This window comes from Desmodus rotundus, chromosome 1 (genome assembly GCF_022682495.2).
Source record: "Desmodus rotundus isolate HL8 chromosome 1, HLdesRot8A.1, whole genome shotgun sequence".
NCBI classification, from domain to species: Eukaryota; Metazoa; Chordata; class Mammalia; order Chiroptera; family Phyllostomidae; genus Desmodus; species Desmodus rotundus.
The window spans coordinates 196,524,458-196,596,546 of NC_071387.1; positions in this window are offsets into that span (position 1 = coordinate 196,524,458).

Genomic DNA, 72,089 nt, shown 5'->3' on the forward strand with positions numbered 1-72,089 from the left:
CTGGGGATACTGAAGAATTACCCAAAGGTGTGTCCACCACAGCTTGCCATCCCGAGTTCAAACCACACAAAAGCAATCCATTGAAATGCGGGCACATACTTCACACACAGAAAGCAAACATCCACACTTGACTTTTCCCCAATGATTCAAGAAGCCTTCCTTTGTCTACATGAATTCTCTACCCTCTCTCAAAGATTGACCCCAATCTACTTTGTTTAATCTCATCTCTTTGTCCTGGGAATTTTAGAGATGTCATTTTCCTTTACCTTTCCTACCTCTCTCCTTTAAGTGATTCAGGCATTCAGACATATTCTATATCATCCCAGTCCACCAGAAATATAGGAATAAAAGCCACATATGTAAGCACATTAAAAAGTTAAAAGAAACACTAAAAGTAATTTCCATAGTCTCTTTTATTTAACTCAATATATTAAAAATATCATCACCTTGATAAGCACTCACTATAACATATGCATAATATACAACTTGCATTACTTTCTTCCTACCAAGTCTTTAAAATCTGATGCGAATTTTACACTTATGGCATATCTCAATTTGGCCTTTTCTAGTACTTAAAAGGCTTGTGTGAACAGTTCCTACCTCGTGGAGCAGTGCAGCTCTCTTATCAAAAGTATCATTATGAAAATTCCCCTCCAGCCATCACTCTATTGATTGGTTCCTTTTCTCTTTTTCTTTTTTTGGTGTAAATATAAGGGTTTTTCAAGTTTATTTTCAGCATTATTTTATATTGTTTTCAGGTGCACAGAATAGGGATTAGACGATCATATACTTTACCAAGTATTTACCAAGTGTTGGCTCTTGATAGCTTTTGGTTCTAGAAAATGCTTTTTTCACAAACAGCTTCCACTTCCTAATCTAACAATTATTCCTTTACACTTTCTTAGCTGGCTTCCACTCTTTAAAATCCATCATCATTACTGTTGCTAAACCAAACGGAAACTTTCCTTACCAGAATTCTCATCATGTGTCACAGAATTGATGTCTTATTTCCTTGTAAGTTCTTCCTCTTTAAATAAAGTGCTAGCACTCTTGCTTATTTCATCCTCCATCCCTGATACCTTCCTGATCCAGTGCTCAGTCATACTTGACAAATCAAGTCCACATGGCAACTCTTATTCCTCAGTAATGTCTGGACCTCTCCCAACATCTCCCATAGCAACAGCTGTTGGCTCAGGTGTTCATATAATTGTATCATTCAGTGTATATACCACATATATGTTTTAATAGCAGAAATAATCAGAATTTCTACTATTTGTCAAGAATCATTCTAGACAGTAAAAAGATAGCTAAGGACAGCTATAGGTTGCTTTCGTGTTTATGCTATAAAAAGCAAGAGAGAAGATATTATATAATGATAACTATATCATCATAATACAGATATAATGATAACATTTCATGTAGATATAAACATTAAATAAAAATTAAGCCAGGACATAATTATGGGAGTGACTAGTACTTGGGATTAAATATACAGTTTGATGAAACAGTTCACAATATGTGTGTGTGTATTTGTGTGTATGTACATATCACATATAGCATGTATGTATGTATATAAATATCCATGTATGAGTAGGCATGCATATTCAAGTATGTAAATACTTACATGCATATAAGTGTATACAGGTATCCCCTGCTTTACAAAGCTTTGTGTTATGCCATGTTACCTTTATGAAGGTCCTATATTACTACCACTTTTGGCTAACCAAAAGACATTTGAAAAAAAAGCTGTTACTGTACTAATGTAGATCTTTCATAAAGGCAAAGTTGCCTAATGCAAACTTTCAGAAAGCAGGGATACTCTTTGCTTTACACCATTTCAGAGTCTGAAGGCTTTCATGGGAACACTCTATTCCAGTGGCAGGGAAATCTGCATATGGAGATACATGTGTGTGTGTATGTCTGTCTGGAAAAAGTCCAGCCATTGTCAATATAGCAAGAATGGTTTGTGCAACATCGATGTAACCTGGCAGCCAAGGAGAGTGGACTGGCATGCGCATGCGTGGACAATGATGACTTCACTACACCAGTCAGTGGGGGTGGTAGATGCTATTGAGTGAGCATGTATACTGGGTGGCCGTCACGTTCAAAATGACTGAGAGAGTAGAGCAACTCTCTTCTTTTGCTTGTCATTCACTTGAATATATTTCCCATCCATTCGCTTGTCAGCTATGTGTGCCATTCAATCTAAATTGAGTCTCTGGCAGACAGTGTAGGGTCAGATCTTATTGATTTTTAATCCTTTCAAACACTCAGTATTTTTGTTGGTGAGTTTAATCCATTTACATTTGAAGTAATTAATGATAGATACTGATAGTCTTTGCTGATTGGCTTTGGCATGGAAAAGCACTCAACAGTCACCCTATGCCAGAGATTATGAGTGTGACAGTTAACACTGACATTGGGTGGACCAGCTGCCAGGGTTCATGGGCAGGCAGACAGGCCTGTTGTTAGAGTCCATTTGTGCTTGGTCTTCATGCTGGAGTCCATGAGCATGGCCATGTTTTCATATATTATTTTCTTCATTTTTCAATAACTGTATATTATAAAATATAATTCTTATGTCCCTTTTTATATGGAAATTATTTTATTATTTTAATTTCTAATTTATTTTTATGTAATTATACATATGGTTCAGTGAAGAAAGTGTTTATTGTCTGCATTTGTTGTCTGGCCATTGTTATTATTATTCCCTTCATTCCATGATGATTAAGGAATTTTTTTTAAAAAGCCAAGTGGTGGAGGGGATTGTTAAAAATGACTCCTCTAGGTGTCATATTGTGAGGTGAGGGTGGTCTGGTGGCAGGACAATGACCTGTACTTACACTACCCTGAACTAGGGATGTGAAGGAGGAAATATCCAGTCAGAAGGACAAAAGGATCAAAGGCCCTGACAGAGAAAGGAGCTGGCTGTAATAAGGCATAAAGAAAATAGCAATATGCATGGAGAACGTCTAGTCAGGCAGACTGTCTTGAGGTCAAAATACATCAAATCATGTCGAGTTTTGAAGACTGAGCGAGCAGGTTGGTTTTATTCTAATTAAAATGAGAAGAAAGTGGTGATTTGGGGAAAATTTTAGAGTTGAAGAATCTCATTTACATTATGCCAGAAACTTTGTAGTTATATTGGGTTGGCCAAAATGTTTAATTTTTTTTTTTCTGTATGATGGCTTTAGTAGCACTTGATGTCTTTAACTTCATTTGAAATAATTTTGTTAGATTGTATGGTGACAGCTGTTGTATCAGCATGCATTTAAAAACATATAAAAATTGGTGAATTTTGTGTAACCATTTAATATTGAAGATGGACAGATACGTGCAAAAAAAGGAAACTAGACCACCTTTTTACACCACATACAAGAATACATTCAAAAGGGTTTAAAGACTTAAATGTTAGACCCCAAACCAAAAATTCATAGAAGAAAACATAGGCAGCAAAATCTCAGACACTGCTCATGACAATATGTCACTGGATACATCTCCCTAGGCAAGGGAAACAAAAGAAAAAATAAACATATGGGATTATATCAAACTAAAGTGTTTTTGTATAGCAAAGGAGATCATCAACAAAATAAAAAGACAAGCCACAGAATGGGATAACATATTCACTGATACATCTGATCAAGGGTTAATATCCAAAATTGATAAAGCACAAAATTCAAAATAAAAAAGAAAGAAAAATTTAAAAATAAGTAAAGGACCTGAATAGACACTTCTCCAAAGAGGACATACAGATGGCCAATAGAAACATGAGAAGATGCTCAACATCAGCAGTAATCAGAGCAATGCAAATGAAAACCACCATGAGATGTCATCTCACACCTGTCAGAATGGCCATCATCAATAAATCATCAAACAGCAAGTGCTGGCATGGATTTGCAGTGTTGGTGGGAATGCAGACTGATGTACCCATTGTGGAAAGTAGTATGGAGATAACTCAGAAAATTAAAAATGGATCTATCTTTTAACCCAATGATCCCACTTCTAGGGATACAACTGAAGACACCCAAAACACTAATTCAAAAGAACATAAGCACCCCTATATTCATTGTAGCATTATTTACAATCACCAAGATATGGAAGCAGCCCAAGTGTCCATCAGTAGATGAGTGGATAAAAAAGCTACAGGACATTTACACAATGGAATACTGCCTAGCCATAAAAAAGAAGAAAATTTTACCCTTTACAACAGTACAGATGAACCTAGAGAAATTATGCTAAGCGAAATAAGCCAGTTAGAGAAAGACAAATACCATATGAATTCATTCATATGTGGAATCTAACAAACAAGCTAAACTAACAAGGATAATGGGGACAAACTCATAGATGGAGAGCAGGATGACAGTTAGTGGGAGGGTGAGGGGTGGAGATAGAGGGACTGAGTAAAAAAGAAAAAGGACTCATATACATGGACAACAGTGTGGTGATTGCTGGGAGGGAGGGGTAAAGGGAACTAAATGTTAATGGAAAAAATGCAATGAAGATTAAATTAAAAACTTATCAAAATTGGCGAATCTTTGTGTTAACATTTTAATTTTCAAGATGGAAGAAAATGTGCAACATTTTCTGCATATTACGCTTTATTATTTAAAGGAAGTAAAAATACAACTGAAACACACACAAAAGATTTGTGTAGTGTGTAGAGAAGGTAGTGCAGCTGATCAAACCTGTCAAAAGTGGTTTGTGAAGTTTTGTGCTGGACATTGCTCACTGGATGATGCTCCACCATGGGACAGACGAATTGAGTTGGTAAAGATCAAATTGAGACATTGAGAACTATCAACTTTCTATCACGTGGGAGATAGCCAACACACTCAAAATATCCAAATCAACAAAGTTATTGGTGAAAATGAAAAAAATTGGTCTTGCATTTTACGGAAAAAAATATGGGCTTTTTGACCAACCCAATAATTTAAGCCAAATTCTGCCATATTTTCTTTGTAAAAATTGAGGTTGATGCAATAGAGACTGTGTGGTCAATGAAACCTAAACTATTCCCTATCTGACAAATTCCAGGAAAAAAAAATTCTTCTTATAGAAAAATGCAAAAGGTCAAATGTGGTTATTTGAAAGAATTAACAAATTAACAACAGCCTGGAAAGACTGATCACAAACAAAATTTCACAAAAACAGAAAAAATATATGGAATGAAAATGGACTAACCTATAAAAATATAAATATTAGGACATAATATGTGATAGTGTGATCACATTTTTTACCAGAAAACTGGCATCTGGTGATAAAATGGATGGATTTGTCAAAAAAGTACCAAGGAAGAAAAAATATTTCTGAATATTTTCATTTCCATTTAGAAATAAATGCTATTGTTAGTGAATCTCCTATAAATAAAAAACAAGCCCAGATAATCATTGAAGAGTAAGAATAGAAGGTGTATTTCCAAAGTCTTTATTATGATTCAAATATTAAAAAAGAAAAAACCTCATACACACACACACCAGAAAATAATGTGTGAGCTGGTAGACATTCCATTGTGTGGTTGCTGTGCACGAGAACTTAATACTTGCCAGATGTGTCATATGCCATGAGGGTACTTTTAATAATCAATTTGCAAAAAGCTGACATGTTTGCATTAAACTGACTTGAGAAACAACAGTCTTTCTTGATTGTGATTTAAACCTCCAATCAATTTGTTACATTATTTCATTCTGGGCAATGTTAGATATTGTAGAATTTTCTCCTCTCCGAATTAATATAATATTGTGTCCAAAGAGCATTCATTATGTTCATTCGCAGGCTTCATTGAATGCAATCTGCTTTTGAAGGGAAGTTGTAACTTCTTACACTTTTCAAAATAGGATTTATAGTAATCATCTTTATTGTGATTTCATGAATTTAATGCAATGTAGTTAATGGATTTAATAAATGTTTAAATTTTACATGCTTGAAAATTAATACCGTAAAACAAAGAGGATTATGCTAGCTCTTTCCCTGTTTTGTTATTAAATGGTCCTAGTTACTGGTAGTTCTACTGACCTCTCTGACAAGAATGTCATGGCGAATGTTTTATTAATGACTGAAGGGCATTTTGAAAATGTGAGGTGCCACATAAATGCTAAATTATTCCTGACATAAGGAACTAGACTCTACCAGCTGTCCTAGCAATAAATGTCAGATCATGGGATTATTTCTGGAAAGCAGTTATAGTCTAATCTCTATCCCTCCTGCCTTTTGAAGGAGCTAAGTGTACAGCTTTACTGATGGTAAAATTGAATAAACTTTACTGGCTTTGTTTCCTTAGAATACCTGATAGAATGACAAAAATATCACGTCAATAATCAGTGAAGAAAGTCCACCGGGGTTAAAAAAATGATTTGAAGTTTCAAAAATAGAACAAAATATGTGTAAGATACAGTATGAAGAGACTGAGGGAATCTGCTCAAAGAATGGCACACTTAATTACGAAAAGGCCAAGGAAAAGATGGGAGTTGTGGTTCAACATGACATGTTCACAGTTGGATATCTCTAGAAATAAAGACGGTTCTGTGCAGTAGGCATAATGATGGAAACTGCTGTCATTATGAGAATGTGTAAATGGCACACAAGTCATATTTCTATAAGCAGAGAACAGGGCGAATGAAACCTCCGTAAGTACTAAAGCAAAGAAACAAAGAGAAAATGAATGGGAAGGTACTATGTTATACTTTAAAATGGTATTAAATAAATTGACTGAATGTAAGAAAAGATAAATTATTTGATGTCTTGATACTGTAAACATTATTTTTCAGGATACTAGAATGGCTTTTAAAATACAAATAAGAAAAGAAATTGAACAATAAGATAGTATAAAGCTACTATAATTCTGATTAAATCAGGTTATGGTTTTTCTACCATTTCAAGGCAACTTAGAAAAATGACAAAGGTATTATTCTAGTTTCACTACAGGACTTAAATGTATAAAGTTGAGGAAGTTGCTAGTATGATTAACATGAAAGGTGAGGCAAAAATAAAATTTTTTTTGTATATTTGTTTCAAAGTGAGTGAGTCATTTAAAAATGATCCTATTACTTTTAAAACATTTTGCTAGTCAGTGGACTTTTCTGGACCTCCCCCACCCCCGCATTGTCCACACCCATGAATCCTCTATTTGTGTTTCTTTGCTTTCCCTTTCTCCTTCTTTCCCCATCATCCCCCTCCCCCTCCCCTCTGGTTACCATCAGTTTGTTCTTTATTTTCACGTCTCTGGTCCTATTTTGCTCTTTTTTGTTTTGTTTTGTTGATTAGGTTCCACTTATAGGTGAGATCATATGGTATTCATCTTTCACCGCCTGGCTTATTTCACTTAGCATAATGCTCTCCAGTTCCATCCATGCTGTCATGAAGGGTAGGGGTTCCTTCCTTCTTTCTGCTGTATAGTATTCCATTGTGTAAATGCACCACAGTTCTTTGATCTACTCATACACTAATGAGCACTTAGGCTGTTTCTAATACTTGGCTATTATAAATAATGCTGTATATTATATATGCTATCATATTAAAATTACAAATGTTACAAAAGTTATCTGAGTGTGTTATGGTTTATGGAGGGCTCATTAACTTCCACAATCTCACAAGCCTGCTAAATTTTAAAGATTAAGTGAAAAGGAAATAGGAAAGAAGAGATCAAGAACAATATTTGGAAACTGTATAAATAGTGTCTGCATTAGAAGAGAATATTAAGCCAGCTGAGTGGAATGCTGAGGAGAAATCTAATTTGCATATTTGAACTCCCATAAGTTCTGAAAGTAAGGGTGAACTTGATAAGAAAACTAGAAGATTGATTGAAAGTATATATGAATGGAAGTTATACTCACCTGGAGATAATTCCACTTTGATACTAAACATAATTCTCTGAATAAGGTAATAAAAGACCTGGACTGATAAATAATAGGTGTGGTTTAGTGGAAAGTTTACATAACAAGTATTATGAAGGTTGGGACCAACCTATGTCTTTCCCTGCTAGAATTCTACAATTTTTGAGAGCAGTAGCTGGTCATATTCTTCCAAGCTAGAAACTCACCAGCTCAAAAGAAATGAGAAGAATTCCCCAGTGAAATGGCTCAGCCAAGTGATACCTCAAGGACCACAGTATTCAAACAGTATTTTTATTTCCCTGATTTTAGAAATAAGAAAATCCTGAATCACCAGTCCAAAAGAACCTAAGCACCCCAATGTTCACTGCAGTGTTATTTATATTAGCCAAGTCATGGAAACAGCCTAAGCACCCGTCAGTAAATGACTGGATCAAAAAACTCTGGTACATTTACGCAATGGAATACTATGCAGCATAAAGAAAAAAAGGAGCTCCTACCCTTCACAGAAGCATGGATGGAACTGGAGAGCATTATGCCTAATGATATAAGCCCAGCAGTAAAAGACAAATACCATATGATCTCACCTGTAAGTAGAACCTAATTAACAGAACACACAAATGAGCAAAATAGAACCAGAGACTTAGAAATAAAGAACAAACTGACAGTAACCAGAGGAGAAGAGGGAGAGAGATAATGGGGAAAAAAGGGGAAAGGGCAAGTAGAGGACTGATGGGCACAGACAGTGGGAAGGGGGGTTGACTGTGGGAGTGAGGGGGGCAGCGTAAGGGTGAGAAATGGGAAAAAAGCCAAGGCAACTCTAACAGAACAACAATAAATAAATAAATAAATACAAAAACTCCAAGGATCACTAAGACTTTAAAAAATCAAAACAGAACACCTTTACTATAATAAAAAGAAATGTGACACACAAAAACGGAGGGAAAAAATTAGGAAAGTAACAAACTATTCAGGATGATAACTTTAAAACAGCTTCTGAGCATTAAAAGAAGTTACAGCATTAATACTTGAGCCCAAGAATAATTGACATAGGTCACAATATCTCAATTCTATCCCTACTCAGTTTTACAAGACTTGGGATGAAAAATAATAAATTAGTGGTATTATGTCATATAAGGTTATAGAGCCACTTTTCAAACATTCTGAAGTAGACATTTTAAATATATATACATACATAACTTGAGGAGTGGGATAGAGAATTAATTAGGTTTTCACATGTGTTACTGTTTATCATTTGTAAACTTCTCTGTGATATTTAATATTAACATACTATTAAGGAGTATAGACTCAATCCTCCTTTACTACAATAGTGTTAAAATACAGTGTCTTTACACCTCACTTCAGCAGTTTTTTCTAGCCATTTATATATCAAATCACCTTTCTTACATCTGAATTTTCAAGTATAAGAAAAATCTCATCTTCATATTATTCATACTCAATAGAGCCATAAGAAAGGTCAAAGGAAACTTGACTCCAATGATTTCCCTTCACTGGTGAATTCCAGTCTCTGGATGAAATAGACTGTGCAGTTCCTCCCGTCTCTATACCTAGGACAGGGTGCAGCCAGTGGCGTCAGGGGGTTGGTGTGAGAATTTCCTGACGAGGCTCAGAAAGTGACACTGAGAGGGTGGGTTTCCATCTCTCAAGTGCTCCTATTGTTCTCAACTTTAACAGTTTAATCAATAACTTTAGAAAAAAATGAAAAGAAATACCCATATTTTTATTACACTTAAATACCACACATTAAACAAATGAGAGACCCACACCATTATTTCTGGATTGTAATATTTATCTCTTCACTCATGTGTATGTGCAGAAAGAGCAGACAGAACTGATAAAGGAAGATAAACCAACATCCTGCATTTACATTCCAGTGCACACCTTCTATACTATTTATTTCACTTTTCACAGAAGAGGTTCCCATTCAATTACCCTTCCACGTATTTCTTCAGAATTTCTTCCTAGCTCTGCAGCCAACTGTGAAGTCCTTACTAGTCACTCGTATTCTCTGTAACAATTTAATATCTATGTACTTCTGATAGTTTTGAAAAAAACTAGATTTCCTATCCATATGTTCTGCCATTTTTTATATTTTTTCAGCTCAAAACATTTATGAAAATTATTATGGAACACAAATGTTTATCAAGCATTCATATCTAAAGGGATACAGGTGTGCAAAATGTCCAAATTATTTCACCTCTGTATCTCAATTTTCTTAAAAAAGTAGGATGATAACAGTACACACATGGTAGAAATACCATGAGAATTAAGTGAGTTACTACATGTAGTATTGTTTGGGACAGTATCCGGGTCATTGTTAATGCTAAGTACTTCCTGTTGGCATCATTATTTTTATTTGGTTTTATTCATCCAAAGACATGCGTTGACTCTGACTCTCAGTTAATGCCTAACTTTTAAACCTGCACAGACTGTCTGTCCATCTTTTACCTCACATCTTAAAGAATGAGAAAAAAACTGTTTCTGCGATGAATCAACAAAGTGTCGTGAACACATTATTAAATTTTGCTTTTGGAAAAGCCAAAGATTGGTAAGTGGAAAATTGGACAGAGAAACTTTGGCTAAGAAACACTTTAATTAATATATGTACAATAGAAGATGATTTTCAACTAACAATGCTACTAAAGGAATATAAAGAAAACGTGAGATGCCAAAATCATTTTAAGCAATAATTGACAAAACCATGGAGAATACATGACTCTCAGATTCTATACCCATTAACCCGAGAAAGCAATATAAGAAATAACATAGTGAAGAAAGGCAAAATTTACTTAAGTTTCACTTGCTTATGGAAGTTTAGATAAACATAAAATAGTTAAAACGTGAACATAATAATTGTAACACAAATTAGGATGGAATCCTCGGTAACAAATTTTAAGTAGATAAGAAGAATGGGCAGGGACACGTACATTTTCGCTGGCATGAACATTACTTTTTCTCTGATGGCTGGATCACTGGGCGTATTGCACCTGTTGAACTGCTAGGCCACACACCACAAACTTAATGCCTTAAACAAAAAGGCTGTTTTATAACATGTCTTGGATCACCTGAGAAGTTCTTCTTTAATACCTCTCACACAAGTTGCAGGGAAATAAAAAAAAGTTGGGACTTTAGTAATTTTTAAGTTTGAAGTGGCAGGACAGCCAGGATGTCTCACTCACATTGTTGAGGTGACCCTGTGAGGTGTAAAATGATTTCCCCGTGTCGCTCCCCCATGTGGCCCAGGCTTCTCATTCCATGATCGCTGGGTTCCCAGCATGTGTGTTTGCAGAGACAGGAAGTGAAAGCAGCCTGGGCCCAGAAGATGCAACTGCATCATTTCCTCTGACATCTGTGGAGGAAAGCGGTCACAGAGCCTGCCTGTAGTTAAGGGAGGGGTCTTTGCAGTGGAAAAGTGTCAACAAATTCATAATAAACTTTAATTCATCATACAACCCTAAACTGAAAATGATCACAAAGCATTTTTAAAGATTCCCTGTTAATTATTTACTCCAGGAGAGAAGGAGGTCAGGTGCCCCTGACTGGTGTGGGTGGAGGCAAGGTGGGGCAGGGGCTGCCCTGGCACCAGAATGGAAGACCCTGGACAGAGAGCAGAGGACAAGACAATCCAGTTACTTCTGATAAAGGAAGAAAGAGGAGCGTTTGAGATGTGCATTTGTTTTGAGTTGTCTCTACCTCCACTACTGGGCCCCTACACTATCAGCTTGGAGCAAATATGATGTTGTGTGAAAGGTTAAGCATGTGGGCTGGATATGGCTTCCAATGGCCTGGTGTTAAATCTCAGACTCCACAATTTAAGAACTTGTACAAAACACTGGGTTTCTTTAAGCCTGTCTTCTCATGGGTAAGTAGTATCTACGTGTATTTGCATTTCATGGTAGGTGCTATTCTCCCTTATTCCATATTCAAAATCAAATTCTCTGTAGGTAAATTGACAGGCAGACGTACTTCTCCCAAATTTTCACACTGTGAACTTAGCCTGGATCTAGGTCTTTGGATTCCTGCATTAGTTCACTGCCTATATGTCTGTTGCCTTTATTTAGATTCTTAGAAAATTCATATTGTTACCTTTATTGTGGTAATTCACCTGCGAAAATCTGTGGCTTACAAACATTGTCTCCAGCCCAGTTGTTTTGGTGATCAGTATCAAGACTCTCAGGTTAAAGCCTTGCACTTGGCCTTCACCCACATTCTCTGGCCGTCACCACTGAAATTCATTGGTAGATCCTGTGCCTTTGGCAAAAGTACCGCGTGCATTTAGATGTCAAGCAGCATGTTTACTGCTTCAAAGCAATGTAATCCGGTTACCATGGAGCTGGAAAAGGGCAGTCAGCATTAAATCACTGGGAGATTTCAAATCAAATAGGCCTATAGTTCTAGGTATAGTGTATGGCCATCTTGGGTAAATGGCTAAATAAAATTGTATAATGGTTCTAATTTTCAACAGAAAAAGAAATTCATTGCAAATTGTAAACTTTGTCCTTAGTGGCTTCCCCATTTTAGGAAAGTACTGGCAATAAGACATGGCAAAATAACAAGAACAATTAGCAGAGAAGTTTTAATTAAATTAACATACCAATCTCTCAAAGCTCGATTACTTAAAGGATACACAGCACTCTGAGGGGGTGGCAAAGCAGCATTGAGACCCAGAGGAAAGTGGAATGGCTTTATAGTGGTTGTTTTGCCTTTGAAAGTTCATTCTCTGAGTATTTAAAGGAAAAATCTAATTATTTGAAGAAGTCATAGGTAACCTTTTAGTAACTGGTGCCTAACCATGTAAAATAACCTTGATATTTTTGTCCTATGCTTTTTGACAGCCAAATGGAAGTATATAATTTTTTTTTTAGCAGTTTTTCTCTTTCCTCCATTGCTATGGGCTACCTTATAGTAAGGAATCTTAAAATTTCAGAGGTAGGAGCGAAGGTTCCTTGTTCATTTTGGAATCTCCCAATCTGATAAACATACGTTACTTTTTAAAAATTCATTTCAGAAGCATATGGGATTAGAGAATTTAGGGACTGTATAAATGAAACAGTAGTAATGAACATTAAATAACTGACTTCTTGATAGTTTTACTTATATACCTTGAAATTGAAAGTGCACATTCATGCTTCTGTTCTGTAGGAGGATCAAAGACGAACTTAGCTAGCAGAATACTGAACGAAAAGTAACTGTGAATAAAAGCCAATTTAAAGAAAGGTACGCAAGGCTGCAGGGAGGTCATCACCTACTTGTGCATTTGACAGGCCAGAAGAGAGCACTTACCAATTATGCCCTGGGCAAGCTTTACATGTGCTTTGATTACATGCTTTTATGCATGTCTCCTAGCAGGAGGTCAGCACGATTTCCTAACCTGACCGCACTTGAGTGGGATCTTGAGTGGGACCTTGTTTGGAAAGCATGACACATGGGGAAAGAAAAAACTTGCCTCTACCCTCAACGTTCTTTTGGTCTAATCACTAAGTCTACATGAGATAGATTATCAAGAGGATAACCAAATTTAATACATATATAAGCATCAAAACCCCATAAATATGAGAAAGTCATATGCCCGCATATATGAGTGGTTCAAAGGCAGAAACAGAAAATAAGGTACATGTTGGAAAATATCCTGCCTGGTTTTCAGAAACTGTAACCCCTCCTGGTTAAGGCTGAGTAAAAAGATCATGGGACCAGAAGCCACTTAGGAGACAAAGCTTACCTTCCTTATAGGGGCACCACCTCTGCTCTCTTTCACCTCACCCTGTTTGGCCCCGGGCAGATGACGGGTTAGCCAATGACAGGTAAGATTCCCTAAAGGAGGGATGACCTAAGACAAGCACGGTCTTGAAGGGGCCCTCAGGGAAGGACTTGGGGGGCTATAGAAAAAGGGGGTGATGAACCCTCACCCCTTGGCTTTGACATAGCCTGAGTCCTCATTCTGTCTCCAAGGAGTCTTCTAATCTCTTGGCTGTCTTACTTCCCCTGCCTGATTTAAGCCTGAAACAATGCTGGAGGTGGGTGCGGCCCTGTGCTGGAAAGGGCGGGTTCCCTAGGGCAAGCAGGCCTAAGAAAGAATGCATAAAATCCTATGAAACTTACTTTGCTAATACCCTCAATTTAAATGATAAGTGTCCAAGCATGATATGAGTTTGTTCCTCAATGTTTTATGGCCTTCTAGCTATCTGAATCTGACTCTAAATAAGTCCTCATAGTTCTTTGAATGTTATCTATTATTTGATCATTAGGGCCTGACAATGATTTATAAGCTTTCCATATATGCCCTGTATTCGCATGCAAATTAAACCCAATAAAAGCCTGTCCAGGCAAGGGATGGGGCCGGCCCTCTCTTTCACTGAGAGTGCGGCCATGTCATCCCTTCTCCTGCACAGGATTTCTGTAGTCCATGTGAATTTGTCTCATCTCATCCATAACCCTGCGGAAACTACAGGCCAGTGTCCACATCAGGTATATGTGGAATTCCAAGCTAAGGATGAAGCACCTTGGGGCTTCAAAGGGGTGGTAAGTTATTGCAGGATGATAAGAGCAGCTGTTCAGTAATTAATAGTTTGCCCAGCCATGTAGATAGTTCAAGAAGGTTATCTCTGATAATCTGTTATTGTGTCAAGAAACTTAATTCAAATTCTTCTCCGCAGTTAAAGGGGCAGAGGGAGGGCACAGAAGTTTCTCTTGAGTCCATAAGGTCTAGGTGGCACTTAGCTTCAAATGATTTGCATACCACAGACGCACCTCTTGGTATGACTCATTTTGAACTCCTAGTTCCATAACCACCGAAGCATCCTTTCTTGGTTACATAAGAATTTACTGGATTGAGAAAGAAATGATTGAAAAACTATAAATATGCCTTGGCTGGTATGGCTCAATGGATTGAGCACCAGATTCTGAACCAAAGGGTCACTGGTTCGATTCCTAGTCAGGGCACATGCCTGTGTTGCTGGCCAGGTCCCCAGTTGTGGACACACTATAAGTAACCACACACTGATGTTTCTCTCTCTTTCTCCATCCCTTTCTCTGAAAATAAATAAATAATTTTTTAAAAATCTTATTTTTAGATAGCTGTGTTCTCTTCTTACCTATAGCATGTGATTAAAAGATCCATTTTGAATGTTTCATATGTTTAATCATTTATTTCAAGAATATTTGGCCCCTGATAATATAATATTCATCAACCACATATAAAAGAGATGGATCCATCCTGAATTTTGTAGTTAAGGAAAGTTAAATAAAAAAATTATAAAAAAATATATACAGTAATAATATTTACTTAAACACTCTTTCTGTTGAAATTTAGATCCATTATACAATTTTGTTTAGCCATTTATCCAAGATGGCCATACACTATACCTAGAACTATAGGCCTATTTGATTTGAAATCTCCCAGTGATTTAATGCTGACTGTCCCCTTCCAGCTCCATGGTAACCGGATTACATTGCTTTGAAGCAGTAAACATGCCGCTTGACATCTAAATACCCGCGGTACTTTTGCCAAAGGCACAGGATCTACCAATGAATTTCAGTGGTGACGGCCAGAGAATGTGGGTGAAGGCCAAGTGCAAGGCTTTAACCTGAGAGTCTTGATACTGATCACCAAAACAACTGGGCTGGAGACAATGTTTGTAAGCCACAGATTTTCGCAGGTGAATTACCACAATAAAGGTAACAATATGAATTTTCTAAGAATCTAAATAAAGGCAACAAACGTATAGGCAGTGAACTAATGCAGGAATCCAAAGACCTAGATCCAGGCTAAGTTCACAGTGTGAAAATTTGGGAGAAGTACGTCTGCCTGTCAATTTACCTACAGAGAATTTGATTTTGAATATGGAATAAGGGAGAATAGCACCTACCATGAAATGCAAATACACGTAGATACTACTTACCCATGAGAAGACAGGCTTAAAGAAATCCAGTGTTTTGTACAAGTTCTTAAATTGTGGAGTCTGAGATTTAACACCAGACCATTGGAAGCCATATCCAGCCCACATGCTTAACCTTTCACACAACATCATATTTGCTCCAAGCTGACAGCATAGGGGCCCAGTAGTGGAGGTAGAGACAACTCAAAACAAATGCACATCTCAAACGCTCCTCTTTCTTCCTTTATCAGAAGTAACTGGATTGTCTTGTCCTCTGCTCTCTGTCCAGGGTCTTCCATTCTGGTGCCAGGGCAGCCCCTGCCCCACCTTGCCTCCACCCACACCAGTCAGGGGCACCTGACCTCCTTCTCTCCTGGAATAAATAATTAACAGGGAATCTTTAAAAATGCTTTGTGATCATTTTCAGTTTAGGGTTGTATGATGAATTAAAGTTTATTATGAATTTGTTGACACTTTTCCACTGCAAAGACCCCTCCCTTAAACACAGGCAGGCTCTGTGACCGCTTTCTTCCACAGACTTCAGAGGAAATGATGCAGTTGCATCTACTGGGCCCAGGCTGCTTTCACTTCCTGTCTCTGCAAACACACATGCTGGGAACCCAGCGATCATGGAATGAGAAGCCTGGGCCACATGGGGGAGCGACACGGGGAAATCATTTTGCACCTCACAGGGTCACCTCAACAATGTGAGTGAGACATCCTGGCTGTCCTGCCACTTCAACATAATACATATATAAGCATACAATTCACAAGTTAATTTTTGGGGAACACAGTATCAACAACCACATCCTCATGTTTTTAAAAATATTTAATCTGAATGTTTATATTTACATTGTTTTATTTCTCATGTTAGAAGAATTTGTTTTAAAAATAGCACTTAGTGTTCTAATTTTCCTAATTGAGTGTATATAAGGTGCCCCCTTGAAACTGTGTAAATACCAAATTATTCCATTTTGTTGCCATTGCTTCATTAATTTTCTGCAGGTTAAATGCTTTTTAGATGATACTTTCAAGTTTCATAATATATCAGCAATTTTGTAGCTCTCTTTTAATACAGTCAATTTAAATGAAATGTTGCAAGTGATTTCACTGTGAAGGGAATTTTTTTGGGGTAATTATTTTGTACCCCCCACATGTCAAAATACATGAAACGTTCCAGGGTTACTTATACAGTACTACTGTGTTTTCATATTAATGTAGTTAATGTTTGGATGCTATGGTAGGGAAAATAAAGCAAACCTCATCATTATCTTCAAACTTATAGAATCTTCACAAGTTTACCCCTATTCTGAATATATGTTTACATAAATAACATCAGCTCTTCTCTCAGTAGGAAAACATGTAACCTTCTAACTGATTTTCTGCTTCCATCTTTGTCCTTCAACTCTCCATTCTGAGAACTCTTCCTCATTTAGCATTCTGTGTACTAATTTAAAGATGTCAATGGGATCTTTTCATTCCACTCTCAAAAATTTCCAGTCACTTCCCATGTCTGAATGAATGTCAAAATCTCTCTGAGACCTATAAGAATGGATGTTATCTACGTATCCCCATGATTCTGATTTTATTATCTTTCCATTGCTTTCAGATACACAATAGCCTTTAGTTTTTGTCCACATTAAGCCCATTTCCGTCTGAGAAATATCTTTTCTCATCATCTACCTGGAATTCTACATTATTTTATTCAGGGATGTAATCAAATCTCTCATTAGCAAAGAGGTCATTTCACTTATCTCTTCACTTATGTTCTTTTCTGTGTGCGGATTATTCTCCAATAATCAGCACTTTCAAATGTGATGTGCAGTGGGGAGGGTTAAGTAGGTGCCTGGAGTCTTTCTCTTACAGTAACGATCACAAGGGGATAGCTGAGTTTATTTATTTATTTATTTATTTATTTTGCTTATTTGTAAAGTTGAGGATGAGGTAAATCGATTCAAACTGAGTGAGCTAAAAGTGAGGAATAAGTAGTTTCGTTTTACATGAGCTGACTTTTCATGTGCATATTTTCTTTGGAAAATGTTCAGTTCAAGTTTGTTGTTCATTATTTAATACGGTTGTGCCAAGGCAAGGGTTCACCCAAGCTACGCCTTGGCATTACTCCCTCCGCATCCATTTTGTCTGACCAGGCAGCCTGCATGACCTTAAACTGAACCGCCAGGGCCCTCCTGCAAGTGAGTGCTTTAGACAGCAGCCTGCTCAGTGCGAAGCAAGTTCCTGCGATGACTCCCCAAGAGCCTCCTCTGTCTCCCAGTGCCTTCCTCTTACATGCTCCTTAGATAAGATTGCCACGAAATTTACCCAAACCCTGCTCCTTTGGATTGACCTGACCAAGCCAGCCTTAGCCCAGGGACCCCAAAGCACTGTACCTATGGATCCTCATAAAGTTATGTGTGTCAGGTCCTGTCTCTCTCTGTCTACACTGTCTGTCCTGCTCTGTGTGGCCTCCCAAGGTGTGTAAGGTACTTCCTTTAGGACCTGTGAGTAGTGAACTACTCTATTTCAATTCCTCTCACAGCCTGTTCTTGAATCTCAGCTCACCATCTAACACCCTCTGCCTCACTTGACAAATCCATATAGGTTGCGAGTCTTCTGACCTTTCTCTTTTCATTAATAAACAGAGCTTCTCACAGACAACATACAGATGGGCCTTATATTTAAATCCATTCTGTAACTCTCTACCTTTTAATTGGAAATTTTATTCCCTTTATTTTTATAAGATATATTTTTATTGAACTTATTGAAGTTACATTAAGTAATAAAATTGTATAGGTTTTTAGTGTATAAACCTATAATATATCATCTGTATATGGCATAGTGTCTTCCACAGCCAAGTGCAGTCTCCTGTCACCATTCATCCCTCCTTCTCCCTTGTGTATCTGTCACCTCCATCGTTCCCCTCGGGGGTCGCCATGCTGCTTTTCTGAGTCCCTTCCTCTTTTTCACCAGCCCCCACCACCCCTGCACTCTGAGAACCGTCAGTCTGGTCTCTGTATCTAGGAGTCTGTTTGCATTTTGTTTGTTTACTGTGTTCATTAGAGGCCACATATATTTGAAATCATTTACTTTTTTAAAGATTTATTTATTTATTTATTTATTTATAGAGAGGGGAAAAGAGGGAGAAAGAGAGGGAGAGAAATATCAGTGTGTGATTGCCTCTCATGCACCCCCTACTGGGGACCTGGCCTGTAACCCAGACATGTGCCCTGACTGGGAATGGACTGGCAACCCTTTGGTTCGCAGACCGGCACTCAGTCCACTGAGCCACACCAGCCAGGGTGAAACCATTTAATTTTAAAGGAATTATTGTTAAGAAGGGACTTCGGCCTTATAGCTGTTTGTTTTTTGTAATATATATATATATATATATATATATATATATATATATATATCACACACACACACATATATATAAATATATTTCCTCAATTTCTCAATCACTGTCTTTTTTGTAATTCATTTTTTGTTGTGTAACATTTTCACTCACCTTTTCTTTCTTTTTGTGTATGTATTTAATTATTCTTTTTAATAATTATCTTGAGGAAGGCAATTACCATCTTAAATTTGAATTTGAATTCTACCAACTAAATTTCAATGGTATATAATCAGCTTGTTCCTACATATCTTCTCCCCACCACCATTCTATTCTTATTGTCACAAATAGCATGTCCAAATGTGTGAATATTAATATAGATTTGTAACTATTTCTTCATGGTTTTACCTTTAAATCATTTAGGGAATAAGGATGAGTTACTGACTAAATGTAAACTAGCACTGTCTTTTATATTTACCTATGCAGTTAACTTTATTAGTGTCCTTCTTAATACAGCGGTAATTATTGTGTGGTATCACTTTGTTTCTGCCTGAAGGGCTCCTTTTAGCATTGCTCACATGGCAGGCCTGCTCATAATGAACTTCCTTACCTTTTGTTTATCTGAGAATGTCTTAATGGCTCACTCATTCTTTTTTGCCTTTTAAAGATTTTATATATTTCTTTTTATAGAGAAGGGAAGGGAGGGAGAAAGAGAGGGAGAGAAACATTGGTGTGAGAGAGAAACATGGATGGATCAATCACCTCTTACATGCCTCCAGACAGGGGACAGAACCCACAACCTAGGCATGTGTCTTGCCTGGGAATTGAACCAGTAACCTTTGCAGGAAGATGCTCAACCAAATGAGCCACACCAGTCTAGGCCCCATTCATTCTTCTTTTTTTCCTTAAAGGTTTTATTTATTTATATATATATGTATGTGTGTGTATGTGTGTGTGTTTCTATTTGTTTACTTTTAGAGACAGGAAGGGAGAGAAAGAGAGAGTGAGAAACATCAGTGTGAGAGAGATACATTGACTGATTGCCTCTTGTACTTCCCCAACTGGGAACCTGGCCCCCAATCCAGGCATGTGTCATGACCGGGAATCAAACCGTCAACCTTGTGGTTTGCAGGCCAGCACTCAATCCACTGAGCCATACCAGCCAGGGCAGCCCCATTAATTCCTGAATGGTAGTTTTCCAGATACGGATAACTTGGTAGACAGGTTTTTTAAAAACAATTTTTTTTGCACGTTATATTCCTGATGAAAAATCAGCTGTTAATCTTACTGACAGGCCCTTGTATATCTGATCTCTCTCATTGTTTTCAAGATTCTCTGTTTTTTTGTCTTTTGAAAATTTATAAAATATCTTGGTGTCAAGCACTTGGAATTTTTTCAAATAGAGTTCATTAAGCTTTTTGGATGTGTATATTCACATATTTCATCCAATTTGGGAAATTTTCTGGCATTATTTCTTCATTTTTTTTTCTTTCCCTTTGTCTTTTCTGTTCTGGAACTACTATGATGCATACATTGGCATGTTTGATGGTTCTTCACAAAGCCCCTCGGATTCAGTTCATTTTTCTTAATATTTTCCTACCCTTAGTAGTACATTATCTTGTTTTCCTAGTTCTCTCATCTGCCTGCTAAATCTGCCATTGAATTCCTCTAGTGAACTTTTTGTTTTAGATATTTTACATTCAGTTCTAAAATTCTGTACTTTCAGGTCCCGAAATTCTATTTCACAATTTCTGTTTGTGAATATTCCCTATTTGTTCACACATTTGTTTCCTAACTTTCTTTAGTTCTTTGCCTATGGTTTCCTCTACCTCATTGAACATGTTTAAGAGTTTATCTAGCCTCTTTGACTAGTAATATCAATGCAGAGCTTCCTCAGGAATATTTTCTGTCTGTTCCTCTAAGTGTTCATATTTTCCTATTTTGTGTGCATACTTTGTAATTTTTAAATTATAACTGTACATATTGAGTACTGGTAATATGGAAACTTTTGAAATCAGATTCTCTCCCTTACCAGAAATTGTTTTTATTACTAGTGGAGGACTGTAGTCACCCACTGTGTATGACATTTCCGTAATAATTTTGCCTAGTGTGTATACTTATATGGAATCACTGATGTTTCTGCTCCATTATCTCTTCAATCAGCCTGTTACCTCACAGAGACTTGCTTAAGTATTTAAAGGCATAAGTGAGTGGATGAATGAATGAAAGGTGTGTTTCTTTGAATTTCACAGTAGATGCTGCCCTGGAATCTGCTGCAATCTGAGGGGACCAAAACAAAGACAAGTGTCTGACAGCAATAAAATATCAGCTTTTGTTAATCTGAAAATCTCTAAATCTCACTGGGCAGAGTGGTCTGTATGTATATTTATTTCTAGTTGGTAAAGAGCATAGTTCAAGTCTCTATTTTTGATCATCTTCCTAGGTGTTCTAGTCTTTATTAAAAATGGGAAATTTAAATGTTCATTTTTTTTCGCCAAATCATTTGTTTCTCTTCAATTTTATGAGTTTTGGTTTATGTACGATGGGATTATATTATTAGGTACATGTGTAAGTTATATATTTAAATGAACTAACCCTCTTAGCATTAAAACATATATATTTTATGTCCCTAATAACAATTTCTGTGCTTACATCAATTTTGTATATTAGCCATGCCTGGTTTCTTTTGATTATTGTTGTCTGGATATATTTTCTGCCATTCCTTTTTCATATACTTGTATCTTCGAATCTAATCTGTTTCTCCTGAAGGCAACATATTATTGGATTTTGAATATCTATCCATTCTTCAGGTCTTTGCCTTTTAATTGTAAAGTTTAATCCATTAAAATGTAACATAATTACTAATGAGGTAAGATTTATGTTCTCTATTTTATTTGATTCCTCTATGTCTTACATTCCATTTGTCCCTCTGTCCTTCAATTACTGCTTCTTTTCTATCAAAGAGGTATTTTTACTGAGTATCATTTTCATTTACTTGTTATTTAGCTCACTATATGTGTTGAGATATTTTCTCAAAAGTTGTCATTCTTATAATTAACATCTTAAATTATAACAATCTTCAATGAATACTAACATTTTTATAGTATAAAAGTGTTCTTCCCTTACTTTCATTTTCTATGTGTTGTTATTATCATACAAATTTAATTTTTGTAAACTGTATGCCAATAAACACAGATTTATAAATATTGCTTTTCATACTTTTAATTTAATGTATATAGAAGAAAAACTATGTTAACACTGTTATTTATCTATGTAGCTACCTTAGCTGGTGTTTTTTATGTCTTCCAGTGGATTCAGTTGTCTATTATTATTTATTTCAATCCAAGAGATTCCTATTAATATTTCTATTTTTATTTTTCTTTAGAGCGAGCCTGCTACCAATAAAAGCCTCTGTTTATATGAGCAGCTCTAAACCTTTCATTTCTTTTTGATGGATAGTTGTTCTGGATACAGACTTACTGAATTATCATCTTTTTGTTCGTTCTTTGACTCTGTCATCCCACTGTATTTTGTATTATATGTTTTCTGATTTAACATAAGCTGTTAATCTTTTAGTGGAGAGCTTTTGTGTGATGAATTATATCTCTGTTGCTAATTACAAGGCTCTTTTTTTGTCTTTTGGTTTGCTTCTGTTGTATCTTGATGTGTGAATCTCTTTCAGTCTATCCTCTTTGAAGTGTGTTGATCTTTTAGATATGAATATGAACATTTTTTATCACACTTGTTAACTTTGAATCCATTACATCTCAAATGTTTTTTTCTGTGTCTTTTCCCCTTTTTGTTCCTTCTGGTAATCACATTAAGTTTATACTGGTACATGTTATGATACATGACAAGTCTGAGAGCATCTTAATTGTTTAAAATTCTTTTCTCTTTCTGTTTCACAGATTGAGACCATTGAGATTACCCTAGAAATATAAGATGATAACTGATTGACTGAAATAATTGAAATTATCGTGGTTGAGCTATCTTCAAGTTTGCTGTTTCTTTCTTTTGTCAAATAAAAATTGATCTGGAGTTCATCTTGTAATTTTGAAATAATGCTTATTGTGATTTCAACTCTGGAAATTCATTATGGTTCTCTATTTATATTGTCACTAAAGGGTGTATTTATTGAATTGAGAGAGAGAGAGAGAGATCAGTGTATCAGTGTGAGAGAGAAGCTTTGATTGGTTACTTCTCATATGTACCCTGATCAGGGATTGAACAAGCAATCAAGTAGGTTCCCTGACCAGGAATTGAACCAGCAAATGTTTGGTTTATGGGATGGCACTCCATCCAACTGATTCACCAGCCAGAGCTCTACATGTTTCTATTTAACACTTTTCATCTCTTCACTGACTTTTTAAATTTGATAAACATCATTCTCATAACATTGCTCTAGTATTATACTTTAAATATGGCTTCCTTAAGTTCTTTGAACCTATTTGGAATAATTGATTTAATGTTTTTGTCTCATAAGTCTAAAACCTGCTTTTTTAAAGAAAGTTGTTTTGTTTTGTTTTTTAATTAACTTCTTTTCCTTGCATGGGCCATACTTTCTGATTTCTTTGTATAGTTTGCATTTTTAAAACTAGATATATTAAATAGTATAATATGACAATGCTGGAAATCAGACACTCTCCTCCAGCATGTGTTGTTTCTATTTAGTGACTTTTCTAAATTGATTGTGCAAAGCATGTACAGTTTTGTAATTCCATGGCCACTGAAACTTCTGCTTGGTTAGTTTAGTGGACAACTAATGATTTTATAGTGGTCTCCTTAAACACTTGGGGTAAATGAGGTCCCCACTCCTTGCTGAGGCTTTCTGCTTGTGAGCTGTGGTACGTCTACACCCCTCAGCTAAGAGTGCAGACTCTCACTTCTGTGTGCCTTCTAGAAATATGTCAAAGTTAGTCAACACCCCCCCCCCGTGGATCTCTAATCACCCTAGCTATTACATTTAAGCCTTTTTATTAACCTGTCATTTGCCCCATTGCCTCAAACAACATTAAAAATTGCCATTGATTGTTTTCAACAAACACCCACCAGGAAAAGTAATCTAGCAATTGATATACTCTGAGTCAAATAACAAGTCTTTCTAGTGCAACTTTCTGGGAATTACCAGACAAGTAAAATATTGACAATTGAGAATGGGTCTTTGAAAGAGCTCAATCCCATTTGTAGCCTTTGATGATGCCATACTCTGCTTCTTACTGTGATTTCAGCTCTTGGTTTTCCAGTCTATTTCAGGGTAGAGAGAGGGTGGTGACAATGGGGCAGATTAAAATGCCACAATACTTAATGTCCTGGTGCCTTGATTCCTCAGTATTCCTTAAGGTTTTTTTGTTTTTGTTTTTGTTTTTTTTAACCTGAGGTCCTTAGCCAAGGTTGTTTTCTGGCACTGACCTTTCAGGGGAGAAGGGGGATACCAAAAGACACTTTTTCCTACTCTCAATCAATACTCAGTACTTTTCTACTTTTAAACTTTTCTCTGCCTACCATCACACTTTCCCCGATGCAAGCCCCAGTGTCCATACATCTGCAGGAACATTTTGCACAAGGCACCTCCACCGTGACACCACTTTAATGTCTCTGTTGACTCATCTCACCTTTAACTGGCACCACATTCAATGCAGGGAGTGGAGTGGGGGTGCTGGGGTTTTCTTCTCTTTAGACTCTTGTTTATGACGTTGCTGTGATTATAGGCTTAACGCTATCATGTTACTTTTTTATTTTGCCATTGTTGTTTTTGTTTTTTTAATCAATTGCTCTAACACTTGGCATCTCAACTTTCTTTCCAGCTCAGCTATATTCCAGACTCTATGGTTCTGTATATAAGAGGTCTGTCCAGAAATTATCCAGCAATATATTATGAAAAATAGAGACATTTACTGAAGAAGATACAAAACGCAAGAAACATTGTAAGTAGGACAGTGACACCTTAGTCCTCTTCAAAGTAGGCATCTTGGGACTTTACAATCCCAAGATTGGGTTCTCCCAATCTCCATCAACTGCTCTGTAGTGTTTTCCTGAATCTCATCCATGGTCTGAAATCTCTTCCTTTTCAAAGGTGATTTTCATTTTCAGAGAAGCCAGAAGTCATAGGGCACCAAATCTGGACTGTAGAGGAGCTAAGTCCCCTGAGTGATTTGGTGTCTCGCTAAAAAGCTCTGCACGGGAAGTAAAGCATCAGCAGATGAGTTGTTGTGGTGAAGCTGTCAATCACCAGTTGTTCATAGCTGGAGCCTTCTAAATCATCTGAATAGTTTCTTCAGAGGAATGTTCAAGCTTAATGCAAACTTTGATGCCAATTTGCTGCTCTACTTGCTCAGTCATATTAAATGCAAAAGCCACACAGTACACATACTCACTCAATGGCATCTACGACCCCCACTAACTAATACAGTATAGTTGTCATTGTCCACTCTCCTTAGCTGCCAGGTTACATCGATGCCATGCAAACTGTTCATGTTATGTTAACAATGGCTACACTTTTTCTGGACAGACCTCATGTATAAGCCTATAAATATTTCTAAATAGTTATTTTTATCCACATGAGTTAATACTTATGTCTCTGACTCTAACCAATTACTACATATATCTTTCTAGCCTCCTTCTCCTCAACTGTAACCTCCCATTTCAGAATTGAGAGAACTAATTCATACCATCTTCCACTCATTTACTTAGTTCTTTAGTTCTGGTACACTGTGTATTGCAATAGCAAAATTATTAACCCACATCACATGAAAAGCAACTTCATCAACTTAATACAGTCTTTTAGTGTAGTTACTTTGGCCTTCATTGTTAAAGATCACACTTATTTCCAAAGTTACATAGATTAGCAATCTCCCAACCACTTTCCAGTGAGGTTATTAATACATTCCCAATACAGTGAAATTGTTTTTCATATCCTGCATTCCATCCTGGAATCTTCTAATCTTCTAAAGGACTTTGACATTTTTCATACATTAAGGCTCAGACTTCGTGGTTTAAAATGTTTAGTATTGACAACGCTGCAGTGGCGTACAACTGCTGTGAATACCGTATACCCAGTAGTTTATTCAAGGACACTAAAATTTCTCCTGTGCTTCGCCTACTCAGCCTTCTCCCCATCTCCTCACAAACCCCTGGGAGACACTGATCTGTTTACCATCTTTCTAGTTTTATCTCTTCCAGAATGTCATGTGTTTGAAATAATAGATAGTCCCCATTAGCTCCACATGCTCATCAGCCATCGATAGTGTCAGGTTTTTATCCTAACAAGGATGGCCATACCCATGCCCTATTACTATAATATTTGGCAAATCTCTGATGACAAATGATTCTGAGCATAATTTCACATAATTAGTTGGCATTTGAATATCTTCTTTGATAAGATGTCTAGTCAGATACCTGGCACATTTTAATTAGATTTTTGGTTTCTTATTGTTGAGTTTTAAGAGTTTTTTGTGTAATTTAGATAAAAGTTCTCACTATCAGATATGTTTTGTAAATATCTTCTCCCAATACTTGGCTAGTCTTTTCATCTTATTAATAGTGCCTTTGCAGAGTAACAGTCTTTGAGCTAGTAAAATTAAACTCATCCATGTTTTTCATCCATGGTTTATAATTTTGGTGTTGGAGCTAAAATCTTATTTTAAAATAGCAAAGATCTCATAGGCTTTTCTCTGTATTTTTTCTAGAAGTTATAATTTTCCATTTTTTTGAGTCTATTCTATGATCCACTTTAAGTTACTTTTTGTGGATGGTATAAAGTCTGATCCTAGATTTATTTTGATGAAAAACTGTAATATTTCTGTTGAATTGCCTTTGCTCCTTTCCAAAGATCAGTTCACTGTATTTGCATGAACCTGTTGCTAGGGATTTATATGTTCATTCTTTCATCACACCATGCCATGTCTATTACTGTAGCTTTATAATAAATCATGAAAATGAATGAGTATTCAAACTATAAAATTATTGAGAATTGTGTTGACTGCTAGAGCTTTTGCTTTTCAATGTCGATTTTAGAATCATTCTTTGCATACCGTATAGTTTTTGGCCTATTCAGATTATCTCTTTCTCCGTTTGTGAATTTTACTGACTTATGTCTTTTAAGGAATAAGTACATTTCATTTATCAAATAAATTGACACAAAATGGATATAATATTCCATATTTTCTTTTTACTAAGTTTGTGATCAGCAGTGCTAACCCCATTTCACTTCTTTCTTCTTCTTCTTCTTTTTTTTTTCACAATTCATTTATTCCTTTATTCAACCAATGTTATTTAAGGCTCTACTTAAATAAACCATGGGTATACATGGTTTTATGTACTGGGCTTACAATAATGAACAAAATCCTCCATCCCCTAAAATGTAACCCAATTCTAGAATTTACCAACCATCTCTTGAAAAGTACTTATATTTCTATGAAGTTATGCTTATTTCATTAAAAATAGACTCAAACTGTATCCTTAAGTACTTTACATTGTTTTTTTGTTTGTTTTTTAGTTTGTTTTTTAATTATTTTATTGTTGATATAAGTCATTCTCTCTCTCTCTCTTTGCCTGTCTAGAGGTTTATTATCAATCATAGTGAACTTTTCAAAGAGCCAGATTTTGGTTTTACTGATACTGTTTTCCATTGTTTATTTCATTGATTTCTCCCTCAATTTTATCATTTCTTCTACTTTCTTTAGGCTTAAATTTCTCTTTTGTCACTAATTTAAAAAATATTTTTTAATTTATTTTTATAGACAGGAGAAGGAGAGGGAGACAAACATCAATGTGAGAAAGAAACTTCAATCAGTTGCCTCTCATAGGTGCGTGACCAGGACCAAAACTGCCACCCAGGCATTGCCCTGATGGGGAACCTAACTTTTGCTTTGTAGGAAGATGCCCAACCAACTGAGCCACACTGGTGGGAGCTTTTGTACTTTCTTAAAATGATCATTTACAATATTAATTTTTACACATTTATTGCTTTCTAATATATGAATTTAAAGGTATAAATTTTCCTCTTACCACTCTTTTTACTACATCTCACAATTTTGATGTACTATTTTCAATTTTGTTCACATTTTAAAAATTCCTCTTGAGATTTCTACTTTGAAGTTCCATGGTTTATTCAGGCATGTTATTTAAATTATGCTCTGCTATTTTCCTTGGAGTGAGAAGATAGCAGATTGTTTCCTCTTTCGCATTTCCTTTGTTGCATTGCTGCATTGCTATAATCACTTAATACATCATTATAATTACTTGAAAAAGTTATCTTTTACACTAATTAAGAATACAAAAAATAAAGAATTTAATTTACCTTCACTTACTCCTCTTGGACACTCTTCCTTTTTAAGGTAGATCTGAGTTTATAACCTATATCATTTTGTTTCTTGAAGAACTTTTGAAAATATTCTGACAAGTGTCTCCTGGCAAAGTTCCTTCAGTAATTTTTTTATATTATTATCCCATAAAGTCTACTTCTCCTTCATTGTTGAAAGATAATTTTACTGGTTATATGATTCTAGGGTTTTATTCTTTTCAATACTTTGAATAATTTATTCCATTCTGTTCTTTTTTTTAATTGTATTTTTTCCATTACCATTAATCCCTCCACGCCCTCTTCCACCTCCATCACCACACTATTGTCCATGTCCGTGAGTTCTTTGGTTTTCCCCCCCTTTTTTGTTCAACCCCTTCACCCTCCCGCAGAGTGGTCAGCCTGCTATCTGTGAGTCTGTCTCTATGTTGCTTGTTATTTCAGTTTGTTCATGAGATTCCACATATGAGTGAAATCATGTGGTATTTGTCTTTCTCTGGCTGGCTTATTTCATTTAACTTAATGTTCTCTAGGTCCATCCATGCTGTCTCAAAGGGTAAACTTTTATGACTGAATAGTATTCCATTGTGTAAATGTACCATAGCTGTTTTAACCCAGTCATTTACTGCTGGATACTTGGGCTGCTTCCAAATCTTGGCTATTGTAAATAACACTGCAATGAACACAGAGGTGCATATATTCTCTTGAGTTACTGTTTTGGGTTTCCTCAGATAAATTCCCTAAGTGGAATCAGTGAGTCATAGGGCAGTTCCATTTTTAATTTTTGAGGTAAGCCCTTTTGACTGACTCTTTTGGCTTTCCTTCAATTGATTCATAACTGAGTTGGAAAAGAGAGCTACATTTATTGGGAATACTTACACACAATTATCTGCTAAGTCAGCTGGGAATCTTGAGAAATAGTATACTGAAGATGCAAATATAATTAACAGAACTAATCTCTGGCACAGCCAAGGTAGGCAACTTTAAATATTTATCCTATAGTATCAAAACCAGAATGTGATGGGGTCTTGTTTCTTAATTGGTTTGGCTTCGGTTGTTTAATTATTTGTTTATTTTTACCTCCACAGTTTAAACTGACTCTCTATCCTATATCATTTATAATAGTTAGAGAGCATGAAGTTCACCTTTGACCCTGTGGGATTTTAATCTTCACAATAATTTTGTATTGTGTCTCTATTTTTGCCTGTCCTGCACCCCCCTCTCAGGCAGAGTAGCATGTGCCAGCTTTAGCTGGTCTGTAATGTCCCCAGTAGAAGTTCTGGACTGTGTTTCATGGCTACTACAGCTTGACATTGAACTACACTGGTTCAGTTTAGTTTAGTTTTGTGGACAGGTGAGATGTGATTGGACCATGTTTGGCATTGGTAGGCAGAAATATATCTAATTGCTTGCTCTATTTTCTCTCCTTAAAAGATGTGATTTATCTGATCTGTGATTTGGGTTAAACTGAAAAATGAAACCAAAACCTGCAACTGTATATTCCTAACCCAGACATTTTTTCCTCCCGATTGCTTCCAGGCACACACAGTCTGATATTTTCCCGTATGGGGAGAAAAATGTGGCTGTTCAGTGCTGCCCAGGGCAAAATGCATCCAACAGCAGGATTCTCTGGTAGGTATAGCACTATTTTCCAAAATCCAATCTCCCTAGAATGTTCTGCCAGTGGCCAGTGATAAAGTTACTATGTTTATGTCTGACTCTTGTGTTTTTTTATAAACGATTGGAAGGAAGAGATGGATATTATGAAAACTACACAATAATAAATGTATTTGTTCTTTTTGCCTTTAGTAGCTTTCAATTATTTGAGATTTCCTTTCTCAAAGAAATGCTGATTTTAAATGATAACAATAGAAATGTACTTAGAATTGACAGCTTGTATTTAATGGCAACACTTAAAAGTTTGGTGAACATAATTTACTTAGACTCAGTTTTCTCATGCTCTTAAATTAATTCATGCAGGTGCTTTAATGAAAATCTTTCTTTTTCTTTCTTTTTATTTTTTAGCACTATGCTGCCAGAGACACTTTATATCTATATTATGTATCATTATGTGCCAAGTAGCGCAATTTTGTAGAGCTGTTGTCAGGATTTTAGATAATGTATATAAAGCATTTCACATGTTTTCAGGCCCATAGGCTGCTATTTTTTTCCTTATCATTGCTTTCTCATTGCCCTTAAAGAAAGCAAGTAGAAATATACATAATTGGGTAGATAAAAGAATAAACCCAGGTTCTCTGACACTGAACTCCCGTGTCAGTTATAAAAATCTTTTGAAAAGAAGCACAAAAGATATTCAGTGCAGTGAAAGTAGCAACAATGCAGAGATCTGACTGTTACCTACTGTGGTGCTGAGTAAACTGGAAAGTGTATATAAAAACCAAAAATTTTCACATACTCAGAGACTTAGTTCATTAATTCAGATACATTTTTATTGTGTACAGTTGTCTCCATTTATTTTAAATGCTTTAAGTATAGATATATTTATTCTTTTTCTCTATTTAAATGTATTATAAGCATTACAGACATAAAGTGAATAAAGAAAAAGGTGTAGAACAACAATTTTTAACCTTTTTCATTTAATGGCACACATAAACTACATACTAAATTCTGCAGCACACCAAAGAATATATTTTAAGCCAATCAGATGAAACAAATAGGTATAATTTTGATTCATTCACATGGATAGTTATTGTTGTGTTGGTTGTTGTAATTTTTTATTTGACAATCTAAAGAAAAAGAAGTCAGTGCCTCTGACAAAATAGTCAGGTACTGCATATTTTAAAAATTATTGCAGCACAGTTGTTGAAACTTGCTGCTATAGAAGAAAGTTAATTTTGTGCATCTAAGTGTATAGGCTGGGTCATTTATTGCCCATATGCCATAGTGTCATAGTAAGCCATATAAAACATCATATATATAATATCTATGATAATATTTGATATATTATATATTACATTCTGAAGATAATACTTATTCTAATAGCTGCTGTGTCTTACAAAAGAAAGGTTTTATATATATATATATATATATATATATGTATATATATATATATATGACAAAGAGGATTAATTAAGTTTTTGGCTAACCATCATTTTTAATGTAGCAAATTAATTCTACTAGAATTATATGATTAAGTCCATAAAATCATTATATGTAACCACTGATATAATTATGCAATATTTTATTAATCAGAATCCATTAAAAATTTTTGTCCATTTATATTTTCATTAATATTGAACTCCTCAATATTTTGTTTATGTTTATAATTATTATACAGTTAAAATTTAGTTTTAAGGTCTTATTTTTCTGGGCTACCTAACTAGTATTCATAATTATATATAATATAATCTCATATATCACTGCTCATACAATTTATCAATATTCGGTGGATCAGATTTATCTAAAATTTTTTCAGTTTGTTCATATTTTTATTCATTTTGCACTCTCCAATATTTTGATATATATTATTATTAATGCAGTTGAAATTCAGTTTTAAGGTCTATATAGTGCTAGTATAGTCCCAGTCCAGAAACTTAAAATTTCCTTTGTGAATTATAATATTCACTATGTTATTCATCCATTATGAGAAAATAGTAGTGAACTCGGACAAAGAATGTAAAATCTTCCTAGGCACTTATCAGGATGTGATAATAGATGCCCAAGCCAGCTGCAATCTTACTAGAAAATACTTATCCCAAAGATGCTGCAAGCTCAAAATGTTGTAGCATCTTCCACCACTGTATTGTTTGTTATTGAGAAAAAAATGTCTTCTAAGTCATTGGGAAATTTTTCTGTCAAAAGTCCTAAGATATCACACAACACATTTATGTTGAAAATTCTATCTGTGAATGCTTTGGCAGGGTAGCTCAGTGGGTTAGAGTGACGTCCCAATGCGCCAAGGTTGTGGGTTCCATCCTGGGTCAGGGCACATGCAGAAATCAACCAATGAGTGCAGAATGCCCCAATAACTGCAACAACAAATAAATCTCTCTCTAAATTAAGAAATAAAAAATTTTTTAAAGTACATCTATAAGAATGGAACATCTTACTGTTGACTGAAGGACCAAAGTCACTTCAGAACAAAAAGCTGTCTTGATTAGAAAGTCAGGCTCAGAACTTAGCACAGGTGGGTTCTGGGGTCAGGATCCCAAATCAATCTTCACAGCACAGTTCTTCAGAAACAACAATTTTGAATTGAATTTCCAGTAGAGACCTGATGTTGTTCCTGCTTCTATACAGAACCCCGCTTTATTTTCACCATGAAAAAGTATGCCTTAATTAAATCATACTTAAAATCCACTCTTTCCTAAAATATCCTAATTCGTTTTTATTTGTTTGGTGAGATGTCCCATGGTTGGTTTGGCAGGCCAGCACTCTCAAAACATTGACACAGGAAAACTTTTTTTCTATAACTGTTTTGTCCAGAGCAATTTATTGTCCAAAATTTTAAGATAATTGTGGATGAGTCAGTGACCCTTTACTTATTGGGGTCACCACAATGAATATGACAGGAATGCCATTTTCCTCATAGAGATGACTAGAGAATGCAGGCATTCATAAGAAAAATAATATAATTATAATAAAATGTACAGTAAGATAAACAATAGGAAATAATGGCTACAAAGGGAAAATGGTTGATAAAATGTTTGGGCAACACCTCTCTGAGGAGATGGTTTTTGAAATAAATGCTAATTGACTACAAAGGCCCAATACTTATTGGATCAGCTTGCCAAAGAACATTCCAGGTAGAAGTCCATCAAAGACAGATGGAGATTATGGAATAAGGACATAGCTCAGCAAACATGGGTGAGAAGAGCTAGATTGAAACCAAGTCAAATAGTTTTTGCAAAGATTATTTTTGTTTCATTCTAGATTGAGTGTGAAGTTTTGAGAAGAGTGAAAAATGAACTTTAAGAAAACAAAAGTGGAAGAAAAGGCCATTTTGGAAATTGTTGAGAGTTACAGGCAAAAGGCATAACTGGAAGTTTATTGAAAGAAGGGATTCAAAGCTATTGCTAAGATTTTATCAATTGGGAGAATTATGGTGATATTACTTGGAAATCTAAAAGATATTTTTAAAAATCTAAAAGAAAATCTAGAAAAATATTTTAAAAAGAGGACTTGAACTTTATTGAAATTTTCCTCCTGTGGTAAATAACTTCAAAGACTAAATATATTAAGTAATAGTTTTCATAGTTTGGACAACAGACAACAGAAGATTGTGATTACTGAGAGAAGGAAAGAAAATGAGATGGATAAAATTGTCCCCAAGGTGTCACCTGAAGCACAGAGACCAAAACAGAACCTACCATTCTCAATGAATTAAGGATAGGATTGGAATTCAGACCAATTAGGGCCCTAGAAACTGAGTTGCTGAGACGTTTTTGCACTTCTCAGAATGAATGCTTCTAAATGAAGTAGAAAGACAGAAGTATAAAAAAAACTTGAGTGTGGTAATACGTAGAATGAGAATACAAGAAAGCTGTCTCAAAATGTGCCATTAAACAGGAAATAATACCATTAAGGTAAAAAGAAAACACTAAAAATAACTATAGCTACTTCAATTAGGTAACAAATACAACATAAAAAGTAAGGAGGGAAAAGGATGGGACCTGTTTAGACAAATGCCGATAAGACATCAGCAGAAAATGGACTGTTTTATCTATAAGACATTTCATACAAAGCTAACCACAAAAGAGAAATCTAGAGCAGAGACATAATACATAAAAAAAACCCTGATGAAAATATAGAATACCATGACACTAAAACAGTGAAAAAAAAATACCAAGAAAAAAGGAAACAATGAAGATACAGAATTTTGATTATTCTGTATCTTCATTGTTTCTTTTTTTCAAAAGATCCTATGCACCCCAATGTTCATAGGAGCACCATTTACAATAGCCAAGTGCTGGAAGCAACCTAAGTGCCCATCAGTAAATGAGTGGATGAAAAAACTGTGGTATATTTACACAATGTAAATATACACAGAAAGAAAGAAGGTGCTCCTACCTTTTTTGACAGCATGGATGGAACTGGAGAGCATTATGCTTAGTGGAATAAGCTAGGCAATGAAAGACAAATATCATATGATCTCATCTATAAGTGGAACCTAATCAACAAAACAAACAAGCAAGCAAAATACAACCAGAGACACTGAAATAAAGGAAAAACTGACAGCAACCAGAGGGGAGGGGGGAGGGAGGTAACAGAGAAAGAGAGGGAAGGGTCATAAAGGAACATGTATAAAGGACCCATGGACAAAAAGAAAGGGGGTAGGACTGAGGGTGGGAGGTGGGGGAAAGTTGTGGTGTGAAAATGGAGATAACTGTACTTGAACAATAAAAAATCATTTAAAAAAGATACAGAATAATCAGAAAAGAGAAAATTGACAGTACTAAATTTCATGTATCAATAAGTACCTTACCCATGAAGGGATTGAACTCACAATCAAAAGGCATGGAGTGGCTGAAATTTTTTTTTTTAAAGACCCAATTATATGGTTCCTTTGGGAGACTCATCTCAGGTCTAAAGACAAACATAGGCTGAAAATGTAGAAGTTGATGCTTCAAGCAAGTAATAGCAAAAATAAACAAACAAATAAATAACTATAACTATGCTTATATCAGACAGAAAGACTTGATGTCAAAAAAGGTAATGAGATAAATAGGCATTATGTAATAATAAAGAGAAAAATTCGTCAAGAAAATAAAACATTTATTTGTATAAGCACCCAACACAGGAGCACCAAATTATGTAGAGCAACTATTAGCAGACCTGAAGGCGTACATTGACAGCAACACAGCAAGGCACTTCGGCACCCCTCATAGCACAGATTGCGTCATCCAGAGAGTCAACCAAGAGACGTCACCTTCAAGCGATGCATTGAATTTAACTGACTTTATATATATGTGTATGGGACATTATATCCAAAAGAAGCAGAATACACATTCTCAAGTGCACATGGAACATCCTCAAAGAGAGGCCATGCTTGGGACACAAAACAAATCTCAGTAAATTTGAGAAGATTAAAATATCAAGTACTTTTTCGGACCACGACAGTATGAAACTTCAAATCAACCCCAAGAACACTGAAAATAGTCACAAATATATGGAAATTAAATAATAGACTATACTATTGGGTCATCAAAGAAATCAAACAGAATGTTAACAACACACAGAGACAAATGAAAATGAAAATCTAACATAGTAAAAGCTATGGGACACAGCAAAAGTGGTACTAAGAAGGAAGTTTATACCAATGCAGGCTTGCCCCCAAAACAAAACAAAGCAGAAAAATAAATAAGTAATCTAATTTTACACATAAAGAAAGTAAAAAAACAAGCAAACAAAACAAAACAAAGAAGAACAAATAAAGCCTAGAGTCAGGGAAAGAAAGGAAATTATAAAAATACTTATTTTATTACTGGGTGTTTGTACCTTTTGACCTCTTTCACCCTATTCTCTCACTCCACACTCCTGCCAATCATAAATCTTGTCTTCTTTTCTATGGTTCTATTTATTTTTGAATTCCACACATTAGTGAGATCATATAGTATTTGTCTGTGGGACTTATTTCGCTTAGCTTAATGCCCTCCATGTCCATCACAAATGGCAGAATTCTCTTCTTTTCAAATTCTATGTATCACCCACTCTTCGTTTTTATATTCATCTACCAGTGAACACTTAGGCTGTTCCCATGTCTTGACTATTATAGATAACGCTACAATGACCATGGGAGTGCAAATACCTCTCTGACATATGTCAAAGACATATGAAAAATATGTGTGTGTATGTACATGTGTGTTTGTGTGTGTGTATCCAGAAGTGGGATTGGTAGACCACGTGGCAATTCTACTTTTAATATCCCAAGGAACCTCTAACCTTTCACCCCTGTTAGTGTTCCATAACAGCTATACAAATATACATTCCACCTTCAGTGAGTGCACAAGGGCTCTTTTCTCCACGTTGTTGCCAGCATTCGCTGTTGCTTTTCTTTCTGATAATAGCTGTTCTAACAGGCATACGGTGACTCTCTGTGGCTTGCCTTTGCCTTTCCCTAATGATTAATGGATGATGTTTAGCACCTTTTCATGTACTTGTTGGCCATCTGAGTATCTTCTTTAGAAAAATTATGTATTCATGTCCTTGAAAAAGAAAAAGTTCTATTCTGGGAAACAAGAATGCTTGAAATAGAAAATTATGTATTCAGGGAAACAAGAATACTCAATGAAAAAAATACAACCTTTTCAATAAATGGCAACTAAAAAATTACATATGCACATGCAAAAGAATGAAACTAGCCCCCTATCTTATGCTACTCACAAAATTTAAGTTGAAATGGATTAAAGACCTAAATGTAAGACCTGAAACCATTAAACTCCTAGAGGAAACAGGGCAAAAAGCTCCTTGACAAGGTTTTGGCAGTGACTTTATTATTTTTTCTTTTTTGGTATAGCACTAAAGCACCAAAGCCATAAACACACTGTGACGACACCAAACCAAAAAGCTTCTGCGTGGCAAAATAAATGCTCAACAAGATGAAAAGGCAACATGCGATATGGGAGAGAATATTTGCAAATCCTGTGTCTGGTGAGGGATTAATATCCAAACTATATAAAGAACTCACACAACGTTGTAGCGTGCACACACCCACACAAACCCCACAAACTATTTAAAAAGGAGTGTTTCTTTCAGTGGTGAAAAACTGGCACAAGAGAACCAGAAGTCCCCTTGAGAATCTACCATAGCCAGTAAAAAATAAAGCTGATTCGGTCATCAATTCTGTAACACATTCTTGGGAAAACTAAAGTGAATAAATCAAACACTTCCTCTTGTCTTGTTTCATCTGTACCCTCTTCTTTCCTTTAATTTGTATCTTGTAAAAATCACATTACATTTTATAGGAGTCCAAATACTCACTCTTCTCCTTCATTCTCAACCAGTGGTCAAATCTAATCTTTCTTAAAAAGACTGACACTTTCATCATTGTATTTTTCTGAGCTTTTTATGTCAAACACTTTGAAAGCACACTTCCTTTTTTCAAAAAAATCAATATGTCTTCAGAATTAACATCAAATCCATTGGTTCTCAACATTAAGGATAAAACAGAAACAGCTGGAAGCTTGCACAAGCACAATTGCCAGGCAGTGCCCCTACCGCCTCTGGAGTTAATCTGGAACGTAGCCCTCTGTAAACCAGGGTAAGGGTCCTCACCGAGAACTCCATCATGTGACAACGAGGACACCATGATTTTACTTGTGTGTGGAATCTAAAACACAACACAACTTATCAAACAAAAAGAAAGCAAATTCATAGATACAAAGAACAAATTAGTGGTTACCAGAAAGTACAAAACTTTGGGGCAGTGCAAAATGAATGAAGGGGTCAATAGTAAGGTGATGAATGGTAACTAGACTTGCAGTTGTAATCAGTATGTAGTGTATATAAATACTGAATTATGTTGTACAACGGAAACATATCCGCATAGGTTGAATGCCAATTTTACCACAATTAAAAGTAAATAAACAAAAAGCATGATATAAATGCAGGTGTACTCATTGATACTGGTGAGTTATTGCTTCTAGGTATTCTCAGCATTACTAAAAAAATACAACACACATACATACATACATATTAACACACATATACATACATCTGAATATGAATTTATGTTCATATATATACAAATATATAAAACTATATGTCTAGATGTATACCTAAATGTATACTTATACACATGGATTGATACAGTTACCTACAATTTCAATTCAGATCTACAGTCAGTAAGCATTCTAGATTATCCTTTTTTCTCCTGCTTCTTCTGTGATAAAAGAGACCCAATAAAATTGTTACTAATGCTTTTAGTCTAAGCTTCATAAAAATATTTTAGAATTGATAACTTATACCATGGAAAATAAACGTTTTATTTTTATTTCTATATTTACATTTGATAGTTCAGACAAATGACAGTTTATTCCTGTAACCTACAACCCTATCAATATATAGAACATGTTTAATGTCAGAAAGTTTCTAAAGTTCCTCATCTGGAGGCAATCACATTTCTGGAGGATTTCCCCCCATGAATCCTTAGTTTTGTCTTACACACACACACACACACACTTTCATTTATATGGATTCTGTCCTGCTTCTTATAGTCTGCATAGCATCTGGAGATTCCTGCTTACCTGCTTTTGAGTATAAGAATCATTCACAATTTTTTTTATTGCTGAATAAAAATCCTTTTTCATCTTTTCTTCTTGTGGACTAATCAAGCATTTTGCAATTTTCCATTTTATTTTCCTATTGACTTTATAACCCTACCTTCTTATTATTTTTATGTTTATCTCCTTGAATTAATATATGATTATTTCATCTTTCAGTCTACCCAGTGTTTATGTATTGCTTACATAAAATATAAGAATCTTGCACTATTACAGATATGTTACATAATATACATAATACTTATTTTACACACAGCTAGATTGAAAGTCTTATGAGCTATCCTGAATCTTTCATGAGAAGTATAGTGAATGTTAATATATTTTTAAAACACTGATATTTTATTGCTCATGTAATTATTAGCTTAAAATAGTATAAATTTTGAATGAATATGGACACCTTAATAAAACAAATTAGCTTATAATTTTCCAATGTTTTGATGTTTTGGCAAGACATACTAAAAGCAAAAGCCTTCATCACTCCTGGCAAAATTTAACCTTCATCAGTGACAATCACCTGTTTTTGTTTACTGTATGACAACAATTTTTTGTGAATGATGCTACAGATATTTAAATAATTTTATATGGGTTTTTTGAAAGCAAAGGAACTTTGAAACCTTTTAAAGCAGAGAAATGAATAAAGATTCTAAATTAGGAGTAAGCTCTTTGTTCTGCTTCTATTTAGATAAGTTTAAAATATTATTCATTCCAGCAGTCATTTTTAAATATGCTCCAAAAACACATTTAAGAAAAACTTAAAGTAATAAATTTCTAAATTTATCTTTTCTTTTTTTATCCTCATTTAATGTGTTTAAAACTATCTCCCTGAAAATTGTCCAAGGTGATAATCTGACAATACACATGCCAGTATTTTGTCCAATTAAATTCTCCTTCATTATATAGTAAAATTAGCAGTGTCCCAAAATGAGATAATCAATTCATTCACACACAATAAAACCTGGAATTACACTTTCTTGACAATAGTCCAAATTCTACAACAGGTCTTGGTCCTAACATCAATTTTGGAGCAAAATGTTTGTGCTGTAATAACTCAAAGAACAGGAATGAGAGTCTAAGATATTTCCTATAAATTTATTTAAGGGGCCAGGGAATGGTCAGCAGAAATGTCAATGTGTGTGATCATCAACATCTAAAATAATTACATTCTCTCAGTTTAAGATAAAATATTCCTTTATGACTTTTTAGAAAGACCTTATTTAAATCAAGCTTGCTCTTCTACTGATTTTATTATCTTTACTTAGTATACTAATAGTTATGCACTCATTTGTAAAGGTAAAGTTTTCTACCCGATTGCTAATATTTTCATACTGTGAAGGGAGACACAGTGGTTACTGAGCCTCTTTTTCCCGCTCCACTAATAAGGTGTATTTCTTCGCTAAATTTAGGCAGAATAACTAGGTGGGGCGGGTCATTATCCTCAGTCTTTCACTCTCTCTGTACTGATAGTACATATTCACACTTTTTGCCACGTGGGTTTTTAATGCCTCATATGATTTGTCTTAGAAGGTTTTCAGTCCACTAATTTGTGTATATTTACTTGCTTTGGGAAAGAAAATATGGGCAGCAAAACAGGCCAGGTTTTCAGTCAAGGCTTTAAGAGATGTTGGTTGCTTAAATTCTGTGTTTTAGTCAAGCGTCACGGGAAAAGTGTGCACACTTAGGTGCAGACACAAAGGGAACGTGAAATCCTAGAAGCATCCCTGAAACCCCAGCGGCCTAAGCCAATCCCATCTGGCCTGTAACCAGCAGTAGAGCCCCCTGTTCATACACAGATCTGTGAAAGAAAAATAAAGCTGTGTTGTTTGAAAGTGCAGAGTTGGGGGTAGTTCGGTACAAAGCACAGCTGTAGCATTGGTGAAACAATACAATATGATTGTCTACCATCCATGTTGCTTCTGCTTGGGAGTGGCTTGCTGGCAATAGCCTCTGCCAGCTCTTCTCTGCACTGCATCTTTTCCTGTGCAGGGCTGTCAATCACTGGGAGGCGGAGGGTGCCAAATGCTGAAGTTCATTTAATAGGTCCATTTGGCTCTCAGGCTAAGTCAAATCCTCCAGCTTATTTTCCAATAAGGATGATACATGTCTTTATATTTACTCTTTAATTTATTGTCATATTATCAGAATAAAAGAAAGAGGGGACTAGATATTGGAAACTCATTGGAGGCAACAGCAAAATGTGCATAATTATGAAAACTCTGTTTCTCAGAGACATATTAAATTACCTCTGAGGGATTTTTTTGTTGGCTTTGTGATAAGAAAGTGTTCTTATTTGCATTTAGGGCTGGGAAACATATCAAAATGATTGAAATGCAGCAAGGAAAAAACTAATAGAATATGTTCCTCAGCACCGAGCTTCCTAGGAATCCATTTACAGACTGCTCATCATCTGTTTAGCTGTATACATCTGTTACCATAGATTTGTTTTTTCTAAACAGTTAATTCATGCATTTAAGAACTTGGAACAATATGTTTTGTAAATGTCCTTACTCTGTGGCAGCGTTGAAGAATTAGGCTTTAATTATTTGCTACCAACTGGGTGACCCACATCTGCTACACTGTCAAATATGTGAATCAGTACCAAATACAACCTGAAATGCTGGCTGTTCATCTACAATCTGAAGAAATCCAATGGCACAATGACAGTTAGAAACAGCTCATTCTTCTCTGTAGAAATCTAAAATCATCTAGATAATCGCAACATTCATAGAATAAGCCATCTTTTCAGGAACACATGAACATTTACAAATACAGGCAGTGTAGTTTATATGATGAACCATAAAACATCGTACCAAATCCCCAGGATTTTAAATCATGTATGGTAAAAACTTTTCCACCATAATAGAATATACTAGACACTAAAGATACAACTAGGAAAATCAGAAGTGTATGAAATCAAGCAATACAAAATTTAGAAATAAATTGCAATGGAAAGTATAATATATTTTGGAATGAGAGATAATCAAACAACTACCAATTTGGGGGGGGTAACCACTACAGCAGGGTTTAGAAGGAAATGTAATTTATATAAAACATTTTTTTAAATGGAAAACAATATAGTAAATTTCCATTGTAGAAATTAAACTGAAAGAAAAACAGTAGATGAGCCATAATTAGGTCTGAGTAAAAATAAAATATTAATTGGAGACAAACATGCTTGAACAACAATAAAAAAATTAAATTAAATTAAATAGTGAAAAAAGTATGTTCAAATAAGAAAACCAATAAAACCTAAGGTTGATATATAAATTTTAATAAAACCTAAATACTGAAAATCAGATCAAGAAAACAAAAACATAAATTGCACATAGTACACAAGAGATATTTTAAGTCCTAAATGATAATAAGATAGTAATATAAACAACTGAATGGCAATAAATTTGATAATTTAGGTGTAATGTATAAATTATTTGAGAAAAAAACACACTTACCAAAATAAAAACAAGAAGAAATTTAAAAAAACAGCTTTTCTATGTATTGAAAAAATAAATAAGTCCATAACTTATGAGCCCAAAATAACCATATAATGAGGTCTGTCTGGAAGAAGTCCAGCCATTGTCAATATAACAAGAATGGTTTCTGTGACATTGATGCAACCTGGCAGCCAAGGAGCAAGCAGAACAGTGAACCTGCATCAAATTTTGTGTTAAGCTTAAACATTCTTCTATGGAAAATCTCCAGATGGTTCAGAGGGCCACAGCTATGGGCAACTGGTGATTGGTACCTTCATCTCGACAGCACACCTACTCAGGCATCGTGTCTCGTGCAGAGTTTTTGGCAAAACATCCGATCACTAAGGTGACTTAGTCCCCACTACAGCCCAGATTTGGCACCCTATGACTTCTGTCTTTTCCAACACTAAAATCACCTTTGAAAAAGAGGTTTAAGACCATCAGTGAGATTCAGGAAAATATGATGGGGCAGCTGATGGCAATTGGGAGAGCTGTGTGAGGGCCCAAGATGCCTACTTTGAAGGGGACTGAGGCATCATTGTCCTGTGTACAATGTTTCTCTTATCTTGTATCTTTTTCAATAAATGTCTCTATTTTTCATAGTACATGGCTGGATACCTTCTGGACAGACCTTGTATACCAAATCTGATAGGAAAACAAATACATGTAAAGACAGTATCTGCTATTAACATAAAAACAAAAACTTTTAAAAAATATAATGCAACATAATTTAGAAATACAAAAAAAGAACATGGTATTGTGACTGACTTTTTGGTAATAAATCCCATTAGTCTAGTATTTAAAAACCATTCACAGTACTCCAGCACATTAACAGAGTAAAGGAAAAATTAATTAGCTTTGTTTGCTAAATAAATATGCTAAAATTCTTGGTAAAAATCAAACACAGATAATGATTATGAGAAATCTAAAACAAAAATTCAGGTAGGAATTTCTTCAACCTGGAAATACATTAAAATATGCCTTAAATGTTCTACTTAAGAATGAAAATCAAACATTTTTTTCTCCTTGCTCAAAAAAGAAGAAAAATTTTTTAAAACATTGTGTTGAAGATCACCTATGCAATAAAACAAAAGCAAAAGAAATAAAATTAACACTGGTAAAACTGTCATTCTTAAATGACAAGATGACGTAAAAAGAACGTTCACTTTGTGAGAGCTCAAAACAAACACTAAAAGAAATGGTATGTAAATTGGTAGATTCACTGGATAAAAATCAACTTAAATTTTCTATTTTATTTATAAATATTTTCAAAACTGTCATTATGCCCTCTGAATTATTTATGTAATGCAACAGACATTTCAGACATTAAAGGCATTCGCATATTTGATCCTTGACCAGAAGCAAATCGCCGTGCTCTTAAACATTCAATAGACAGGAAAGCGTGTAACAAAAGCCATGCAAACCTACTGCCTGAACAACTATGAAACACTCCTACATGAAATAAGGAAGACCTAAGTAATGTAAAATATTCAAAGTACACAGAGCAGAAGACCCTACAATAAGATATTTTTACCAAAATGATTTATAAATCAAAAGTAAGCACAAACAAAATCTCAGCAGTTTTATGTGGAATTCCTTTTTTAATGTTGATCCTAAAATTCATAGGGAAATGCAAAGTGCCTGGAATATCCAAGATAAAATTTATAACAAAATAATGGGCTATACTCTACCAGAACTAAACATATTATAAGTCTACTGTAATTAGGAGAATATTAAGAGTATTATCACAAAGAAAAATGAAACAGGACAGAGATTCCAGAAACCAGAAATAAGTAAATCTCCCATGATTTATTTTGAGTAACTTAATTATACTGAAGGGGAAATCAACCAAGGTAACCTGTACCACAGTGTATTACCACGTATACCCACACACAGACTAAAAAAGCCTGCAAACAAATATGGAATTCCATGTAGTACATGTTTTTCTTTTCCCTCAGTGATATTGAGGGAGCAATTTTGAAACAATTTTCTGTTTTATTGTATGACTAAGCAAATTGGTAGAACTGGGAGGTGTGATTTCTGCTTACTGTAGAAAGAAAGAATGAGAATGAAATGAGGGAAGAAAAGGAAGAATATTAGGATTATATAACAACTGTAGTTATCAGTATGTACATAATTGAGTATAGATCATTGATACATGATAGACTGATGATATAAAATAGATATAATATAGATGAAGTATGGTAGTTACATGATAGATGACTAATAGATGATGGATAAAAGATGATTGACTCTGGCTGGTGTGGCTCAGTAGATTGAGTCCTGGCCTGCGAACTAAAGGGTTGCCAGTTCGATTCCCAGTCGGGTACATGCCTGGGTTGCAGGCCAGGTCCCTGGCAGGGAGTGTGTGAGAGGCAACCACACATTGATGTTTCTCTTCCTCTCTTTCTCCCTCCCTTCCCATCCCTCTAAAAATAAATAAATAAAATATTTTAAAAATATGATTGATAGACAAGTGATAGATAACCGAGAAGTGTTTGACTGATAATACAAAAGTGACCAGATTTTCTTATCAGCTCACGTAAATGAGAGGCAGAAGGGAACAGGACATGGTAAGGCTTAAAGCCTATCAACAAACGTCAGAGAGTGGAGTCAGGTATTCTAACCCGAGATGTCCATCTTGATGATCAAGAAAAGATGAAATAGAGAGCCTACGAGGTGAGGCCACAGTGCAGCAAAGGCCTGATCCCGGTAAAAACACAGGGAGCATTTTTATCTCTGAGGGATACCGGCATAGAACAGCAATTCATGTTCCTTGGAAATCTGAGCTGGAAGCAAGACATGAAAGGAGTCTACAGCAGAGATACCCCGTGTGCACAGATACTAAAAAGACCTGTGACCACTGCCTGGAGCTGCACTGAGAGAGAAATCACAACAACAGTGTAGGACAATCTTAGTATGAGCTTAGGAACAGGCTCTGAAGTCTATTTACAGAACACACGCCACGTGCTTCAACCGTGACTTGGTTCTGAAGTGAAATCCCTTAAGGACCAGGTGGAGGTACATATTTTTTTAACAGAAAATAAATATAGTTCCTTCAAAGAACATTTACAACATAAAATTTTAAAAATAACTTTATTAAAGGTAGCCAAAATATTTAATAAATGGGGAAAATACCCTAGTTTCTTGGATTTGAATCTGAAATTGTATTTGTATTATGTTGACGATTATCAAAAATATAAATACTAATAAATACAAAATAGTACAAAATTATAGAACTAAAATAACTATAATGCAAAGGTATATAAAATATTCAATTAAAATATAGAATAAATATATAATCATATATATTAAATATGTATGAATTAATGATACATAAAATATACATAATATAAAGTAACAGTAGTACCTTATATGAAATTGTAAAAATTAAATAAGTTGTTATTACCAGTGTGCAGGTGCGAACAGCTTCCAACTTGTCCCAGTGCTCCCCACTCTACACCCAGCTCTTTGCATCTTGCAATGGTTATGATCCCTTTCGGAGACACCAGACTTCCTAGTCTCCCCCCAGCTCCATGTGCAGGTTCCACTTGGGAGCTGGATGTACATGGCTTCCCAGACTTTTGTCTGCTCCAAAGTGTCCACCCAATGCCATTTTTTCAGTACGGTTAGCCAGTGACGGTTGACACCCCCATATATGCCCCAAGTTGGGAGTGAACAGTCCACTCTGTATATCTATTTCCAGAAAGAAAGGAAAAGATGTTGGTGCAGGATCCAATACTTGATCTCACAAACAGATGAGGATGTAGCACAACTAAATCAAGACTTGAAAAGATAGAACCAAAATCCAAATGATCCAGTCGCTTTGAAACAGAGTAGATTAGAATACACACGCATGACTATAATATCACAGTATAAAAATCTCAAAGAAAATACGCATAACAATTTACACCTGTAAAGAACAAAACTGCCATATGTGAAGAAAAAAATGGAAGACAGAGGAAAATAGGATCGTCAATTCTGTCTTCTGAAAAAAAAAGAACTTTTGGCTTAGAATTGTACACCCAGGAAAAATGTACATTTTAAATGACTATAAATTACATTTATTTTCAAATGAATGAACATTATGTATTTGCAACATTTGTTGAAAATTATGATCTTCTTTTGTTTGACTTTTAACAATCAATTTAATGTATTTCATGTTTACAGGTCTCCTCCTGTCATCTAATCTATCTTTACTCAATTAAAAATGAATATTCAGGAAATAAAATGTTCGGGAACAGAATATGCTGTATCATAGTCCATTTGATGAGTAATATTTAGTTTTCTTGCTCTAAGTAATTTGGAATGTTGCTGCCTAATTAATTTTCCTGCAGGATAACACGTATCTTCTTGCTGACTATGGAAATATAAGATCTTCCATTTGCAAGGTGAATACAACTTAGACACTTTGGCCTATCATGGAAAATCCTCAAAATCTCTCTTACCATCAATTCTCACTGACCCTTTGGTCCAGCTGACAATAAGCTACTTATTCTCCTTACACACTTCAAACTTCCCTCTACACATGCTGCCCCTCCTTCTGAGTCACCCCGAAATGCACACCTACATGCCCCACTGTGACTCTTTCCCCCCAAGATTCAGCTTCATACAATTACATTTCACTGGAGACTGCTTTGATCTCATTAAATAAGATAATTTCAGTTTTCTCTGAACTCCTTAATCATTTAATTTAAAATGCTATGAGTTCCTCAAATCAATGACCCATGCCTGATAATTTAAGAATCTAAAGAAAACTACTTTCTCTGTATTATATACATTCAATATAACTTAAATAGTAAAAGAGAAACAATTAACTTTAAACCAATTGTCAAATTTAACAACTATAACTTAGTACTATAGTATGGATTTTTTTCAATATTAACAATAATTTCCTCAAATTTGGAATTCAAATACATATCCAAATATTTTTTTAAAATTCCAAGTGCGTAACCCATGGTGGAGGGTAGAATCAGTTCCTGGCTGTGGGGTCTCTGCTGGGATAATAAATACCTAGTCTCTGGTCTGGGCACATTCACGCGCTGAGGAAATTGTTGTCATCTCTGCATTCAGACATATCCGGCCTTGACACAAAAGGCAAATTTTTGTTGCCTTTTGTTTCATATTTTTCTGTTTTCTGATTTAAATAACAGAGCCATTATTAGAAAACAGAGTATTACCTGTAATTTTATATTATTACCTGTAATTTATACAATATACAGTTTGAAAACATTTTTACATTTATACATATTTTTAAAAAGGTTTTATTTATTTATTTTAGAGAGAGGGGGAGGGAGGGAGAAAGACAGGGAGAGAAACATTGATGTCAGAGAGACACATCAATGCACCCGAGCCTGGACAAGCCGCAAGCCAGGTGTCTGCCGTGACCAGGAACCTAACCAATGACCATTCCCTTTATGGGGCAATGCCCAGCCAGTCGGGATGTGTTACATCACTGAAATACACATTAGAGGAAACCATAAATCATTCCAGTCTTTATAATGATATTTAATAGGCCATTGCATTTAAGCCATTGATTTAATTAACTTACTGCAAATTTTCATAATATTAAACACAATTTAAAATAGATATAGGGACATAAACATATGCTTCTCGAGAAGAAATTCAAAACTAAAGACATGTACTTTAAAACATATTGGGAATGGATATTACAAATAAACAAATATATACATCTAGAACTACATAAAAAGTTATTCAAAGTGGCTCATAATTTTAAAACATAAAATTAAAGTGTTATATAATATATGTGATAAATCATGTGAAATCCGATTCTTAAAAACAAACTGTAGGCTTGATAAGTTAACAAAATCACTGTCAACATTTGCTTGACATTACAGTGTATTGCAATTTAATAAAAATGAAAAGTTTCTTTTCTGTCTAAAACTAAATTCCATATTTCTTATTTAACATTATTGCTTTAAAATGTCCTAGAAGAGTGGCATAAAAACACAAATTAGGTACATTTGTATTTTTAAAACACTAAAAAGGAGACAACGATTCCATTTTAAATTTTCAGGATTTGCTCAATGAAAAACACTTTCTATAAAATTCTGATGGGTTCTGACACATTCGTGTGATATTTAGTTTGATAACACAATTGAGAGAAAATACTTTATTAAAAAATGTCATTTATCTTCCTAAAGTTGTTTGTAATACCAATAAATGTTAAGTTGTTTAAATAAAATGATGTTTTCGTAATTACCTATAATGAAAACCTCTCATTTTATGTCATATTTTCCTTTTTCTCTATGAATTAACATAACACAACATTTTATCAAATGACAGATGTTTTTAGAACTAGGAGCAAATTATATATTAAAAGCTTTGAACGATGTTTAGAAAGATGCTGTTTTGTCTATAAATCTCTTCTAAATATTTGAAAGTGTTTTAAAACAATAAAAGAATTTTAAGGAAATTAAGGAATGTAAAATGAGGAACATTTTTAGTAATGTACAGAATCTGTCAAACTGACATACCACAGGGATGCTTAATCATATTGGTTAGGAATGGAATAAAAATCCCAAGTCACAGCCCGAGCAGAACATTATGTCATGATCTTTACATATAAGGCAGCTCAGGAAGAAATTAGGTGTAATTAAATGCCTATGATCACAAGCTATGTGCAGTAAATATGTGTACACACAGATGCTAGTGTTTTGTCTTATACTTAAAAGTGTGCGTGGCTATATCTGTGTTTCCTCACAATCACCCTTTAACCACCCACGTGTGCGCACACAGCTTGGAGCCACAGACACGGGAAGACATGTGTTGAGTTTGCAGTGAGGGCAAGGTACATGTGTATTGCAGGAATATATCCCAATTACAACAAATTGAGAGGGGAAAATGTAAATAAAATTACACTAAAAGTAAATTAAACAAAACAATATTATACACAGTATTGTTTAAAGAAAGAACACCATCATGATGGTTGTCATTTATTAAAACTATAGTGACATAAACTTTGTTTCTTTTTTAAGATCTTATTTATTTCTCTTTAGAGAGAGGGAAAGGGAGGGAGAAAGAGAGGGAGAGAAACATGGTTTATAATAATATGCCTTTATATGATTCAAGAGTACATGTATAAATTTAATAATTTATCACAATATTAAATGTATGTACATATCTTTTTTATTCACATTTAAGAAATAAAAACACTGTGGAAAACAGTATGGAATTTTCTCAGAAAACTAAAAATGGAACTGCCTTTTGACCCAGCAATTCCACTGCTGGGATTATACCCTAAGAGCCCTGAAACACCAATCCAAAAGAACCCATACACCCCAATGTTCATAGCAGCACAATTTACAATAGCCAAGTGCTGGGAGCCACCCAAGTCCCCATCAGCAAATGAGTGGATCAAAAAACTGTGGTACATTTGCATAATGGAATTCTATGCAGCAGAGAGAAAGAAGGAGCTCCTACCCTTTGCAACAGTATGGATGGATCTGGAGAGCATTATGCTAAGTGAAATAAGCCAGGCGGTGAGGGACAAATACCATATGATCTCACCTTTAACTGGAACCTAATCAACAAATGATAAAAGCAAACAAAATATAACCAGAAACATTGAAGTTAAGAACAATCTAACAATAGTCAGAAGGGAGGGGGAGGGGACAGTGGGGAGATGGATTTTCAGGAACTACTATAAAGGACACATGGACAAAACCAAGGGGGAGGGTGGAGGCGGGGGAGGGAGGTGGGTTTGGCTGAGGTCGGGTGGAGGGGTGGGGAGAAAATGCAGACAACTGTAATTGAACAACAATGAAAAAAAATAAATAAAAACTAAGGATTTCTTACAACTGAATGACATAAAAAAGTGACCTGATTCAAAAATGTACAAAACACTTGAAAAGATTTCTAAAAAGAAGATATACATTAATCATTAGAAAATGCAAGTGAAACCCACAGTGTGCTACCACCTCACATCCATTAGGATAGCTGCTATAACACAAAATAAAACAAAACAAAAGCATGTACTGATGAGGACGTGGACAAATGGGAACCTTGTGAAGTGTTGGTGGGAAAGTAATATAATATAGCTATGTGGAAAAGAGCATAGCAGTTCCTCTAAAAATTAAAAATAGAATTACTTTATAATTTAATAATTCTTTTGGGGGGTGTATGTCCCCCGTTCCTGAAAGCAGGGTCTCAAAGAGATATCGTACACTCATGTTCACAGCAACATCATTCTCAATAAGAAAAAGCACAAGTCTCCATGACAGATGTGTGGATGAGGAGAATGCATTGATAAATACAAAGGAAGGTGATTTAACATGATAAAAGAAGAAAATTCTGACACACACAGCTACCTGCATACACCTTGAGGACACTAAGCCAAATGAAATGAGCATTCACATAAGGACAAATACTGCATGATTCCACTTTTATAAAAAGGTAGAGTAGTTGAATTCATTGAGCCAGGAAGTCAAGTGGTGGTTACCAGGGGCAGGTGTGAGGAGGTAACTGACCAATAAATAAATGGTCAGTTATTTATTACTTAATGGATACAGAATTTCAGGTTTGCAAAATGAAAAGAGTTCTAGAGATGAATGACTTGAATGGTTGCAAAACATTGTGAATATAGTCAATACCTGAACCGTATATTTAACAATGGTTAAGATGTAAATTTTATGTATATTTCACCACAATTAAAATTTTTAAAAAGACTTGTCAATCACTTATAATTACATATATAATGTGCTTTGTGTAAAGGATGTGCTGTGTATAAATTCAATATTGATAAATCACTAATGATCTCTATATACTTGAAAATTATGACTTCTTTTTTGAAGTAACAATAGGTAATGTAAATATAAATAAACCTCTAAACATCTCCTCATAGGAAACCCAAAAGGTTGAGCCTTGGAGAAAAGAGGAAAAGACATAGATATGTAGAATTAAATACACAACAAGATGACAAAGAACTTGGTCCGTGCATTACTTAACTAAATAATTATTAGCTCTAAACAAATACATAATATCCACATCTATTTATATGAGCATTTTTTTAACCACATGCCACAAGAATTTTTAAAACATGTAATACCAGACCATTTAGTCAGGGGCACTGACCTCTTTTCCCTTAGATTGTCAAATAAAAAATGACAACAGCCAACATAACAATAGCTGTCTAATGTGAATGAATCAAATTATGCCTATTTTTTGTCAGAGTGGCAAAAAATAAAATTGTTGGTGTGTCTCAAAGTGTTAGTATTTAGTTTACATGGGCCCTGAGGTGAAAAAGGTTGAGAATCGCTGTCCTAGAGCATTTCGTTACTCACACGTCGGTGGTGTAAACAAAACCGACCGCACTGGCAGTCATGTAAGGTATGGCCCATACAATTACAGTAGAACACACCGTTAGGTGTGTGGAAGTAAACTCTCTGATGCTCGCCCACGGACAAAATGGCCTAAGCACACATTTCTCAGAAAAAATCCCTCTCGTTAAGCGGAGCATGAGTATACAGAAAAACAGAAAGTCATTTGAAATTCTGCCACTCTTAGATTTTATGGAGCTTCCTGTAATTGACTCATATCCATATCAGTAACATGTTCTGTCTGCATAATATCTGTCTACTGTCTATTGTTTAATGTTGAATATATGAACACTTATGTGTGATAATGTACTCCAAGTAAATTATGAAAAATGCAATAGGGAAAAGATAGGGTAGTTATTCCAAAAATATTGCAGCAATTTAAATTCTCAACCAAAATAAACATCTTTGAGAAAAAATATTAGATTCACCTACACTTACTATAATAATTTACCTTCAGAATTTATGAACGAGTGTGATGAGGAACCTCCCCAGTTTCTAGGAAATCTTCACAAACGTTACCTCCAGACTTCTTGGGCATGTTCTGACATCTCTCGAGACCGACATTAACTCTAAAAGAGAGTGAGTGCAATCAGTAACGACAAATGTATCACCCGAACTTCTTTATAATGCATGTGACGTCTGTAGTTTCTGTGTTTCAGAGATCAAGTCATATCGTTACATAAGTGTTTGGTTATTTTTCTTTATTTTCAACTTGAAAATTAGTCCCCATGTTTGAAATAGGTAATGTTATATTTAAGATAAACCCTCATAGTTACAGAAAGAGAAACTCAATGTTATTCACCAACTCTCTTCAGAGAAAAAAACTGCACTTGTGGGGAAGAAGTATCGGATTAGCCATTGGAGCGGCAGACGTAGGTTCCAAAAAATGTTCAAGTAGCAAAGATCAACTCTAACATACTCTCAACGATTAACGGGTAAAACAAATGTGAAACTTTGCAAGATAAACTTAAAATAATAGGTGCTTAAGGAAAGTCACTACAGAGTATGGGGGAAGGGGAGGAGCCTGGGTAGCAACACAAGTAGCAAGAAAATGGAACATGGGGTAGAAAAGATATTTATATTGGCTGGTAAATTAGTGAAAATGTACATCCCCTTACATTTTTCCTAATGTGGAAAACTATCTGTTACCCATTCATATATATATCACTTTATATATTTATGTACTAACATATATACTTATATATATTTAAATTCATTATTTTTACTATACATAGTAGTATAAATAAATATAAATATAGTTACTCATGTATATATATACATATGTACATATATGTCTGTGTGTGTGTATATATTAATACATATGTAGAGAAAGAGATCTCAAAGAAGACAAGGCAAAACACTTTTATTTATGCTAATAACATGTTGATTAACTTCTTAGTCAAGAGCTTCTTTTCCCTTTGTTTCTCTAGGAAAAAGGGTGCCATGTTTTAATTTTTTGTTATGATTTAAAAAATAATTAAATGTCCAATGCTGACCTAATCCTAGTAAATCCCCAACTGGCTCTGACTGGTTCGAAGAGTGAAATCTGTCTTCCCTCCTTCCCTCCTTCCCATCCTTACATGAGAAATCCACATACTTATCTCTGTTTTAGATTGTTTCAAGGGTTGTGGATGGTATACCATGAGTAATCCAAAGGAAATCTGTTGGAGCATTCGAGGACAGTTCATCTTCCCATTTTTCTTTACTGTTCTATGATCTGTTCCTTCTACCAGAACCATGTCTCCACCATTTCACATCCATCTCCCAGGCTTGGTCTTCTCTGGTCTTCAGACACTATAAACACTGGACTTTTGAAGAAAACTTGGCTTGCCTATAAATCAAACATCTCATAGAATATTTGTAGCTTTTCTTTCCTTTTCAAATTAAAATGTTGAAGTGATATTGGTTAATAAAATTATGTAAGTTTCAAGTGTACAATTCTGTAATTCATTATCTGTATATTACATTGTGGGCCCACCACACAAAGTCAAATCATCTTCTGACACCGTGTATTTGATCCCTTCACATGCAGTCTTGAGAGGAGAAAAATATAACTCACAAGATACCAGTGACGGACCAGAAAAAAATATATACAAAAATATAGACTATTTAAAATCTAACACTACTGTTACGTTCCTCATCACAAATGACACCTCATGCAGTATTATAATAAATGTGTCAGATCTTTTACCACACAATTTCATTAGATATGGACAAGATGTGCCTAAGATTCTCATAGATAATGTTTGTTACCAAACACTAAAATCATCATCAACAATATTTAAACAAGTAACACATTAAGGAAACCTTTGTGATAAGTAAAACAGGAATTCCTAAATATATAAATTTCTAATATAAATTGTTAAAATTAAATTAAAAATACTTTTCACCTACCTCAAGAGGAAAAAAAAAGCATGCAAATGATAAAAATAGGTACTTCTTACATAAAGAAAAGATAAAACATGTAAAATATATTTGACTTTTTAGACAATTGTTGAACCCTTTGCTCATGGGCAGCTCCAAATTAAATACCCATGTGGAACTTAGGTACCAAAACCTGTTCTGCATATGGGCTCTGGGACTTATTTTGAATTGTAGCTGCAAATAGGCATTGCCTAAAGAAAATAACGTGTATACAAAAATGATAGAAATAGGGCAAATGTTCCAAACCTGCAAACTATCCCTTGCTGCCTCTGATGGTTTTAAGTTCACTTCCAGATACACTCATTCTCTCATGGTCTTTCACATCTCCAAGAACCATGAACAAATATAACACCGAGCTTCTTAGGTTGGTAAGGATGGATTTCTTGAGAATTCTTCTAAAGATAGGAAAGCTCAGTTTCACTTCCTAATTTGGGTGAGTTTGCTGAAACCCATAAATCTGCTTGATTAATGCCCAGTTAATAATTTAAGGACAGTTAATATACTTAGAATGTCATAGAAAAGTAAGCCAGTACTTTAGCACTTAGTACCTCATCAATATTTGGTGCTATGGACTGAATTGTGTCGCCTCTTCACCCATTTCATATGATGAAACCCTACCCATAAATGTGACTATATTTGGAAATAGGGCTTACACACAGCTACCTAAGGTTAAAAGATGTCCTAAGTGTGGGGTCATGATAAGATAGCATTATTGTTCTTACCAGAAATGACACCAGAGGGCTTGTCTTCCCCACCCAGTCCCCTCTCTCTTTTTCATTTTTTTAAATTTTTATTGTTATTCAATTACAGTTGTGTGCCTTTTCTCCCCATCCCTCCACCCCACCCCAGACAAACCCCCCTCCCTCCCCCACCTCCATCCTCCCCCTTGATTTTGTCCATGTGTCCTTTGTCATAGTTCCTGTAATCTCCTTCTCATTGCTATTTGACGACACAGCAAGAAGAGGACATCTGCAAATCAGGAAAACTGTCCTCAGCAGAAATGGACACTGACAAACATTAATGTTCAGAGCTGTGAGAAAATACATTTCTGTCATTTAAGCCACCTACTCTACTCTACTCAGTATTTTGTTACGGCAGCCAAGCCGACTATGACATTTAGTGTATCCAGAAATGCATTTAGGAACAATTATAAGTTCATGGTTATTTCAGTGTGAGTAAGTTAAAGGAAAAACTTGAACTCTTCAAAATGCCTCGGAGAGAGATACAGCAATTGTTAAATAAAATATATTTCCCACCTTCACTAGGAGGACATGCAATGCATGCTATGTGCCAGTCCATCATGCCCTGGTCTGAGATCTGTCTCTGTGCAGTGTGCTCCCAAGAAGGCCCCTGGGCACTCTAGAAACCTATCTGAATACAAGCAAAGCGCAGGTGAGGTAAAGACCCTCAGGACGTTTAAACTGAGATGAAAATAAAGAATAGGATTCTTTTGTGCAAGTGGCCAAAGCAATGGGAAAGTTGCTGAAGCACAGTGAAGATCCTGCACAGCAGTCTAGTGGGGAAGGAGGCGTATTTATCTGGAGTAACTAAGGGAAGGGCAACAATACTAGAGCAAAAGAAGCCAAGGTTAGAGAGGCAGTGTGGTGAGTTGTGATAGCGGTGATATATTATTTTCATACCACAGTTTGAGAATCTTATGCCCATATCAATGGTAAAATGAAAGTGGATTATAGGGCTAGAGTTGTATAACCACATTTGTATTTCTAAAGATCACTCTAATTAAGACGTGTGAAGTTGATTCCAGAGCAAAGATGATTGTCAAGAAAAGTATGTCTCATCAATGAAATTGTCCAAGTGCGAATAAAAAGTATTGAAAGAAACTGGGACACAGTGAGAAATTTTCAGAAAGGGAATGTAGTGATAAATTGGTAAGAAAATGTGCAAGAGTGATTGAAGGATGATTCTGAGATGTAACATATAGCTTAAACACCTAGGTGAAGGCTGCCCACACCCTTTGAGTTCAAGAGCCCCAACAAAGAAAATGTCGGGAAAGTGGACGCTGATTATGTTAACTTTGAGGTGTATTTTTAGACATCCAGTGAGAATTTTTAAATACGAAGTTGATTACCAATACAAATTATGCAAAGATTTTTCTGTTAGAGATTTCTATTGGAAAATTATTTCATGTACATAGTAATAAAGAGAGATTAGAGAAGAGGGCCTAGTTGAGAATCCTACACAATAGTAGGAGTTTATACATGGAGGGGTCCACAAAGAAAAGGAATGCAGGTTATTAAAATTCATGATCATATTGCAACCAAAAAACAGTGACATTATAAATCAAAAAGTCGGGTCTCAAATTGCTGATCAGATTTACTGGATGGAAAGCAATGGTATGGTCCTACGGGGCCATTAACCATGAAATCCAGAATGATTTAGAAATTACAGGAGTGGGGGAAAAACTTTTCTCACAAAGTCTGTCTATGAAAAACAGTGGAGAAGTAGGCTAATACTGATAAGAGAAGATAAAATTCTAGAGTCTTCTTTTCAAATTTTAATTTGAAATAATTTTAGACTTAGAGAAGAATTACAAAGATAGTACAGAAGCCTGTATATATTCTGAGGGGTGTTTTAAAGCATGGTCTTTATGGGTGACGCATGGAAAGCATTTTTAAAAGCATTGACATTATCTAGTACAGAGATAGAGCTAGGCAATTCCTATGAGATAATAAGTAACAGATATTAAAAGTTTCCTGAATGTTCATGGCAGTAGAAGATGGCTTTTCACATGTAACTTTGAGAGAGGAGAAAAAGTACATGTTCCTGAGTCGGGCTATTTGGGGATTTGGTGCTGTGAATTTGAATTGGCTACCTCTTGACGTGTCCTATTTTTATGTGTGTAGATAGAAACAATATTGTCACCTTGATGTGAAGGGAAACACTGGGTTCTCAAAGGCCTGAAAGGAGTGAATATCTTAGATCTTGTCCTTTCCCAGTGACTGTGTGAATGAGTGAGCTGAGGGAGTGAGTGTGTTTCCCAGACGGTTGGAAGTATTCAGTTCAGTCTATCCACCTGCCTGGTTCTATGCACAGTTTTATATGTATAACCCAAGAGCTGGCATAGCCTGGGGAAGGCAGTGTAATGAATACGGACAGAGGCAAGCATAACTGGGCCGGGCTAGTGAAAGAAAAACAGCAAAACAGTTTTTCAAGCATTAGGAAGTGAGAGGTTGGAATCAGAAGCCAAGGAATTTAAAAGAGAAATAGAAATGAGGAAAAGAAACGAGCTACTGATGTATGGAAATATAAACATCGTAAGAATGGAAATCTGAATCAAGAAGAGCCGGGATGGTGGGACAATGGGCTATAAAAGGTGGAAGAATGTTAACCAGTCCTAAACTTCCTTTCCACACTAGTGTCAAACTATTTAAATTAGTATACAAATATGCATTGAGACTTTTATCGACTTTTATTAAATATGTACATCCACAGGGAAAAATTATATATTTACAGTGTTGCAGATTCTCAGTCAAGAGCATGTTAAACATCTGAGTTCAGGCGGACCTTATTTTATATCACTTTGTAGCATTTGGTTCTTGTTTGCAATATAAATTGCAATTGCATGCACAATTCTCATTCCACTCAGTGTTCACCCTGATGTCTCTAGAAAATTAAATGTTTAAGTCACCAAATTGATGACTATTTCTTTAGCTATTGAGCAGAATTCAATAGCAGGGAATCCATGGCCTGTCAGTGAAAATGCTTTATAATGCTGGTAGGGATGGATCTCTCTGTTTGAGCTTATAATTAAATCTGTTGCTGGCTTATACTGACATATTTATTTTGACAATTTAAGAAGTCAGTACCATCCATTATTATGTATGCATTATTGATTTTTTTGAATTTTAGTTTCAATTCCACATCATAGATTAAAAAAAGTAAAACTTCATTCCAATAGAAAAGTTGTCTTTTTTTATTAACTTTTGCCCATGTATTATGAGGCTAGAAAAAGCATCAAAATCAAGTAAATATAACACAATGTAGATTATCACAAAATGGAACAGATTATCACCAATAGCTATTAATATTTATAATATATGTTAATATTTAATGTATATACACCAAATTTGCATTTAAATATATGTTTAAGTATACATGTTTATATTTCATGACCATCCTTATTTATTAACTATGTCATCTTGAACAACTACTCATATAAATCCTTATTTCCTTATGTATCAATTGCTTATAATAATATAGACCTCATAGAATAGGTGCAAGTATTTGTCAGTTATTAGTAACAAACCGGTTATTACTGATGTAACACTTCTTGGACAATATATTCTAAAAGAAACACTGGTATGTAACATCTTTATACATGTTATATGATTGAACTGAAAAGTCTGAAGATAGAAGATATTGCATAGATACTTTAGCTTGTAACATTTTGTGCAACAAAATGCATTAACTTGTATACAAATATTTTTTCCATATTAAGCTGAGAACTTCAGGCTCTACCTTAGGAAAACCACACTAAGAGCACCATGATGGATTTCTTGAAGTGTTTTGTTTCCCATCAGATGAAGGAAGAAAGTGAGGACCAAGAAAGTATACTAAATAACTAATCAGTTTAAGAACAACCAAAAAAATGGTAGTATGCTGAATCATAATGTACCAGAAGATGGGTTTGAAATGACAGAGCATCTAGGTGGATATAAGAAAAGGAAAAAAAAAATAGATGTGCCATAATGGAAGAGAGGATTATCCAAAAAGCAGTTCAAAAAGCATGTTTCAATGTTATTTTCCCATTTTCCTCATCCACTTTTAGAAGTAATACCTCCCTCTGCTTTTGTGGTGATGATCCCAGTTAATCTCCAGCCATGCTCATATTCATTGTGCAGTCTTTAGAAGAGAATCAGTTCCATGATTTAAGAAGAGATGAGATTGTAAAAGGAAGAAAGTACAATAAGATGAGAGAGAGAGCTAAGTAAAAAATAGTGAAACAAGATTGAATAGAGATAAAGAAGAAAACCACATGATTGTATTACATTAAACAGACAATTTTGCTGCCAAAAAAAAAAAAAACTGGCTAAGCTAAAATTTACATAAAGTGTCACATTATGTAAAATGGTTTCTCAGCCAGTACATATTTATTAAATTCTGAGATTTTCAGTAAATTAAAAGTAATATATCTGTTGGTCGCTGTCAACCTCTTTGAAATATGTATTTTTTAAAATCCTCAATGAGGGCATGTATACTGATGAAAGAGAGAGAGAGAGAGAGAGAGAGAGAGAGAGAGAGAAACACTGATGTGAGAGAAATATCAATCACTTCTTCCTAGGGATCGAAACTGCAGCCTAGGTATCTAGGTATGTGCCCTGACTAAGGATCGAATCCACAACCTTTTGGTGTAAAGGACAATAGTCCAACCAACTGAGCTACCCAACCAGGGCTGCAAAATATATTTTTATGAACATTTAAAAAATCTAATTCACCCATTTGAAACATAAATAACTTTTATGTTCATTACATGATTAAATGCCTTTCTATACATCCATGTGTTTTCCTGGATATAATAATTACTTCAGAGCTTCCATTGCCTTGTTTTCTTTTTCTTTTTCCCCCCACAGTTTGGATTTCATTTTTAAAATCCAGTCTGACAATATTTTTTTTAATTATTGTGCTGCTGTTCAATTACAGTTGTCTGCATGTTCTCCCCATCCCTCCCCCCGACCACAGCCAAACCCACCTCCCTCCCCTGCTTCCACCCTCCCCCACGGTTTGGTCCTTGTGTCCTTTATAGTACTTCCTGAAAACCCTTCTCTCGTCAGCCCCCTCCCTGCTCCCCTCTGGCTAATGTTAGATTGTTCTTAACTTCAATGTCTCTGGTTATATTTTGTTTGCTTTTATCATTTGTTGATTAGGTTCCAGTTAAAGGTGAGATCATATGGTATTTGTCCCTCACTGCCTGGCTTATTTCATTTAGCATAATGCTCTCCAGTTCCATCCATGCTGTTGCAAAGGGTAGGAGCTCCTTCTTTCTCTCTGCTTTGTAGTATTCCATGTACCATAGTTTTTTGATCCACTCATTTGCTGATGGGCACTTAGGTGGCTTCCAGCACTTGGCTATTGTAAATTGTGCTGCTATGAACATTGGGGTGCATAGGTTCTTTTGGATTGGTGTTTCAGTATTCTTAGGGTATAATCCCAGCAGTGGAATTGCTGGGTCAAAAGGCAGTTCCATTTTTAGTTTTCTGAGGAAATTCCATACTGTTTTTCACAGTGGCTGCACCAGTCTGCATTCCCACCAACAGTGCACTAGGGTTCCCTTTTCTCCACATCCTCTCCAACACTTGTTTGTTGATTTATTAATGATGGCCTTTCTGACAGGTGTGAGGTGGTATCTCATTGTAGTTTTAATTTGCATCTCTCTGATGGCTAGCAATGCTGAGAATCTTTTCATATGACTCTGGACCCTCTGTATGTCTTCCTTGGAGAAGTGTCTGTTCAAGTCTTTTGCCCATTTTTTAAGTGGGTTTTTTGTCTTCCTGGAGTGGAGTTGTATGAGTTCTTTATGTATTATGGAGATTAAACCCTTGTCTGAGGTATCATTGGCAAATATGTTTTCCCATTGCCTTGGGAAACTATTTTTAAGTTTTCCTCAAATTATCCAGTAGACCTCATCAACTCTTAGAATTAGACTTTTTCCCAGCCCTAACTTTTCTGGCAGATGGTTCTTGTGTTCCTGTTTGGACTGGTTGTTCTCTGGTCTTGCTGCACAGTCTTCTTCCTTAGACTCCCATTCATCTTCAATCCAGGAGTTCCTACACTGTGGTGCCTCCCTCATGACTTGATCTCCATGCTTCCTGTTTTGGATAATTATCTTGTGCCTCAATGTTGAATCTTTACTGAATTCTGCATCAGCTGGACCTGGTAATGGCCAGGATGCCCTTAAGCCATCTCTCTGGGTGGTAGCTTCTCTGACCGGCTAAAACAATTATCTTTCTTTCATTATACTTCTATTTTCTAAATATATATTCAAATACACATCTACCATTTTCTTCTCTTAAAGATCTGGACAGCTGGACTTGAGCATTTCCCTCCTGCCAGCTAGCTTAGGCTTGGGTCAACTCCCAACAATCAGGGCCTGATGAAATAGATACCCTTGAGGACAGGCCTTGTTAAAGAGAACAGAGATAGACAGACATATTTCAAAATAGTGATTTTCCCCCTACCTCTGCCAGAATTATAATAGGATTTTTCTCCAGTTTTCACAGTGAGAACCTCATGGGGCTCCTAGATGTAAAACTCATGAAAGACTGGGGCCACTAGGATGCTTTAATTCTCAACCTAGTGCACACTGAGCCTCTAGCAACTTGTAATTACAGTTTGTGTTCCTACTGGGACCAGTGATGGACTTCAGTCCCACTGCTGGGCTTATACTCCTTATAAATTGGGATGCTCTGTATGCACTCATCTCTCCAGTTTTAGGGGCAGCAGTTGGCCTTGAAGCTTTAATTCTCTGGTGGCTCTAAAAAGAGTTATTGATTTTCTGTTTATTCATTTTTTGCTACAGTTGTTGTCATAAGAAAGGGAGTGACAGCTTCCAAGCTCCTTACCATGTGAACTGGAAACCAGAAGTGCAAGCAACACAGTGCACGACAATCCTGTTAGTAATTCCCATCAGATGTCCATTCACCGCCTAGATTTGTCAATCACAATTATTACTATGTCACTTTTTCCAGTTTTCAGTGCAAAAATGCATGTTTCATTTTATCCTTTCCCTAACACTTATATCTCTATATAATTGGTCAATCTTACTGAATTTTTACTGAAGTATTCATAGTCCTTGTATCTAGGATTATGCCCAGAATAATTCTACTCCTGATGGTGGCATTCATTAATCCACCTGGGAATTGTCTTCTAGTCCCTGCTATGTGCAGGAAATTGTCGGAGGTTCTCAGTCCAACACGAGATGTGATTTGCACTTTCACCATCCTCACGGTCTACTGATGCAACTGGCAAAATACACATGCAATGTTCAAAGTGATAAATGTCAATTTATTAGCTTTGGGTGGCTGCTAAAAAAATCATCACAAGCCATGTGGCTTACATCTATATGACTTTATTCTCTCACAGTTATAGAGGCCAAATGTCCTAAATCAAGGTGTGGGCAAGGTCTCCCTCCCTCTCAGAGCTGTGTGTTTTTGCCACTTCCAGCATCCGCTGACTCCAAGTGTTCCTTGGTTTTTGGATGTGTTGCTTCAGTCTCTCCAGGTTACGTAGCCTCTTTGTCTGCTTGTGTCTCTCCTATCCTGTTGGCCTGAAAAGTCTGTTTCTCTCTAATAAAGGTAAATGTGATTGCATTTAGGGCCCACCTGCCTAACCCAGGATGAGTTTCTCCTCTTAAGATTGTTAACTTAATCACATCTTTTGCTGTACAAGGTAATATTTCAAGGTTCTGAATATTAGGGCATGGAAATGCCTTTCTGGGGCCATGACTCAATTCATTATGGCTGATAAAAATCACCAAAAGCCATAGAAGAAAGAAGTCAGGAAACCTCTTTCTTTTGAGGTAGGAGTATATAACCTGGAAGGGAGAAAGAGTTTTAAGTTTTGTTTTGTTTTGCTTTGTTTTTAAAGACAAAAACAATCCATTTCTGAGTGATCCAATTACTTCTGGATCTACAGTGATCCTAAACATAAACATAGAGTAGGCTCTTTCTGCATCACAAAACCTTAATCAGCACTTGATGATGACAAATGACTTACGGCTGAGTTCAGCCTAATAAACGGAAAAGATCAATTTCAAGGAGATTATAGGGTTATTCTAATTTCCCCAATCATGTGTACATAACTGATGAAGTCAGGGTTTTCACCCACATTTTTTTTGTCCAAAACTCATGAGATTTAAAAAAATATATATGGATTAGAGAGAGAGAGAGAGAGACATCACTTCGTTGTTCCACTCACACATGCACTTACTCGTTGCTTCTTGTATGTGCCCTGGCAAGCCCACAACCTGGGCGTACCGGGACGGAGCTCTAAACAGCTGAGCTACCTGGCCAGAGACCAAAACAATGAGCTATTAATAAAAAATAACATAATAATAATAAGAGTAATATAAAGATAATTAGTGTTAATCAGAAGAACATATTTCCTTTTATCTTCAGAGTAAGGTGTATTTATTCTTACTTTCTTTTTTTTCTTATCTCAGAGTTTGAGGACAGCACTAATTAAAATCTTTTGCCAGCTCCCATTAGAGCTGCCACTGTATGGAACTGGTGAGCCAGTATGAGCAGGCACAAAAAGCAAGAAACTTTCTGCCTTCTGCCTGTGGGGCTTGCTGTCAAGGCAATCGCTGTGCCTTCTGTAGAGACAGCATGGAACCTCTGAGCCAGAGGTAACGTCCCCCAAGTGGATGAGATGAGAAATGCTCACAGGCTTCAGTAGCATCATCATCTCTTCCTATTGATTCATTCTTACTAAGGTTCAGAAAAGACTTTTTGAGGCAGTCTCGCCGTTGATCAGTTTCAGAACGTTTGGAGGTGGGGGGAGCATGGCTTGTACAGGAAGGGCAAAGGATTTACATGTCATAAAGCTGAGCATCACACAGGCTGCTTTGTCGTAAAGCATAAATGAAGATTAAAGTGGTGAGGAGCTTTAGTGGCACAACGTTGACAGGCCCTGGTTTTTGAAAAATAAATCATACAATAAACTAATAATGGAAGACAAGAGACTTGGAAACTCAAAGGGAACTGGGCTGTTTATCTTCAGTTTTAACATTGTGTAACAGATGATTCAGGGGTCTGAGTAAGCTTTAGGCTTTGAGAGATCGAGCCATCATCCTGACAGATGGACCCTTTCTAATTGGTAGTTTTGCTTCCCTGTTCCTCATTTTGTGATGGCATCAATGTTTAAGGCATCCATTGTTTTTAAAAAAAGGTATTAAAGTAAAATGATCTAAATTTTGTACACTTATTAAAAATAGAGAGAATTTAATCCATCGGCCAAGAGTTATCAAAAATGGTCGAGCTTTTTATGACATTGTTTATCCTCATCTCAGTCTTAGCCTCTAGAATACAATAATTTATTAATAAAAAAAGAGAGGGTAAGTCTAAATGCATTGCATTCACAGGATTTCCAGTTTTAAAACTGCAGACTCGAGGTCCTATACTCATTATTGACCTCTTTTCTTCTCCAAATATCTATCTGCCTCTGCAGAAGCAGAGCATCTTAAAGGAAATTTATTTTCTTTTGGTCACCCCTGCTCACAGCTGATTCTCACTAGGGAATACAGGCCTCACTTTAAAATAAACCGTAGGGAGTTAAGGAAGAGGTCAATGTAAATTAGTTAAAAATGTGAGACTTCAATAGTTATCTGGTAGAGAAGCAGGAAGACACATAAATAGAGATATCAATTTGAAAGAAAAGGCCTAGGGCCTGTTTTGTTCAGAGCTAAGCCTTTAAGTGAGTTTTTGCCTCTCATGCTTTCTTTTCTCTCTCACAGATGTTTACCTGTCTATGAATGAACACTGTGCATCCTTTTTGAAGTTTATTTCCGTGCAACATCTGTGAGGATTTTGGCTTTGGGTCTTACTTCAAAGCCTTTACATCTAATGACAGCACAAAGAGATCATTCAACAGTAACAGCGTGCCCTCCCAGGAAGGCATTTCCATGTGACACAATTTTTGATGTTTAATAGCAGCATAAATTTTCAAAAGGCAAACAAGGCACATTAGGTGCATGGTAGAAAAGAACCAACCTCCCTGTGCCAAAGTAATAATGCCAAATGGAAAACTGTTTGTAACGCTATCTCTTCAGCTAATGGCATTTGTTTTTTTGGAGCTCAGAAAAATAACAGAGCTTTGAATGCATTTAGTGATTACATTGATCCTGGAAGAATAAATAACTAAATGCCTTGGGTTAGCTCACAAATTGACAACCACTTATTTTGTTTTCTATGCACCTAAGATTTGTTTCTAATAATCTGTGTACTCTATCATACTTAACCTTCACAATAGTTCAGGAATTGAGTACGAGATATTCCTATGTTATAGATGAAGAAGTTAATATTTTAAGAAGTCATGTACCTTTTCCAAGATGACTTCCCTGGTAATGGATGAGTCCAAATTTAACTCTGGCAGACTGACCCAAGTACTGGAGCTACCCTGCTACCTTGTTCCAAGAATATTCCTGGAGTATGGATACTTTGACTTGTCTTATGTTGAGCCACTTTTAATATTTTTAAGGCATAGGGTAGATAAATGCAAAACATATATCGAGGATGTATAGGATTACACTGTGGCAGGAGGACTCAGGTTTATTGTAATAAATATAGTCCACGAGGGAATTATTAGAATTTAAACTCTATAAATGGATTGTTAATTTCTCCACTTAACATAAACAGATGTGTAAGTTAGTGTATCTCCTGTGGTAAAATGATATGATTATTATTAGACCTCATTTTAAAACATAAAAATAAGATTTTTAGGTCCACAGATGTTCTACATAGTTTCCCCCCCCCCATTAATACAATGTTACCTGAAGTCTAAATTTACCATGATAGGTTCTGGATTACTTTTAAATTCTGCTCATAATGTTTTTAATAAAATAAAAGTAATTTGCCAAAAAAATCATATAAGTAAACTCTTGAATCCATTGAATGAATACCACTCAAGTGATTTACAGGAATAATAATGAGTATGGAATTTTGTGAGTGGGTTTTATCACATTTGTTAGCTAATCGACAGTGGTATCTCTTGAAAACAAGAGTTGATTACACTGAATTTGTAGACATAAACTTTATCAAGTTGTTTATCATTTTCAAGAGCATTTGTAATAAAAAGCTGATTTTGTCAATAACCATTGAACCTTAATGGCAAGCAAGAAATTTAGCCTTGTCTCAAAATATTTTATGATCTCTTAAAGTTCAACAAAACCAAACAAACACTGTAGGACCAAACTACACATTAGTTACCATATAACATGGCTATGTTATGGTAGTGATAGGTAGAGAAATGGGGCCACATTATCAGAAGAACACAGTGCAGATGCTCTACATACAGACATAAAGTGTAACATGACCACCTTACATCACAGGACAAAACACAGAATTTTTAATCCTATCAATGGAAAAGTGATCAGAATTAATCTGAACCATGGATATAATCCTCAGACACATATATAATATTCCTCTTGTGTATGATTGAGAAATAAAAGAACCAGTGTGAAAAACAAACTTTGGGCCTCTACCAAAAAGACCAACTCAACAATAATCCTGAGTAGCAAGGACCTCTGACTTCCTTCTATTCAAGGCTACCTATACTAACAGATTGTTCCCTAGGTGGAATTGTTTGGAGAATTAATGCCAATTATTCTCAGATGTCCCATTTGTAAAGTCACTACCCATAATATCTTAAGTTGTAATATACCTTATTGTCCATTTATGATGATATAGGAAATAAAAATCCACCAGGAGAGGTAATATAGTACCTTGTGTTCACACTAAGGATGCACAGTGCTCAATCATAGACAAGTAAACCTCTGTGTGAGAGAGAAATGAAAGCTAGAGAGACAGAGAGAGACTCCTGATTCCCTGAAAGGCAAGCTTAGAACAAAACAGGCCCCAGGTCTTTTCTTTCAAATTGACGTCTCTATATTGCACATTGGCTCTATTACAGGTAACTGTTGCTCTTCTTTTATTAGGATATGTTTTGATATTATTTGCAAATTTAGGCATGGCATAAAGATAAGAGAAAAGAAGTCCACAAATACAATTTGAAAAAGTGAACAGTAGAGTACCAAAGATAATCTTCACATACCTAACAAATTTCCCATGTAGAAACCATGGCTCTTATTTTGGCCCCTGTAAGATTCTTTCTTATTCAATAATGTTTGTGCATATTAGCATGGTGTGTGTAGTCACAGCATAGAAAGCCTGATTGAGAAGAAGGAAGTCAAATAGAGGTTTGTATGTGGACATGGATGGCACGGTTAGTCAGAAAGTAGGGTTTTGTTCTTTTTTTGACAAGGCCTTAGAGCTATTTCTCTCTGATAACAGCATTGCAAAAAAATCAAAGAGGCAGTTAGCCATGCAAATGTGTGCTTATTTACAAGTATATAAATAGATAATAAATTTAATATTCTAGAATGAATAAATAATGATAATGTTATGAATAAGGACTACCTATTATTTCTGAGCTGCTAACAACAGGACCAAGACTGCAGCAATTTCTTTAAATATTCCCAAACCTTCTTATAAAAATCAAACAGACCAATGAGATAGTAAAATAAATAATTCACAGATGGCATATTCACTAATGCTACATGGCAGGAAATCCTGCAAGAACTTCTGAGAGTGAGCGCTGCTGTTGTTGATGGAAATCAGGCTTTTCCACAAGATCATGAGAAAAACATTCCAAGGGCCCACACAAGGGAGAATGTGGTGCGACAAGATGGTTTATTTATGTGAAAGGCTTCCCTTATGTTTCTAATGTCCCACCTCTATACATGCTCCCATGGAAAAAGTCCAACTGTGTCCTCAGAGAGGTGAAAACAAAAGCCAGTGTCCAGAGTTTCCGCTTCATAATAAGGCATAGTCCATTGCAGCCTGCACAATACACTCTAGCCCCAGTAGCTACTGGACCCACATGGTCCCGGGCTCCTGAGCAAGAGAGCGCACAGACACATGGGGTAAGTGCATTACTGAGAGAGAGAGAGACAGAGAAACAGAGAGAGAGAGAGAGAGTGAGAGCACCTTTGTTCCCCTGTGATTATATTAGCTTGGGTTTGGGATGGACTAGGTGCTTTTTCAAAAGAACCAACCGATTTTTCAAGCTTTTGTGGGCTCTTGATAGGTTTACACCCCTTAGTTAGACTGACAGGCCCCTATGGTTGAACACCCCCTTCTGTACCCCTCAGAAAGCCCAGTACAGGAGGAAGGAAGGAAAGATTGTTAATCCCCTTGACTAGCACCGCTATGATCCCTTGGGGTGTGAAGCTGTAGCTTCTTGGTGAGCAAGTAGGCTTATGCTCCCCAGTTCATTAAGCTTCATGTCTAATTCTCTTTGCTCTCTTTCCTTTATTAATAATTAGCTAACTACCTATGGTAACAGTGTGGCCAAGCCACTCCACATTGTCAGATGCATGCTGAGTCAGATTCTGCCCAGTGGTACATGAGAAGAGGTATGTGAACAGTAAAGGTCCCAGGCCATGGGACCCAGAAATAACAAACAGATGCTTGTTCTCAAAAGTATCCAGATCAATACTGCAAACCTACAGGCTCCAGGATTCAGATCCATGTAAGAAAGATCCAGGGACACACACGGGGCAAGGAGAAGAAGATGGCACGTAGATCTCCAGACATCACCAAACCTACCACAGATATGCTTTTTCAGAAAGACAGAAAACCTGTATCAGAAGAAAAATGTTGGGAAAAATCCATGCTGAGAAGATAAAAACATGGGGAATCCCACAGAAAGAGTGTTTAGGTTTGGGGTAAGGAGATCCAAAATAAATCCATCTTAAGAAACAATATCCTAAAATAACAAAACTTTAAAAGTGAATCATTTTTTAAAAAGCAAGGCCTCCACCCCACCCCAGCCAACTGGCTGGGGTGGAGGGATGGGGAGAAAATGCAGACAATTGTAACTGAATAAAAATAAAAAAATAAAAATAAATAAAAAATTAAAAAATTAAAAAATAAAAAGCAAGGCCTGTAGCATGTAGGCCAATAGAGTTAGAATCTCACTAATCTTGAGATGTAGCATCACGGCCATGCAAAAAAGTCATATTTTTGAATATTTAACAATATCAATAAAAGGGGAGGTACCTTAAGCATGAAGCTCATCAAAATTCCCGACAAAAGAAGCTCCTACTGTTACAAACCCTACTGTATTATTTAAGGTCCTCCAGAGAAATAGAACCAATGGGATATGCACATACTCCATGACTTACGGTAGGACTGCATCCCAATAAACCCATTATAAGTTGAGATATAATAAGTCAAAAATGCATTTAATTCACTTACCCAAACTTCACAGCCTAGCTAGCCTACCTAAGCTGAGAAATTTACATTAGCCTATAGTATTGGGCAAGTTTGTTTCACTGCTGCTGCCCAGTGTGAATCAGGAGAGTATCATATCATACAACAGTAACCCGGGAAAAGATCAAAATTCAAATTACTGTTTCTACCCAATGCATATGCTTTGGCAACATCACAAAATTGAAAAATCGTTAAGATGCATCACAAGTCAGAACCATACATATATGAATGATTTACTCTAAGGTATTGACTTCACTAATTATGAAGGCTGAGAAGTCCCAGATCTGCTGTCAGCAAGCCACACACCAAGAAGAGTTCAAGTTGTAGTTCCAGTCTGAGACCAAGACTTGAGCACCAAAGAGAAACCGCAAGTGCAAGTTTCAATAGAAAGCCTGCAGACTTGAGACCTAAGAACAGCAGATTTTCCATTTAAGTCTGAAGACAGGAAAAGACCAATGTCCCAGCCAGAAGGGAGTCAAATAAGAGTCCCTTCTTAGCCTTTTTTTTTTTTTGTTCTATTCAGGTCTTCAGTTGATTGGATGAGACCCACTTACATTAGAGATGGCAATCCGCTTTATAAGTCTCCCAATTCAAATGCTAATCTCTTCCAGAAACACCCTCACAGACACACCGAGAATACTGTTTTACCAGCTATTTGGGCACCCATGGAATAGTCAAGGTGATCCGTAAAATTGACCATCACACCTAGTACGGAACACATTTCTTTGAAACACAAGCCTCAGAACAGGAAATCATTCAAAGCGTGCACAAACATACTGGCAGAAAACTATGATGAAAGTAACCAATATTAGTCCACGGGACAATGACAGCAGAACATGACATGACAATATAAAATGAAAGCGGTGCCATATTTCAAAATGTGCTTAAAAAGGTGAGAAAATGATTAAAGCTTTGAGAACAGCCCACATGGAAATAAGAAAGCTCATAAATGGGATGCCTACATAGCAGGAGCACACGGACAAGGAAGGGACTGACGGCAGGAATGAACTAGCAAAGCACTCGGAAATGTGTTCAGAAACAGGCTGGAGTACAGACCAAGAGACACCGTGGAAAGGACAAATGGGACAGCAATTTGGAAAGAGTTAGAACGATAAAACTGTATCCATACTTCCAAACTTCTAAGAAAACAATTTCCAAATGAACCATAGCTCTAATTTTAAAGTCATCAGTAAGAAGAAATAAATTCATTCATATATAAACTTTAAAATTATTATTCACTAGCAAAAGAAACAATATGCTGATAAATTAGCACATAAAAACAGAAATATTAAATTTTGCTTGACAAAACAGAAACAAAATATCCGTAACCTATGAAGAAGTCATAAATGAGGGGGAATGTTTCAGACACACAGCTGAAATGGGTTTCAAAGGTGGGAGGGTTTTGAGAACAAGTCCTGCAGCAGGACTGGGCTCAGAAAGACAAGTTGAACTGTGAATCAAGTCCAGGAAAATCATACCCTCGCTTGTGGGTTGTTGCCAGGTTTGTGTTTGTAAGATTGACCGCTGGCTTTGTTTACTTAAAATCCCCCTAAGATGCACTATACTTCTTAAATAATAACGTAAATACGTACGGCTTTCTCCATGGCTTTGAGTGTCCACAGTATGGGTCATTTATATGTCATCATAATTTATGTTAAAGAAATAGAGCAATTGATGAGGATTAATGTATCAACATTTTCATTATAAATGTTTTCAAAGAGGAAAAATTAGAAACACATTAAATATTAAGTAATAAAGGGGTAGGTAAATTAACGTAGTGCTTGTATGACATATTAACACACTTTTTAAAAATGTAATAATATAGAAAATGTTCTTAACATAACTGTATGTAAAAGTGCTATAGACACACATTTTTACCTAAAAAGAAAACCACATGTAATTTCAAGAGTAAAGCTAATATGTAATTTGAATTACCTCGTGTTTCTGAGAGTCTGCAAATGTCCTAAACCTTAAGATACCTGCATCATGGTCCTATAAAGAGAACAAAGTTTACTAAAAATAAACAAACTGACTTGTAATTACATATGCAGAATAAGGTTGTTTCTTCTGCCCTCCTCAGTAATTTAGTGCCAACCACAAAAGTAAAGGAAAATAAAAATAAGTAATAACTATACATTTAATCAAAATAGAAAATATTTCTTACTTCTTAACAGATTTTTTATCGTATTTTATTTTTGAAAATTGTTGTTCAAGTATAGTTGTCTCCATTTTCCCCCCACCCATCCCCACCTCCCACCCTTGATCCTCTGCCCTCTGGCTTTGTCCATGTGTCCTTTATACACATTGCTTGATGACCCTTGCCCTTCTTTCCCTCATTATCCCTTTACCTTCTCCCCTCTGGTTACTCACAAGATTTTGTTAGTATAAAAATATGACTACTATAGGAGAGAACTAAGAGATCACAAAAGTAATAACAAAATACAAACTTCTAAAAATAAGTAACAAACTTGATATTCCTGAATGGAAGTTTAAGAAAAGGGATAAGGTATTCCCAGGATAATTGGATGAGTACTAAGAAACACATATCCAAACCAAACTGTATGTGTAAGGTTGTCCTGGTGTGCATAGCAACCAAATGAGGAGACCTAGTGTTTCTATAGGAATGGCAAATAAATTATGAGGAATCCACTATATATAAATATTATAGTATTTTGAAAAAGCTATAAATCTAAATATGAAACAAAAATTTATCTTAATCTTATTAACAAATAAAAGGTGAGATCCAAAACAATAAAAAGGTATTAGTCTAACATTTTTTTAAAAGGATACATATTAAAATGTATGTATCAAAATGTTAACAAAAGTACCTTTCAAGAAGAAACAAAGCAAGCCCTGCCTGCTGTGGTTTAGTCATTGAGTGCTGACCTGTGAACTGAGAGGTCACTGGTTGGATTCCTAGTCAAGGCACATGCCTGGGTTGCAGGCCAGGTGTCCAAAATCTTATGAATTCAATGTATAAACAAAACTAAAACACTGATGTTACTTTCATTTCAGAATCTGGTTTGTTGAATGCTAGCAGTTTGAACATTTCATTATACAGGGTGGGGTGAAAGTAGGTTTACAGTTGTGAGTACACAGAACACAGGGTCTATTCTTGTATTATTTTCATTAATTATTGTGTTTTCCATATGAACAACTGTAAACTTACCTTTGCCCACCCCCCTACTTATCAGCTTTTATATATTTGCTTTTCCAAATTTCCTCTTCCTGGCATTTGTTCAATGCAATATTTGTCTTCTA